General features: G+C 43.1%; 1 protein-coding gene and 1 pseudogene across 1 annotated transcript; both read right to left on the bottom strand.

Moving 5' to 3' along the window:
- Positions 1 to 11,986: 11,986 nt before the first annotated feature.
- Chmp4c (charged multivesicular body protein 4C) lies at positions 11,987 to 49,835 on the bottom strand. Its single transcript, XM_087897265.1, has 5 exons — positions 49,545 to 49,835; positions 19,641 to 19,818; positions 17,584 to 17,698; positions 14,401 to 14,554; positions 11,987 to 14,159 (listed from the first exon to the last, which is right to left on the bottom strand). The coding sequence occupies exons 1-5, from the start codon at positions 49,732 to 49,734 to the stop codon at positions 14,101 to 14,103; spliced, it is 696 nt and encodes a 231-aa protein (XP_087753391.1). The 5' UTR covers positions 49,735 to 49,835; the 3' UTR covers positions 11,987 to 14,100.
- Positions 19,840 to 25,615, bottom strand: LOC146891507 (uncharacterized; annotated as a pseudogene).
- Positions 49,836 to 60,928: the final 11,093 nt, after the last annotated feature.

Genomic DNA, 60,928 nt, shown 5'->3' with positions numbered 1-60,928 from the left:
TGCGTGGCAGGATGTGTCTTTGACATGTGCTCCAATGAGGAAAGACCTTCATGACACTAGTATTTCTCCTGTCTCCTCTGCATGTCAGTGACCACCAGCAGTCCTCGCGCTAATCCTTCTTTGTTCCATCTGTTATGTGCCGTTCCTCCCAGGGTTCCCAGGAAGTTAACACTATCATATAATGTTCCTCTTGCAGCCTACTTGCCACACTGAGTTGCCTTCCTTCTTCTATGTCTATCTATGAGAGTGGACTCTAAGGACCCTCGCTACCTGTTCTAGTAATAGGTCGGGACACACTCTGCAGGGACTCAATACATACTTCTTGTATTTGAACAATCCTGAAAAGAGCACTTAGAAATGGACTATTTGAGGGCTGAGAGATGGCTCAGTGGTTAAGGGCACTGGCTGCTCTTCCAAAGGTCTTGGGTTCAATTCCCAGCAACCACATCATACCTCATAACTGTCTGCAACTCCAGGTCCAGTGAGATCTGCCACCCTCACACAGACATATACATACAAGCAAAACACCAATGCACATAAAATAAAAACAGAAATAGACTATTTGGAGCCAAATGTAAGGTGCGTGCCTGTAAACTAGATTCAGGAGTCTGGAGGAGAAGGGTCACAAGTTCACAGCCAGTCTAGATTATGTTTTATACTTAGTGCCTGACTCAATAATAAATAAATAGTATTCACAACTCTTAGGCCCCAGCCAATCAATATTTTATAATCTACACACAAGTAATAGAGCCTAGAAACTTAATAACCAAAAGTACTTTAGAAAGCAGTTGGACCAACTTACCGCAGCACATAGATCCTTTCCGGAAGCTGCCATATTCGTGGATGCCAGGAATTCAGGAAGCTCTCCCACGTTCCCAGCAGGGTAGCAGTTTTCAGACCAGCTTCCCCTGGCTGACTAGCCCGGAATCTTTACCCCACGAGAACCTTCCAGACCTTCATCCCAGCTGCTCATTTCACAATGAAGCCTGAGGGGGCGCTGCAACCTTGTGGAAAGAAAGCTGCCTGACTGCCTGCCCAGAGATTCCTTCTCTGTCCATCTCTCCCGCAGAGAAACTATGTCTGTGCCGCTTGTGTGGAAGCCAGACCAGCGCACCACACAGTGCTCCTCTCTGGACCCCAGGTTAGGCACACCCAAACCCAAACACAAATTTCCAAGCACAAACCAAACGCAAAGAAATCCTTTTTTGTTGTTGTTTTAACTTAATGTTTTTATTGATTATTTGGAAATTTCACATAAAGCGCCCTGATCCCATTCACTTTCCAGGCCACCCAGGTCCACCTTCCACCATTATGGCCTCTCTCAAATAAAAAGAAGAAAAAAGATACCAAGTCCAGTTAATGTTGCCCACATCCTCACTGGAGCATGGTCAAACTCCCAGTGGCCAGTCCCTTAAAGAAAACTGAGTCCTCCTCCCCACCCCTCCCTTTTTTGAGTGAAGCAAAGAGACAAGGTGGCTGAATCTGAATAGGGCAGAAACAGCAACAAACAGCTTTGCAAGTGTTAGTTTATGAAGTAAAAGGGGGGAGCTGTGTTAGAAGGAGCTAGGATGGGATGGTGAGTTCTGACTGCGTATTTTAATTAGTCTAGTCAAAATAATAAATTTTGATTGCTTGACCTCGGTGTTTTGATAGTTGCACCTTGGTGATCAGTCTCAGGATGAGTCATTGACCAATTAAGGGAATAGGCCTTGGGGGCTGGCTTTAGAAATATGATCTAATGGGTAAAAGGAAAACATTGGTGCCATGTTTGGCACGCTTGGGCCCTCGTTTGCTATGCTTGGGCCTGTGTTTGCCTGCTAGAGTCCTTCAGCTGTGATCTGGGAAACACACATTCATCAGAGCCAGGAATAGAGTTCTCCATCTCATTCCTGATCCCTGCATTATGTCTATGTCATAGACTAAATTTTAATGCCACCAACCAAGACAACAACCTCCACCTGAGGTGGCTACAGACTACCCCCTGGCCCCACAGACCTGGAGCGAGTGCTGACTCCTCATGCTAGCCCACAGTTGCTGGGCTCAGCTAGAGAAGGACTGGGAACCCAAGGATCTGGAAGCAAAGCAGGACATCTGTCCTGACAGGAGCTCAAGCAAGACAGGTTTATGTTGTCCCTTGAAAAATACTGTTAAGTTTTCTCAGTCCAACAAGCCTCTCTGCCAACGCAATAATCCAAATCAGACCAAATCAAACCAAATTAGAAGAAGCCCAGGTTTAATGGATGCCAGAGCTCCCAGGTGGCCCTCTGGGAAAACACGGAGAGGGGGAAGGAAAACCAGGAAGACCACGTGTTTGTTCTCTGGGGAGCAGTTTAAACAGCCTGTGGGAGTGGTCTTGATCCTTCCTGTGGAGGGGTCACCATCTGGTGGGCTTTCTCAGAGGTGGGGTTTGGACTGAGGCAACATCCAGGGAGGAAACTTTGAAATAGAACTTTCCACCCAACATTCCAAAATGGATGCCAAGAGCTGAGGTGAAGCCCCCAACCAAACAAGAGGTGCCAGGGAGCTGAGGTGGCGCTGGCGCTTCCAACCAAACAGAAATCATAGCCCCTTAGTAAGCTTCTCTCCTCCAGTGGCTAGTTTAAGTTAGCTTCAGGCCAGAGTCATGGGAGAGGTCTACAGTCAATTGAGAAACGGCCTCCATAACGCCTGTAAGGCATTTTCCTAATAACTGATGGCGGTGGGTCCAGCCCATTGTGGGTGGGGACATTTCTGGGACGGCAGTCCTGGGTTCTTCAAGAAGCAGACTGAGCAAGCCAGCAAGCAGCACTCCTGCATGGCTTCCGCATCAGCTCCTGCCTCCAGGTTCCCCATAACTGTCTTCTGTGATGAACAGTGATGCAGAAGCGTAAGCAACATAATCCCTTTCCTCCCCACGCTGCTTTTGGCCATGGTGTCCCATTCCATCAGTAGTAACTGTAACGAAGACATCTCCCCCAATCTGTACTTTCTTCTTCAGAATCCCTTCCGTTCCTTTGCAGGTTCCAGGAAGGAGGCTGGCTCTTGCCTTCTTAGCTTCAGCAGCTGAGAGTGAGGCGGACGCTCACCTTCATTCTCTGCGTTCTAGAGGAGGAGTGGAAAGCCCCTGCAGACAGGAGGGAACTCACCAGGTGCAGCTTCAGGGAGCCAGAGCCTCGTGAACCCTGACACATGGAGACAACCAAGATGAACTTTTATACCTGTCAAGTTCAGAGTTATTTCAGGGCCACCCAGGCCCCTTGTATGCAGAATAGAAGCATAGCAGCCTACAGTCATGGTAACTTAGTGCAATGCTCTTCGCTCTGGACAGGGTTTACTGTTCCTGGCCACAGAATCCACAGTGAGAAGGGGAAAAGGCACTCAGAGTGCATGGCTGCTTTAGAAATCACAGAACACCGAGTTTAAACTCTCGCCCCTGTCCCTTCCCTGATGCGGTTTCTCCCACACGGCCTGCCTCTGCAGCGTCCTCGCCCCACTGCCTGGAGTGAAGAGAGCTCAGCCTTTTAGCACGGCATGGCTACTACCTAATAAGATGCCTGGCACACACTAGTTCATTAGTAATCCGAGCTTAGAGACGCTCCGAGATATTTCAATATAGATTGTTGCATGCTTTAATTAATGACAAGGAGCCCCCCACACTCATGCCAATTCAAAATACTGAACAGGATTATACATGAACCGACTCCCAAAGCGAGAGTTGTGTCAACTTAACTCCCAAATGGCCCCATCCTTTCTGAGGGGCTTTGTAGATGGGTTGAGGGGAAAGGCCTTGAAATGACGAGACTACCCTAGATTGTCTGGGTATCCCTGTGAAGCAGAGCGCCATCTCCTGGCTGTGATCATAAGTGCAACGAGGTGGCTTTGAAGATTGTAGGAACACCAGTTAATATTGTCTCAGAAGATGACAACCCTACTCCGCACCTTCTCTGTAGCCTTCTGAGACCCTTGAGTGTTTGACTTCTGGCCTGTAAGATTTAAGATGACTCATTGCAAGCCCCTGTATCCTGTGACGATCTGTTAGATTTATTAGCAACAGGAAACACAGAGTACCAATCCCCGGCCCTTCACAAATGGATCATTCTGAACCTCTGCTTCCTCGTTAACAGGAATAGACAAAGGACGCTCGCCTAGGCGGATTCCCATGAGGATGAGAAGCGAGACTGCGGGACACATTGCCTGGACCCTGCCTGTAAGGAAGGCAGTGGCTCCCCCAGCTGAGGGTCACGGCGAAGAGGAGCCCGTGCCCAGGTATCTGAGACTGCTGGCTAGACTAACACCTATTCTGATCAAGGTTACCGAGCCTTCCATAAATTCCTTCCCTAAGTATAGGTATCATATCCTAGTTACTACAATTGCGGTGTCTGTACTGAAAGGTGGGCACGCACTCCCAAGTGTCATTGCCTCCCGTAGCCTGGCCCCAGCTGTCCTGATGAGAAAAGAAAGAACACAAACAAACGCCTTCTCAAACACCGTATGCGCTCAGAGATTTCGTTAAACCATATGGTCTGGTCTATTACCTCGTTTTGAAGCAATTATTTTCATTTACAAAGCCCAATTAATAGAATACAAACTGCTGTCAATTTTCTACAACTGGAGTTAGTCGGCCTTTCCTCTCATTTAGGACGGGATCAGAGCGCCGCCTCGTGGCTACTATGAGTAACAGCACAAGATGACATTCTGCAAAGAAAACAACTCCCAAGGGAGAATCAGGCTGGCTGAGCATTGAAAATCCCAAGGTCTCAGATGACTGGCCAGCTCATATTTCATGGACTTGCCTGACCTAAGGGAAAGACATCCCAAGATTTATCTGAGATGACTGAACGACTGCCCCAGTTAAGATGGAAACAGCCAAATCAGTGTGTTCATTCACTTCATTTACCTCTCAGTCTCAACACTGGATTCCATTTACTGAGACTTCTTTGGCAAATTCTTCTCCTTACCATCAGAAGAGAACACAAATAGATCCTGTGACCAAAATACCTGAGGGGAAAATTTAAAGGACAAAAATTTGTTTTCTGGTCTTGGAGCTTTGAGATGAAGTCCTTGGTTCTGCTGACTCCGAGCTAGCAATGAATCAGAAGAGCAAGAAAGCAGGAGCCTGTACCAAAGGAGGCAGTAGTTCACCTTGTGATGAACCTTCAAAGGGCTAACCTCCGCCATCTGATTCCTACAAGCATTTCCTACCTAATGTTTCCAGAACCTTCCTGGGAATCAAGAGTACACCATATGAACACATGGGAGATGTATCAAATCTAAATCATATCTTTGTATTGCCCTGGATGTTTTTATAGATAATATTTAATATACACAATACTGAGTTGTTATCTCTGTCTTTAATAAATTTTCAATTTACTCATTTCTATTAACTGTTGTATTAGATGCTTTCCTTGTTGAAGTGTCAAGTGCCTGACAAAAGAGACTTAGGAAAGGAAGTCTTGATTGTGGTTCAGCTTTAGGGTGCAGTCCACCACGCGTTGTACCTGCAGGCACGATGTAAGGGATGGATGCTGCGGTCCACCATGGAAAGAAGTCTGCAGTCAGGATGCAGGAGGGACGGCTGCTGTGGTCCACCAGGGATGGATGCTGCGGTCCACCAGGGATGGATGCTGTGGTCCACCACGGAGAGAAGTCACGGTAGTGGGGTTTGATTTGCTCTTCACAGTCTCCCAGCAGTCACGATGCAGGAAGGGATGGATGCTGGTGCTCTGTTTGCTTCCTGCTCGTATGTAGCCCACAATCCCACTCCATGGAGTGGTATGTCCACATTCAGGGGTATGCCGTCCTACCTCCGTTAACCCAGTCTAGAAACTCCCTCACAGACATGCCCACTCTGTCAAAGTGACAATCTCACGCCTAGTTTTCATGGACCACCAGCCAAGGGATATTGATGTATCTGTTTCTAACAAGGTTCTTCTGTCTCAGAATTACTCCCATATTATCTATTTTCTGACATTCTCTTTGCTCCTTGGCAAAACTTAACTCACTTTTTAACATCTTTAAACTTCACCTAGTGTTTTAAGAACGTCATATATAATGACCACTTGCCACCTTATTCTGAGAAAGTGCGGTTGCTCTGACTTACCCTTTAGCTTCTTTTGGGAGTTGAGGGAGGTGCTGCTGTATTCCAATGATCTTAAATTCAGAGAGCTGCTATTTGAAAGAGATGGACATTTTGTCCGATATTGTCAAAAGCATGATAGCAACTGGAAGCGAAGTCGATTTTCTTTTCTCCCAGTCTTCAGTGGTCATTCATACAAACGAGGTGCTGAGCGGTCCTCCTTCCCTTGCTCTTCCTCTCTGCAGCCATCGGTTGCTGTCTCTAAACTGGATCCTCCCGGGAGCACTGCTGCACCCTCATCCTACAGCTGGCTTGGAGATGCTCATCTTCCACCCTCAAAACCAAACTTCTCCCATCATGCACCATCTCCTCCCCCTCCCAAAAAATGTCTCTCATCATAATGGTACCACCTTCTGAGCCATCCAGACTAGAAATCCCTCCTCCTCCGACCTGCTTCAAACCTCACTAACTCTCTCTGTTCCCATTTGTACCCCTTTGTCATAATAATCCTACATAAAGTTTACTTTTCTCACATCTATTCGCTATCTATTCAATGCTTTTAATGTTATAAAATGAAAATTCATCATTTAGTAATACTTCATTGGTTAGGGAAATATATACCATACAAATGGAAATCAAAACTTTAATCTTAGCAGCTATAATTATATCAGGTAGAGTAGACTTTAAGTCAGAAGCTGTTAAGAAAATCAAAGAACACTACTGCATTGATGAAAAGAATAATTCAGCAAGAAACAACAATCAGAAGCAAGTGTGGCCCAACCAGGACCTTGCAGATACATAAAGCAAACATTAAATGTGAAAGGGTGAGAAGACAGCCATGCAATAGTAAAGGAGAACACACTCCAGTTTCCTCAGTGAACAGATCACCAGGCAAGATCACCGAATGAAGAAACCCGAGTTTAGAACACAGGGACTTAAGAGACATTTACAGGACATTCTATGCATTGGTGACAGCATAAGCTTTCTCCCGCTAGCCCACAGGAGACGTCCTATGTTAGATCTCACTATCCAAAATAGAACCAAAATTAGTTAGAGCACAGGGGGCTGAGTCTGTACCTGTCCTCGGGCCTTCTCCTGAGCTCTTTTCCTGTTTGTTTCGTCCTATTCTGATTTGTTTATTCTGTTCTTTCTTATTGTATTATGTTTTAGTTTATTTTGTCATTATCCCTTAGAAGTCTGTTTGTTTTCTAATGGAAGACAGAAATAGGGTGGATCCAGTTGAAAGGGGAGGTGGGAGGAACTGAGGAGTAGAGGGAAACAGCAATAGGAATACACTGTATGAAAAAAAATCTATTTTCCATAAAGGAAAGAAAAAGCAGACTTGAAAAGGAAACATTACAACCAACACTACAGAAATAGTAAAGAAGATCAAAGGGACCTACTATAAATTAAAAAACTACAGTCTTTTTAAAGAAAATTGGAAAATCTAGAACAAATGGAGAAATTCTTGAATGGTTACAACCTACGAATATTAACTAAAATAAATAGAAAATTTATGTTGATCAATTATGTGTAATGGAATTGAAGTAATTAAAAATCTCTCATCTGGCACACGCCTTTAAGCCCAGCACTCAAGAGGCAGAGGCAAGTGGATCACTGTGAGTTCGAGGCCAGCCTGGTCTACAGAGTGAGTTCCAGGAGAGCCAGAGCTACCAAAGAAATCTTGTCTGAAAACACCAAAAACAAATAAAGAAAGAAAGAGGCAGGGGCAGACTCTTTGTAGAGAAGTAAGGGAGATGGCAGCACTGGGCAGGAGGGACACAGCATCCCCCAGCACAGGGTCGGTGGGACACAGCATCCCAGCATCCGCTACAGTTACTTGTCACTGCCAAAAAGTCTGACAAAAACAGTTAAGGAAGAATTGCTTCTGGCTCATAGTCTGATGGTCCTGGCCGTCTTGGTGGGGAAGTTCTTGTGGCAGGAGCCTGAGACAGTTGGATGCTGCCTCTCTGGAGACAGGAAGACTACACTGCCCAGGTGGCATCCTTAGTCCCAGCCTCCACAAAACAGCACTGCCCACAATGACAGTGGGTTTCCCACCGCAGGTTACCTAACCTAGAAACTCCCACACAGACTCAGCCTAAAGGTTTGTTTCACTGCAGCTCCTGAGTCCAGGAATCCAGAGAAAACACCGCTGCCCAGGAAGGAGGGTGTGAGTCTGGGAAAGCACTGGAGTGCCTTCATAAAGAGCACTGTGAAGGAGACAACACGCAGAATTAGATAGGAACGCTACAAACTAACCCACAGCCCTGAACACGGCGACGGGGAAGGGAAGAATTGTCCCTCCCAGGGCTGGATGTGAACACCAGCTGGGAAAGGGAAGGCTCCGGAAGTGAATACAGCAGAAACACAAGTTTGAAAGCAGAGCCACGTTTCATGAAGCAGATGCTGGGAAGCACCAGGCGCCTGCCCGTCTACATCGCTTGTTTTAAGAGTTATGTTTGGGAGCAAAGAGGGAACAGACCCTGCAACTCTGATTAAAGCGGTTCTGCAGGAGGCAACTGCCAAGAGCTCTGGAAACCCACAGAACCACGTGAACACCCCACAGGAGTCTGCAGACAGCTCAGGCTCTGGAAACAGCAGCGCACCCTGCCACAAAGGTAAATACGAGGATGGAGTTGGCCACACAGAGAACCTAGACATTGACACTCACGTAGGGGAAGCTGGTGATCCGGCGTAGAAAGTGGATGGAAATTACCCTGAGCTGCGCTCCAGTTGAGGACTAGACAATTGCTAAGGGAGGGCTGACCTACCCACAATGACTTCTGGGTAGAAACTCAGTCCAACAGGACCAGGGTTACTTGTTTGAACCCCTCTGAGACACTGCCCACAGAAGGAATGAGATCTAACAGGTTTGGACTGGAGACATCAACAACAGCTCTTCCATTAGCGTTGACTCTGGAACCCCTCTCAAGAGAGCGCCCACCCAGCGCCCGCCCGACCCGGAAAGAGTCCTTTGTTTTTACTTTTCATTCCTTGCCCTTGCATAACCACATTTTTTTAAGCTTTGATTGTTCTGCTTCTGTGCCTATGCTGTAGTATCTGCTCCACTATTTCTTACCTAAAACCCAGAGAGTTTCCCTCTCATATCCACGTGGTCCTTCCTCCTACATTAATCCCACAAATTCGAGGAACAAGACCACCAACCCAAATCATGGCCATATTAACTAAAGCAAGCTTTATTCATGTGAACAGACTATCTCCCCGTAAGGTGGGATTCATGAAATCAGAATTGTTGTAGTGAAGTTAAGGTTTTTATGGCTCAGGAGAAGGGGCTTTCCAAATGGGGGTTTGGCAGGAAATAATCGGGGTTCGCAGAAGCAGAACAGAAGCATAGCAACTTGGTCGTAACAACCTTCTGAAACAAAGGCATGGCTGCAAGGTGAGCCAGGAAAAGGGAAGGCAAGAATTAGGACTAAAGAAACCCAGACAGTAAATCTTAAGAACAAGGAGGAGGTTTTCAAACACATGTATGTCATCTGTGCTTAGCACATACACATTACATGTACACACATCTGCAGGGAATATGGACCAAGACCTTACCTGAAAATCATGGGCAGACCAAACCCTGTACATACATGTATACATGTGCTTAAATACACACACACACACACACACACACACACACACACACACACAGCTTATATTAGACACAGTAAGGACTAAATTGAATCATTCCAACATATAACAGTAAAATTACATGTTCCACTATTCTTACCCTTTGAGTACATTATTAAGTAAAATAAGGACTACTTGATCACAATCACTGTAATATTGTGGCAGTCTGATAACCAAGGCCACTAATTAGCTTTAGTGAGGTAGCATATACTGTGTGGATACGCAGTACAATACCCAAGTCACATCCGAGGCCAGATGCACAGGGAGCGTAGGATTTCATCAGCACACAGAGAATTGCACACACTTACAATGCCACTTTCTGATTTTTTTTTCCTTTAACATGTTCAAGTTGTAGCTATCCAAGGGTAACAGAAATCAAGAAAACCAAAACTCAGAGGGTGAGGTGGTGAGGTGGTATTTCTATAGTCACACGTCAGCATCCCACGGGACGCCCAAATGAAGGGACCGCTTACTCTCGAGCGCCATAGCTGTGTCCCCAGTCCTCCACGGCGTGTCGAGCGCCATAGCTGTGTCCCCAGCCCTCCACGGCGTGTCGAGCGCCATAGCTGTGTCCCCAGTCCTCCACGGCGTGTCGAGCGCCATAGCTGTGTCTCCAGCCCTCCACAGCTTGTCGAGCGCCATAGCTGTGTCTCCAGCCCTCCACAGCTTGTCGAGCGCCATAGCTGTGTCTCCAGTCCTCCACGGCGTGTTGGCACAGAAGCAGCAGCCTTCAGCACAGGATACCCGTGTGGGTGGAGGTGACCATGTGCTTTCTGAGTAACACAGCTTTGTCCCGGCTTCCCGCTCTCCGTGTTTCCTAGCTCGAGTGTTCTATGTTAGTGTGACAGAGCCAAGAAACAAACGATAGAAAGTGAGTCTGAAGTTGGGGAAGGATTGCAGCTGCTTTAAGAAGCATTTTCTCCAACAGAATCATTAATGTCTGCCTTAAATTAAGGAGATGGGAGGAAGGCAGAGGCGAGGAGATGAGCATTGACTCGCACGTGATCACTTTATTTCCCGGGGCTGGAATGCAATGGCTCCTTATTAGTCTTAGCATCTTTGTTTGCTTTACTCTTGCTAGGCTCGCTGGCTCTAATTTGTTTACTAAGACAGACGCCGCTGTGAAGTCTGAGCTCTCCACTACTTCAGTTCCACTAAAGATGCCGGTTCTCTGACTCCGTTTTCCCCTGGAGACATATTAGTTAGGACCAAACTGTAGACTTGACAACCACGCATCAGGGGGCGTGTTGAAGTTTAGGTGGGCAGCGGCAGGTAAAGTCACCTTGATTCCAGAACTTTGTCGCCCCCAACTTGCTTTCTCATTTGGGAGTCCAGATGGCTGACCAAGGAGTACTTAAAGGAGCCAAGTTTGAGTAGCTGACGTCCTGACCCTGGACCATGACTCCTGAGGAGAACACCTGCCTGAATGACGGCAGTGTGCCGTTCCCTTCGGTTGGCCATGAGAAGTCTGTCAGCTATGGCTGCCCTGTTTCCGGGCACTCCTCCCATCTGCATTTTAAGAATCTCCTTTGATTCTCATCACGAGCTGGGGCTTCTTTTTTAAATTATCTTGAGTGTGTTTCTTACACAACAAAAACCTGAGGTCTTCTACTGCGATCCCTGATAAAGGGGGTGGCATATTTTTTTTTTTTAAGCAAACATCCCAGAATGTGTAAATACAGAGTTTTGTTATGCTAAGAATGCTTTATTGTGTGGGACCAGGATTCATCCCTAGGGCCTGAGCAGGCTTTTAGAGCCCATTCCTTATGGATGGATTTCTTGCTCAGCCCAGATATATATAGTAGGGAAGACCTTGGTCCTGCCTCAAAGCCAGTGCTAGACTTTGTTGACTCATGGGAACCACGTCCTCTCCGAGGAGTGGATGGGGCGCGGGGGGGGGGGGGGGGGGGGGGGAGTGGTGAGGGAATGGGAACTGGGATTGGTATGTAAAATGAGAAAAGATTGCCACAGAAGCCCAACAGATCTTTGAATGAGGGCAGCCTGCCTTTACAGCTCACTTGTTCCACTTCACTGTTTCCTCCATGTTGTCAACATGGGTGGCATCAAGATTCACTTCAAAGTATTCTTGTGTTTTTACAGTGTAATATCACCTCTTTTTTTGTGTGTGTTTCAGCGTTTTAGTGCCTCAACTCACACATTACCTGTATACTCAGTGACAGAATGGAGCTGGTGTTGCCCAGAACTAAACAATGGAAATGTAATGAGACCATAGTTACAGTTTTAAGTTTCTCAGGAACTACATGTTTAAAAAAATAAAAGACATAGGAAAGCTAAATTTCCAATACTGTATTTTATTCAATGCAAAGCATTTAAAATAACATTTCTACATATAATCAATATGCGATTATTAATGAGATATTTTACAGTTTTGTTCACCAAGTCTTTGTATTTTACACTGAGAGTGCCTCTCAGAATGGCTGTAAATATCTGCCATTAGTGTTTTGCCCAGTGCTGGTCACAGCGATGGGAGCCTGTAATTCCAGGGCTTTGGAGGCTAAAGCCAGAGGAGTGAAGTTCAATGTCAGCCTGAGGTATAAAGTGAACTTGTGTGCTACATGGTGAGGCTGTCTCTCAGAATCTCAGAGAGATGGAAAGAAGCAAGGGAGGCAGAAAAACAGGACAGACACCCATACTGGCCTATAGACAGACTTTACAGATTTAACTGCTGAAAAGGCAGAACTAAGGTGCTGAAATACTTCAATGTTTCTAATAAATGCATTGAGAAATGTTTTTTAATTAAATTAACTAAAGTTAAGCATAACTAAAATTCACTCGCTTTACAAGTTTCCCAAGTGTGGTGGGGGCTTTGTGCCTTCCCTTCCCTGCAGCTAGCTGCGCTCAGCAGCCATGTGGGTGGTATGCGAGCCAGGACACGGGATGAGCACACTGCATCAGCCTCCCTTGTCTTGGGCATCGCTGTCCAGAGCTGGCTCTCCAGAGCCGGCTCTCCAGAGCTGGCTCTCCTTCGGTGTCTAACACTGTTGCTGCTCCACAGGCGTGGCCCGATTTCAGGACTGCTTAGGGACAGAAGGCAAATCCGTCCTCTGTCAGTTGCTGAGCATTGAGTGAATGCTGAAAGACTTGCCTAGGGTACATGAGAGATTTTGAAGAGTCCTGAGAACACACTATTTAAAGCAGTCTCGTTCCGCACCCTACCACAGGCCAACAGGGGAATGCACTCAGGTTAAATGTTGAGAGAGAACATGTAAAACGCTATAACAGAAAGCCGAGTGCTATAAAAGCATATAGTCTGGAAAAAAAATTTTTTTAAAGTTTCCCAAGATGGAATATTTTAGCCAGAATTTAAAGAATGAGGAGGATTTGGTGTGTGTGTTGTGCAGGGCAGGAAAAATGCCAAGAGAAAGAACAAGTGCCAAACACCTGCGGCAGAATGGGAGCACTGAGCCGGGACGAGGGCTCAGAGATGCCGTGGTGTTCCTCCTCCAGGCCCCAGCGTTGCTCAAAGGAGTGCAGAGGGCATCAGAAAACCTCGCATTGTGTTGCTTGTCATTTTTACCGTCTGATATGGCACGCGAGATACCTAAGTTTATAATTTATCCGTAATTTAACCGTAATTAGGCACAAAATTTTACTCCGGATATATTTTTAATTGCCAGTATTTTAGTATTTTTACGAGGCGCATGCTGTGAAGCATTGTTTCCGCTTTGTTAGTGCACAGGAGAGCACACAACAGGAAGCAATGGGCGTGCCTGTGGAGCCTAAGCAGCAGCAGCACGAGGCCTGTGCTCACTTGGCTACCTAAGTGTCTGACTCACACCCCGGAGAGCCCTGCTGAGCAGGCTAAACTGCTTGTGTGGTCAGACATTTGGGGCGATGCATGCACTTCCCCCTCTCAAGGCTCAACCAGCATAATAAATGTCAATTAAAGCTCCGTGAAGATTTTCAACCCTGAAACTCAATTGAAACTGTATATCTAGACTCACTAAGGACTTGTCTTCAAGTCTGTTCTAGAAGCGTATTTACATTTACTGTGGGCGACCTGGATGCACACAGCCTTGTATTTGCACAGACATCACCCCCAGTTACCTTAGGTATTGCTTCAGGAGGGCTTATAAGCTGGAATATGTATTAAATGTCAGTAGAATCAGTTTTCTTTCAATACATACACACAAAGAATCAACTTGTACCAGAACTAAAGTACAGTAGAGAATAAAGCAGACAGTCCCCCACTCCATCCGCCTGGAAGGGTCTTCTATGATGCTACCAGCCCCTTTCCATGCCCGGTCGTGTCTTCACATGACTTAACTGCTTTGTAAAAGACAGCAATTCATAAAACAGGTCACTGCTATCTTCTAGGCTTTGCAAAAGCATTTACGTCTTATGTGTAGTTCAATAATTTAGGCGTCAGAGGTTCCCATTTTAGCTTAAGTAGCCCAAGCTGCCAGCTGCTGAAAGTCATCGTCCTCGGTCCTCCTGGATGGCGCTGGAACACAAAAGTGAGGAGATCAGTCGTCAGCGTGCTTACGTATACAAATCTGTCGTCAGCGTGCTTACATATACAAATCTGTCGTCGTCGGCGTGCTTACGTACACAAATCTGTCGTCGGCGTGCTTACGTATACAAATCAGTCGTCGGCGTGCTTACGTAAACAAATCACTGACCGCAGCAGCCTGCCTACTGCTCTGAGAACCTATGTGGGCGCGGGTTGTGGGGTGTGCACACACCTGCTCGAGATCGGTGTGCACTGGAGGGCATGCTGGGCTTCCTGCTGGGCTGTGAGGGGAGGGAAGAGGCCGGCACATTCGGAAGCTGCATCTTTGTCATCTTCTTATTTAATTCTTCCTGCTCCAGTTCCTCAAGTTCCGCCAGCAGCTCATCCTGAACACAGAAGGGAGAATTACGGAGTTAGTGTTACAGGAGGTGGCTTCCCTAAACAGAGTGAAGAGAACATCTGCCACCCAAATGATATGTGTGAACCCAGTGGAACGGAATATTTATTATTCTAAAATTAAGCAACACTGAGCAATGATTAGAAATGAATACTTCGGGTTGTACAAATTTGTTGTAGTTAATCTTATAATACTTCAGCAAACAGCCAGCCATTCCGGTAATTTGGGCTGAATATATAATCTCCTCAGGTTCTGGAAATTTACACCTTGACTGTCATTTTTTCAGTATGTTCTTTTTCTTTCTCTCCTGTTGAGAATCTCTACAATTTTAATTAGAGGAAATAAATATTTTCAGTTGAGTAAATACTATTGAAAATAAAACAAGCATAGAAAATATATTGCACAGAAAGTAAAAAAAATACCACAGATCCTCTATCAGATCATTAAAGTCAATATAAATTGTGTGTTTAGGTGATTTTGTTCACGGTGCTGGGGATGGTACAGCAGTGTCTGCTCGTGCTAGGCAAGTGCCGTGCCACTGAATTACGTCCCCAGCCCATGAGTTCATGTGAGGAAAACTCAAAATTAGTATAATGTATTTTCCTTTATAGTGGACTCAGAAAGCCTGGCTTAATCAAACTATTCTCCACCCAACACCTGTAAAAAAAAAAAAAAAAAAAAGAACAAAAACAAAAAAAACAAAAAAAACTCCCATCAGCTTGAGGTCTTAAGGACATTGGTCACCTCCTGCATAATCTGAGATAGCTCACACCTGCCTAATCTGAGATAGCTCACACCTGCTAATCTGAGATAGCTCACAGCTGCCTAATCTGAGATAGCTCACACCTACCTAATCTGAGATAGCGCACACCTGCCTAACCTGAGATAGCTCACACCTACCTAATCTGAGATAGCTCACACCTGCTAATCTGAGATAGCTCACACCTGCTAATCTGAGATAGTTCACACCTGCTAATCTGAGATAGCTCACACCTGCTAATCTGAGATAGCTCACACCTGCTAATCTGAGATAGCTCACACCTGCTAATCTGAGATAGCTCACACCTGCTAATCTGAGATAGTTCACACCTGCCTAATCTGAGATAGCTCACACCTGCCTAATCTGAGATAGCTCACACCTACTTAATCTGAGATAGCTCACACCTGCCTAATCTGAGATAGCGCACACCTCCCTAACCTGCGATAGCTCACACCTGCTAATCTGAGATAGCTCACACCTGCTAATCTGAGATAGCTCACACCTGCTAATCTGAGATAGCTCACACCTGCCTAATCTGAGATAGCTCATACCTACTTAATCTGAGATAGCTCACACCTGCCTAATCTGAGATAGTTCACACCTGCCTAATCTGAGTTAGCTCACACCTACTTAATCTGAGCAAGCTCACACCTGCCTAATTTGGGAATTCACTCCAGCTCCCGCAGAAGTGACTGGCAGTCTAAACAGAACATCTCACTATACCTCAGAGGCTGTCATATGAGAAATGATGAGAAGACAGAAGGGGGAGAGCTTGGTCTGACCTTAGGCGGGACCATGCTTATTCACAGCAAAGGGGCATCTTGTCACCCACGTGTGTCACAGGAGCAGGAAGGACTACTACCATACATAGCATTCCCTCCCAGCATCCACTAGGGAACCTGGAAGGTGCAGTCATTCAGCAGGGAGCTATCAGAGAAGGTCTAGCCTACCCGTGTACTCATCCAATTAGATTCTTTATTCACCCATCATTCAACAAATTTATTGAGGGCTCATTACTGGCAGTGCCAGGGTAAATCAGCATGCCCTACATCCAAGGGGCCCATGCTTGAATTTGTGCACATGTACATGGATCCATATTTGGTTCTTTTGTTGCTGTTGTTTTAAGACAAGGCCTCTCTATGTATCTCAGGTTGGCTTTGAATTCACCATGTGACCCAAGGTTAACCTTGAACTCACAATCCTCCTGTTCTTCTACATAGGGCCAGATAGTATTTTGGGCTTTGCAGGCCAGATACCTTCCTGGTTCAGGCTCTTCTTTCTTATTTTCTACAGCTTAAGAGAGTTGAAACCATTCTTTCCTTGAGAGCTACATAAAAATAGTCCATGACTGATCTGACCTACAGGTCAACACCTTATGTGTACGAGTGTATTGCCTGCATGTCCATAAGCGTATCACATGCGTGTCTGGTGCCCACAGAGATCAGAAGAGGACGTCATCCATACTGGCAGAGTGGATGATTTTGATCCCTGCTGGGAATGCTGGGAGCAGAGCCCAAGTCTTCTGCAAAGGCAACAAGTGCTCTTAACCTCTGAGCCATCCCTCCAGCCCCACTCCCATAGCAGTTCAGAGCATTGCTAGCAGCAAACTGTCACTTCCTAAAACTCTGTGGGCCACTCGCTACTCATCATAGAAACAGAAAGCTGTGCTATTCTGTCCCTTGGGACTGTGCCTAGGAATGTCTTCATCCTGGACATGTGCAACTTGAATGGAACCATTAAAATTTCCATCGTGAGCACCACGAATGTAGCTACAGCCTTCCCGGGCTGCGGGACTGATTGATATGAACGGAACGGGAGTGTAAACAATGCCACTCCACAATTACTTGTTTCATAGACTGAGGGATGAGCGGAGCAGCCGAACTCCTAACTTAGCAGCCAGGAGCACAGTCATCTGCTGCTACTGAGCGACACCGTCTGCTCTATGGGCAGATGCGAGAGCACGTGATCCTTCAGAATGAGACTATTTATACTCCAACCATTAAACATCACTAACTTCATATAACCGCACAATGTTTTCTTTTTCCTTAATATCTAAAAACCTAATTAAGAAGCTGTTTGCCAAACCATAGTCATCTTTCCTTGAAATCAGCTGCTAACACCTCATTTCCCGCCTGGAAAATGATACTTCCCATAAATATCATTTATTTGTTAAGCAATAAACAAATTGTCTGCTATATGTGATAGGAAGCTGCCCCTGAGAGCAGCCACAATGGCACATTCTCTAGGATTGCACCTACCTCATCAAAGCCATCGGCAAACTGAACCCTCTGAGAAAAGGCTTCTGAGATTTCTTGGGCGATGTCCTGCTGCTCTGTGATGTCCTGCATCAGGTCATCAATTTTGTTCAGATCCCTGGGGAACATTTTGTTAGAACTTTAGAGTTTCATCTTACAATTATGAATTTAGACTTAATTCCATATGAAAATAAGTTTATTTCAGATATACTCTTTAGTTACCTCAGCACCATAACAAAAATTCCTGGTTCAACATTCATCAGTTAAGAAAAAAAAATAATTAGAGTGTCAAAAAGTTAGTAACCCTGGACAATCACATGTATTTTCGATATTACCTTCTACCTTCAAGAATCACTTGAAATAGAAGAGTTTGGGAGGTGCATGGTAGAGTGTGTGCACTGCCCCTATGTGGATGTCCCTTAAATCGCTGAGAACCACCATGACTGAGATAGCACAGTAGTTCTCAGCAGCCAATCCTGAAGCAACTCTGTAGAGAAAGAGAGTCACACAGTAGCTCTGAAATGCTGACTTGAGAGTTTGTTTCCCTTGCAGAGAATGTGGGGGGGGGGGGCGCTGAAACAGTAGGATTTGGCCCAGCACACCCTCAGGGAAGCTACAACCTCAGCCAATGGCGCAGGAGCAAGCAGGTCCAAGCTCAGGACAGCTGCTTCACGGTTAGTCTCTGAGGCCTCCAGGCCAGGCTCCAGCTTGCTTTTGTAACCCTGTTTCTGAATCTTTCCTCCAGCTCAGAAAGCAGGCCAAAGCAAGGAAGTGAATGTCCTTCAATATGAAGTACCCTCACCATTGAAAGGCTGAGCCCAGAGGACCTCCCCCCCCTCCCGCGCCGTCTTTTCAGTTCCTCAGACTCTACTACTACAGAACTGAGAACTTCGGCATGTTTTCACAGGTAATGGAAGGGAATTCTGTTATCATTTCCCTACCACCCGTTATGCGCAATCCTTATTAGAGCTGCAGCAAATGTGTTTATTAAAGGGGGGTACCGAACATGTGTAACCACAGGCTGGGACTGAGACTAAACTTCTCTCCAAAGAGCACATTGTCTCATGCTACTAAGGGACTTGAAGGTAAAGCTCAGCTTTGCAATCCACTTCAGCACTCAGTTTACCACCGTGGGCTACTGGGGTCCAATCGTACACATTGGATCTCTGAAGTGTCAAAATGGCAGCTGGCTGATGAGTTACTAAGGCAAGAAGATGGCCTCAAAGAGGTCTTCATAACCCCAACCGCTACCTTTGCCTCTTCTCGCCCTCTGGAACCGAGTCTGTATCTCAGCACTTACTACTCCTTGTCCAGGAGTCTACAGACACTTGTCACTGTCCCTAATCAGCAGAGGACCAAGTCCCAGGTCTTCATTGCCCACAGTGAACATAGACCATGGTGTCTTACCACATCTCAGAGACTGACTGCTCAGTGCTTGCTTGCAGCAGGAACTGTGCTATATCTAGCATCTCACTGAATTTCTCAACAACCAGAAGTAAGTAAGAAATGACAGGCAAGGAAATTGAGTCAGGGGAACATAGAAAGTCATTTTCCAGGGTATAGTCAACTTTGGGAATGGGATTACAGCCAGAAAACTATAAACCCTGGTCCCAGAAACTAATACTTTATGTCAGGGGCTTTCAAATAGTAGGTGATGTCCGTCATGGCCTGGGGATCTCAGTTAAAACAGAAGTTCTGTTCTCCGGTTAAATTCAAGGAGGCTGGGTGTCTGCAAGCTTTTGAGCAGCTTATATCTAGATGATTCTCATAGACACCAAAGTTTGGCAACCACTATTCTACAGTTCTAACACCTTCACTGACCTTAGAATCCTAAAATTACGGTTTTTATAGATAGGATTTCATAAAGGAACTGAGAAACAGTAAAAACAATATTCTATACATTTTTTTCTTTTTTTTTTATTTTGTCACTGGAAATTCAAAACTACTTCTGAGAGAGCATCCCACTCAATATGCTGAACAGTGATCTCGTCCTACCAGAACCGTCATACAGTTTCACAGGCTCTCCCCAACATTAAGGACAAGGAGTCCGGGTCACTCACATGTTTTCATGAACGGCTTTCATTGCCTTGGCTGCAAAGCCCATGTTCCGTAAGACCTCAGTGTTGGTGTGCGAGTTCTCTAGCGCTTCCCGCTGGAACTCAATGGTGGACAGGGTGCCATCAACCTGCGAGAGCTGCTTCTCAAACCTCTTCTTCCTTTTCAACGCCTGCAAGGCAGCTAAACAAGGAAGAAACCGGTGTTTGTATCAGAAGAAACAGCTACACTCGCTTAAGAGGCTCAGACCATGCATGGACTCAGAACTGCTGAGTCCATTAAACAGCCCTGAGACAAGGGGAACATCTGTGTCTTCATCTCCACACCAGCTATTCTCTCGAAACACTCTGTTATTCTTTCTTACAAAGATCTGGCGAGGGTAAGAGGACGGAAAGTCAACTTGCATAGTCACAAAATATGCCACAGAAATACATATGTTCATGTCGTATAGGGGGTAAAGGTTAAGTATATTAGGAAAAGCCATACCAAAAAAAAAAATCTTTACAAGAGGCAAAGACTTTAATGGCTGTCAAATCTAGCCTCCTTTCTTGAAGACAAATTTACTAAAACTCAAAGAAACACAATGACTTGCTAAAGGCAGCCAGTTTAAGGCAGCCAGAACGTAAGGTCCTGAGCATCTTGATTTAAAGGGAGAAGGCCCTTAGGTTGATGTCCCAAAATCAGTGCAGCTGGAGTCCTGCTCCAGGGCCAGATGGCGCCCTGCTGAGAGGGTAGAGCACTGTTTCTGAGATACAAGATCTGAATAATCCTCCCCCTGGCCAGTTACTTGCTCCACTTGGAAACCACAAAACCAAGAGTCCTTTGGACTGTGTCACCCTGTGAGATAGCCTCCAAAAGGGCTCAAAACATCCAGGTTGTCAAGACATTTGGGGAAAATCCAAGAAGAGAACAGTAGAAGTGTGTTATAATATGTACAATGTGTAATATACAGAGAAAAGACAACTAAACAGATTTGGCAATGGAAGTCAAGTAGTTTGTGGATTCAGAAGGAAGCAGGCAAATTATCACAACAAATCTCTGGGGAAACCTCCCAGTCTATGCTGGTCAAGGGCTTCTCTGTAGATTCAATGGATTTCACTATTTATTCCATTGTGCCCAGAGTCTCACACAGCCATGGCCTCTTGGAAGTTCTTACTAGTGATCGATGTAGCTCTATTCTTCCCAAGGCTGCCTGTTGGGCAGCCACCACCATAAATGACACAGTAACTGCCTGAAGTGGGGACTCGACAGAAAACAAATGTTTATTTAATGAAATCCTCCATTCTGGGAAGACAACAGAATCCAAGGCAGAAATCCAAGAAAATGATAAAGGATCATGCACACTCCACCCCATGCCACCTTGGTGTCTGAATTCAGAATCCACCTTGGTAACACTAAGGTGACTGTGGTATGGTTTGTGATTCCCCAGATGGTATAAAGAAATATTAACCCAAATGCTATGGCAAGCTGCGATGTATTAGGAGAAGGAAGAGTCAAGCGAACCATGGGTAAAAAATCTAAGAAACAAATGAGGAGACTCAGGCCGCAGAAGCCAGCACCCGTGTAGGCAGAATACAGAAGAGATTTGCAGTGACTTTATTTGTGGAGATAGGCAGTATTTTGTGAAAGATCCATGGACAGCAAAAAATTTTGAAAACCCATATAAAAAATACCCTATCACATTTTTATTCCTTTTCCTTGAAATCCCATTTTACTTTATTTAAAATTAGTATTTGAAATTCTCTTTATTATAATCTGTCTGCAATAATTTTATGTAAATCTCTATTTCAAACATGGTTTGTTAGCTTACTTGTTTGTCTTTGAGACAGGATTTCATTATGTAGTTCAGGCTGGATTCAAACTCATAAATGCCTTGTCTCAACTTCCAGAGTCCTAGAATTTCAGGCATGCACCACCATGCCTAACTCAAAACTAGGATACTTGTTTTGTTTTTTTTTTGAATGCTAAAAGATTTTCCACGTGGTTATACATGTAAAGTCTATCTACAAAGTGAATTCTTTAGAACATCATGGCAACAGGAACTGCTGAAGACTTTGAACAATACTTGAACGGATATATGCATTAGAATTCTTTCCAGTATAAATCTGTGTGTGAGGGTTACAAAAACTGGATGTGCTGAAGACTTTCCCACATTACAGATACTGTGTAAGATCTTTATGTTTGTTAAAATGACAAGAACAAAGAAATAGTCTATATACCATGTGTACATACAAAAGGTTTCTAACCAGTGTGAATGTTTTTACTCTTCCACCAAGTGAATCTAGTAAAGACTTTCTGACAATGGTTACACACATTAGGCTAATGACTAGTGTGGAAAGTTTCATGTTTGTTATGATCACAAGAGCAGCTGAAGGCCTTTTCACAATTCTTATGTGCATAAGGCTTTACTTTCAAGTGTACTATTTTATGCCTGTCTACAGAATGAACAGTTTCCACATCTTTTACACACGAAGAGTTCCTCTCCAGTGTGATTGTTTTTCATGTAAATAAGGACAAATTGAAGTGCTGAAAGGTTTCCTGTAATGTTTACATGCAAAAACCTTCTCTCCAATTTGAACCCTTTCATGGATGTTCAGCTGACTGGAGTGGGTAAATGATTTCCCACAACGCACACATGCATAACACTTCTCTTCAGTATGATCTCTTTCATGAACTTTCATGAATAGAAATTGATGAAGGGTTTTACACAATACTTACATGAACAAAGCTTCTCTAAAGTATGACTTCATTCATGTATGTTATGACTACTGAGGTCACTGAAGGCTTTTCCAAGATGTTTACATGCTCAAGACTTTTTTTCCGTGTGAATCTTTTTATGAATGTTCAGGTGATTGGAGCAGGTAAACATTTTTTCACACTGCTTAAATGTGTAAGAATTCTCTCTAATGTGAACTCTTTTCATGAGTCTTACAAGAACTGAAACTGGTATAGGCTTTTTCACAATGCCTACATGAAAAAGGTTTCTCTGTGGTGTGACTCCTTCCATGTCTGTTACAACTACTGGGGTTGTTGAGTGATTTTCCACCATGCTTAGACACATAAGGCTTTTGTCAGTGTGAATTATTTCATGGATGTTCAGATGCCCACATCAGAAACAGTTTTTCCACAATGCTTGCATGTATAAGTCTTCTGCTTCTCTGCAGTGTGGCTCCTTTCATGTCTGTTACAATTACTGGGGTGCTTGAAGGCTTTTCCACAATGCTTATATGCATAAGGTTTTTTCCAATATGAATTATTTCATGCATATTCAGAATCCTAGGACAGAAAAGGGCTTTTCTACAATGCTTGCATGTATAATTCCTCTCTGCCGTGTGCATTCTTTCATGAATGCTACAAGCACTGGAACTGGTGTATGATTTTCCACAATGCTTACATGCATAAGTTTTCTCTGCAGTGTGAATTCTTTCATGAATGTTTCAATAAGAAGAACTGGTGATGTTTTTCCCACAATGCTTACATGCATAAGCTTTCTTTGCAGTGTGCTTCCTTTCATGTCTGTTACGACTACTGCGATTGTTGAAGGCTTTTCCACAATGCTTACATGTATAAGGCTTCTTTCCAGTGTGAATTACTTCATGGATATTCAGATTACTGGAACAATAAAAGCCTTTTCCACAATGCTTACATGCATAAAGTTTCTCTGCAGTGTGGTTTCTTGCATGTCTGTAACGACTACAGGGCTGGCTGAAGGTTTTTCCACAATGCTTACATGTATAAGGTTTCTCTACTGTGTGCCTTCTTTCATGTATGTTATGACTACTGTGATTGTTAAAAGCTTTTCCACAGTGCTTACATGCATAAGGCTACTCTCCAGTGTGGCTCTTTATGAATGTTTCGATAAGAAGAACGGGTGAAATTTTCTCCACAATGCTTACAAGCATAGGACTTTTGTCCAATGTAACTGCTTTGATGACTGTTACGATGATTGAATTGGGTGAAGGCTTTTCCAAATGTATAGAAGCATATGGCTTCTCTCCTTTGTGAGTTACTTTCTGTTTCTCAAAACATGTTGCATATTTAAATGTTTTGCCACATTGCCTACAAATGTACCTTTTCTCTTCAATGTGACTTTTTTCATGGTTGGTAAGCTCACTGGAATCAATGAGGAATCCTTCTGAGAGACTACAAACAGATTGTTTCGCTTCTTTATGGTTTTCTTCATCATTCTGGCCATGTGTGCATCTCATGAAGACATCCTCAGTGAGTTTATCTCCAGTGTGAGTTCTCTCCTGAGGCTGATCGAAACAGACTCCTACAGGCTTCATTTCATTATTATTTTTTTCCCTGGGTTTCTCTTCAGGAGAAGTTTCAAATACCTGAAGTGATTCAGAATAACTGATATCTTTCCAATGTTTCTGATGTTTAAAATCTTTTGCCACAGCTCACTTATACAGTGGTGGTTTCCCTCTACCTTTTTCTCTGAGATACCCATGTAAGGATAAATGACCAAAATGTTTGTTGCAAGCAATGGAGTCTCATGAGCTCTTACTCTGGAAGGCATGTCTTTATTGATCATACTCTCTGGAATAGGTTGCTGGTTTTTATCACACTCATTATGACATTCATTTACATGGTCTTTCTCAGTCCTCTGGATCTCCATATTCCTGCTGAGGTCTTTATAGTCCTCTTCAATATTTTCTTCTAGTGTTTTTTTCTATGGAGATCAGGTTAGAAAATGTTTCCTTCATCACATCTCTGTAGAGATTCTTTTGACTAGAATCCAACACAGCCCACTCTTCTGAGGCGGAGTTCACTGCCACATCCTCAATATTTACTGGCTCCATTTTGTACTGCTGATGTGTCTCAGTTTCCTCCCAAGAGGTCTGGGATACTTGTTTTCAATAGCATATAATTGACAGCTTATTCAATAGTCACTATTTTAATACATTATTTTGTCTCATTTATTGTAATAACTTTTTGGTTTATGGATATGATATTTTATGCATTTTCTGATTACTATACTCTTTATCCTCTTTTTCCCTTTATGTGAGATGATAAATACCTTTGTTCATTTTTTACTTTGATTACTTGTATATACTACATTTTTTTCCTCAGATGCATATATTTGTATTTACATATAATGTATTTGTGGAGTTTTATAACTCTTTTAAAAATTAATTAATATCACCAACAACAAAAACTAAAAGAAAAAGGAACTAACAGTCACTGATCATTAATATCCCTTAATACAAATGAATTCGACTTACCTAAAAAAAAAGACACAGGCTAAAGCCGGGTGGTGGTAGCATATTCCTTTAATCCCAGCACTCAGGAGGCAGAGACAGGCAAATCTCTGTGAGTTTGAGGCCAGCCTGGTCTATAAGAGCTAGTTCCAAGACAGGCTCCAAAGCTACAGAAAAACCTTGTGTCAGAAAAAAAAAAAAAAGGACCCAGGCTAACAGATTGGATACAGAAACAGAATCCATCCTTCTGCTGCATACAAGAAACTCCTCAACCTCAAAGACAGACATCACTGCAAAGGAAAGGGCTGGGAAAAGATTTTCCAATCAAAGGGACCCAAGAAACAAGCTGGTGTAGCTATCCTAACATCTAACAAAATAGACTTCAAACTAAAATCAATCAAGAGACAAAGAAGGACATCTCATATTAGTCACAGGAAAAATCCATCAAGAGAAAATCTCAATACTGAACATCTATGCCCCAAATACGAGGGCAACCTCATATGTAAACGGAAGTATTACAAAAGCTTAAATCACACTACACACTAAGAGTGGAAGACTTCAATACCTCATTCTCACCACTGGACAGGTCTGCCAGACAGAAAATTAACAGAGAAATAAGGGAAATAACAGATGTTATGACTCAAGTGAACATAACAGACATCTATATAACATTCCATCCAGACATAAACAAATATATTTTCTTCTCATCACCTCATGGAAACTTCTCAAAAATTGAACGCATGCTCGGTATCAAAGTAAACCTCAACAGATACAATAAAAAAAAAAAAAAACTGGAATAACCCCATGTATCGTATCGCATCACCATGGCTTAAAATTAGAATTTAACAGCAAAACTAAGTTCAGAAAGTCCACGAACACGTGGAAATTTAACAATGCTTACCTGAATCACCATTGGGTCAAGGAAAAAAATAAAGGAAAAAATTAAAGACTAGCTAATATTCAACAAAAATGATCACACAGCATACCTAAATTTATGGGACACAATGAAAGTGGTGTTAAAAGGAAAGTTCATAGCACTAAATACCTGCATAAAGAAACTGGAAAAGTTCCACACCAGTGAGCCAACAGCACACCTGAAAGCTCTAGAACAAAAAGAAGCAAACGCATTCAGGAGGACTAGAGGCCAGAAAATAATCAAATTGATAGCTGAAATTAACAAAATAAAAACAAAAGAATCAATGAGACAAAAGAGGTGATTTGTCAAGAAAATCAACAAAATAGACAAACCTTTATCTATCCAAACTAGCCAAAGACACAGAAAGAATATCCAAATTAACAAAATCAGAAATGAAAAGGGGGACATAAAAACAGACACAGAGGAAATCCAGAGAATCATCATGACACACTTCAAAAACTTGTACTCCACAAAACTGGAAAACTTTAAGGAAATGAACAGTTTTCTAGATAATTATCACTTACCACAATTAAATCAAGACCAGATAAACAAATTAAATAGACCTATAACCACTAAGGAAATAGAAACAGTCATCAAAAAGTCTCCCAACCAAAAGAAGCCCACATCAGATGGTTTCAGTGCAGAATTCTACGAGATTTTTAAAGAAGAACGAATACCAATACTCCTCAAATTATTCCACACAAAAGAAACAGAAGGAGCATTGCAAAACTCCGTTTACTAGGCTACAGTTACCCTGATACCCAAACCACACAGAGACACTACTTAGAAAGAGAATTACAGACCAATCTCACTCATGAACGTTGATGCAAAAATACTCAATAAAATACTGACAAACTGAATCCAAGAACACATCAGTAAAATCCTCCACCATGATCAAGCAGGTTTCATCCAGAGATGCAGGAATAGTTCAACATACGAAAATCTGTCAGTAAACCACCATATAAGCAAACTAAAGAAAAAAAAAAAAACACCTGATCATCTCATTAGATGCTGAAAAAGTCTTCGACAAAATTCAAATGGATTAGAGATCTCAACATAAAATTCATCACACTAAACCTCATAAAAGAGAAAGTGGAAAGTACACCTGAATGCATTGGCACTTCCTAACTACAACCCCAATAGCACAGACACTGAGAACAACAATTACTAAATGAAACCTCCTTAAACTGAGAAGCTTCTGTAAAGCAAAGAACATGGACAACAAGACAAAATGGCAGCCTACAGAATGGGAAAAGATCTTCACCAACCCCATATCAGACAGGGGTCTGATCTCCAAAATATATAAAGAACTCAAGAAATTTGACATCAAAAGAACAAGTAATCCAATAAAAAAAAAATTGAAGTACAGACCTAAACTCTCAATGCACAGATCTCAAAAGGCTGAAAACTACTTAAAGAAATGCTCAACATCCTTAGCCATCAGAGAAATGCAAATCAAAACAACTCTGATATTCCATCTGTAAGGATGGCCAAGGTCAAAAACACTGATGATAGAGAGAATGTGGGGATGTGGGGTAAGGGGAACATTCCTCCATTGCTGGTGGGAAGGAAAACTTATACAGCCACTTTGGAAATCAGTATGGCAATTTCTCAGAAAATTAGAAACAACCTACCTCAAGACCCAGCAATACCACTTTTGGGCATATACCCAAAGTAGGCACACTCACACTACAAGGACATATGCTCAACTATGTTCAGAGCAGCGTTATTCACAATAGCCAGAACCTGGAAATGACCTAGATGCCCCTCAACTGAAGAATGGCTAAAGAAAATGTGGTACATTTACATGATGGAGTACTACTCAGTGGGGGGGGGAAAAGGCATCTCAAAATCTACAGGCAAATGGATGGAACTAGAAAAAGTCATACTGAGTGAAGTAACCCAGACCCAGGAAGACAAATATATTATGTACTCACTCATAAGTGACTTTTAGACATAAAGCAAAGAAAAACTATCCACAACCCTAGAGAACCTAGACAACAAAGAGGACCCTAAAAGAAACAGAGAGATATACATGGATCTAAATAGGAAGGAAAGACAAGCTCTCCTGAGTAAAGGGTAGAAGGGGGAAAGGGGAGGGAAGGAAGGGAATGTAGAAAAACGTATAGCACACTAAAAACAATAAAAAAAGAAAGAAAAAAGAAAATTTATATCTATATGTTGTTTGGAAATTAGATTATCTTATCATCACAGTCTACAATATCTAAATAAAATAATCAAAAATTTTACTTCTATAATCCCATCATTTCAGAGGCTGAGGGTCACAAATTTGAAGGAAGCCTAGGACATGATAGCCAGTTTCAAAACAGCCTGGTCTATACAATGAGATCCTTTCGTTCATCAAAATACATTACTATTAATAACAGCAGTATTGCTAGTTGATTATTGCTAATCTTTCTGTCCTTTTAATTTTAAAAGACTCTTGTTAATACTTGTATTAAACTTCACAATTTCAGTTATTTACATTAAATTATAGTGTTTATTCTTTCTTATTTTCTTATCATTGCTCCCTGTATCCCACGTTGTTCTCATTCTTAGATTTAAAACATTTTTCTGGAGTGAGTCTTCTTTTGTTCTGGAAAGTGTTTTCATCCTCACATACAAACACTAGCATATAAAGGTGGACACATATAAATTCTCTGAATACCTACAAGTCTAAAATGTCTTCAGATTACTGGGGACAGTGCTGTGTCGTCTGCTCCTTCCTCTTGGTCAGGAAGTTCCACACCATCCATTCCAGTCGTGAAGACATGGCTGCAGCTCCTCTAGCAATAGTGCCTGGATACTCACGCACCGTAGAACCAGGTCTTCCCTCTAGCAATAGTGCCTGGATACTCACACACTGTAGAACCAGGTCTTCCCTCTAGCAATAGTGCCTGGATACTCACACACTGTAGAACCAGGTCTTCCCTCTAGCAATAGTGCCTGGATACTCACGCACCGTAGAACCAGGTCTTCCTTCAGTTTCAGAAAATGGTTTTCTATTGCTTCCTTTGTTACTTCTTCTCTGTTATTTCTATGTACTCTCTTCTGAAATCCTTATTTTTTTAGCCATATCTTTTTAAAATTTTATTAGCTGTATTTTTATATAGTTAACATTCTCTTTTTTGTCTCTGTGTTTCAAAATCCCTATAAGTCTAAAACTATCTTAATTAACATCTCTGCATTTTTGTTGGAAGTTCTAGGACTTCTTGACTTTGATTTCTAGATCTCTAATTTATCTTCAGTTACATTCTTTTCTGCTGGGTTTTCTTTTTAAGTATTTTGCTTGTTGTAGGATTAGTTTGTGTTTCAGTTTGGTAACTGTAACACTCAGTTCTAATCCACAATGAATGTCTATAGATGTTTGAAAATGGTAACAGTAACATAGTTTATCAAAGTCTACAGCTTGCTTGATGAACTCATCCTTATGAAATTTCCTGGACAAACACAGACAGATACAACCCTGAACATTCCTTATTCCTCTAGTCTCGGACAGCTGTGCTGAGGTTGGTATCAATGTGCACTTCTGAAGTCCCTATCGCCTTTATGGAAAAGCTGCAGATTTTTCTGAGTGCCTGAAAGGCACATATCCTGAGGGCCATTCATAGATGTGCTTATGAATATTCATGGTGCACTCTGGTATCACTACCTCCTTGATAGCAGAACATCCCTTCTTTTCCTCAACATGTTTCCTAGCAGGAGACTTTCTGGTGCACCCAACATGTTTCCCAGCAGGAGACTTTCTGGTGCACCCAACATGTTTCCCAGCAGGAGACTTTCTGCTGCACCCAACATGTTTCCCAGCAGGAGACTTTCTGCTGCACCCAACATGTTTCCCAGCAGGAGACTTTCTGCTGCACCCAACATGTTTCCCAGCAGGAGACTTTCTGCTGCACCCAACATGTTTCCCAGCAGGAGACTTTTTCTGGTGCACCCAAGTTGGAAAGAAAGTGTTTGAGCTTTTTGAGATATTTTGATGTAGAATTTCCCTCTGTATGCTGTAATTACCATTGATTAATAAAGAATCTGCTTTAGGCCTACAGCAGGGCAGAACAAAGCTAAGCGGGGGAGGTGGGCAGGGACGAGACAACACAAAGATGGCGACACACGACTAAACTGAATGCTGGGAGAAAGAAGGTGGAGTCAGGAGACGCCATGTAGCCACCAGAGGGGAAAGATGCAAGTTGCTAGCTGGAACCTTGCCCATAGGCCACAAACCTCATGGTAAAATAAAACCTACTAAAATAGGTTAACCAAAGATTTAAGAGTTAGCTAACAATTACTCTTAAGTGATTGGCCAAGCAGTGATTTAAATAATAAAGTTTCTGTGTGATTATTTCGGGAGTCTGGGCAGCTGAGAAAAACCCCCAGTAGGGTTTTGTGGAGCCCAAAATGACCGTGAAATCCTGATCCTCCTGATTCTGCCTCCCAAGTCGTGATATTAATATATATTCTTTTAACACCTTTTATTACCAACATTTCTTCTCTCTTGGGCCTGTTGCTTGCTTTACTTATGATACTTTTCATTCATACAGCTGCCTTCTCTCGAAATTCTTATCTTCTATATTTTCACATCTGTAAACTAAATACTAGCGAATAGCACACTTTGTGTGTTGTTATAGCTCCTAGAGAAGGCCATGGCCCTGTGGAGGAAGGGTCATGCTCTCCTTCCATGGCAGCACATAAAACACAGCTGGTGGCTCCTGCACTTGCTACTAAAGGCTTGCCTGTGGGTTTGAGATGTTTTCACTTCCTTTGCAAACACTGACATGCCACCCTGTCCTCCCTTCTCCCATCCCCACCTGCCCAGCTGGAGGTCGAGGTATACTTGGGATCTGCTCTCTCTCTTCCTCTCCAGGTGCAACACCCACAGTTGGCACCTGGATAAAGAGCATCTACAATTTAATTACAGACTAGGTTTTATGTGTGGAACCTGCCCTTTAGGGAATACCTAAAATTATTTTTTTAAGTTAACTGATCTAAAGTCCTTAGTGTAACATCATCAAGGATGAGCACATTAATGACCAGGTGGGAGAGGGGCTCTTGGTGCACAAGGAGAATGGCCCGATGACGCCCTTTTTTGTCACTCTGCCCATGGATTCAGAACTACTGCTGGTCTACAACACTGGTCTGTGGTCATGTACAAAGTCTGCTCCACCCCACCAACCCTGTGCCTGATTATAAACCCTTTGAAAAAAGACCAAGCCCCTTATGACCTATTGCCTTAGCACCTGCTCCAATTGTTGGTACATAATCAACCAAAAACACAACAAAAACTAATGATTTTCTATATATTTCAGTGCGGTGGTTTGAAGAGAATGACCCCTTGGGTTCACATATTTGGTTATTAGTCACCACAGAGTAGAACTGTTTGAAAGGATTAGAAAGATTAAAAGGTGTGGGCTTGTTGGAGGAAGTGTATCACTGAGGGTTGACTTTGAGGTTTCAAAGGCCCACAACAGGCCCAACTTCTCTCTCTTGGCCCGAGGATTGGAACATAAAACTCTCAGCTATTTCTCCAGCACCATGTGTGCTGCCATGTTCCCCATCAGGACAACAATGAACTAAGCCTCTGAAGTTGTAAGAAAGCCCCCAATTAAATGCTTTATTTTATTTAAAAATTGCCTTAGTCGTGGTGTCTCTTCATAGCAAGAGAGTAGTAATTACAATAGCCAGACTGGGGTTAAGAAATGTATGAAATTTGTGTCATTAATCCTCAAGTACCAAGAGAAGGCAATATTACTAGCAATTTTACAGGAGGTACAAAGAATGAAGGTGGTGATACTGTGCTTGTGCTAACAAATAAAGCTTGCCTGAAGATCAGAGGGTAGAGGTAGACACTAGTAAATCATAGCAGCCAGGCAGTGGCGGCACACACCTTTGATTCCAGCACTTGGGATCTCAGGCCTGTGATTTCAGTACTTAGGAGGTGCGTGCCTTTAATCCCATCACTAGGAAGATGAAGACAGAAAGTGAAATGACTGGGTGGAGAGAGGAATATAAGGCGGGAGGTGCTGTGGGATAATGTTCTTGTACACTGTAAAAAATACTACTCATAATGGTTCGATAAAATGCTGATTGGCCAGTAACCAGGCAGGAAGTATAGGCAGGGTAACCAGAGTAGGAGAATTCTGGGAAAAGGAAAGGCAGAGAGGCAATCACAAGTCAGATGCAAAAGAAGCAAGATGAGAAGGCCTTACTGAAAGAAGGTGCCAAACCACGTTACTAAACATAAATAAGAATTATGGAGTAATTTTAAGTTGTTAGAGCTAGTCAAAATAAGTCTGAGCAATTTGTCAAACAGTATGTAACTAATATTAAGCCTCTGAGTGGTTATTTTAAAAGCAGTTATGGGATCAGGTGGGACAAGAAACCTCCACTTACAAATGGCACCCAACATTCAGCAACTACATCCACATAAAACCTGAGAGACCTTGGGAAGGAATTCTAGACACAGAAGAATAGAGTCAAGCACAGCTTCTCAGTAACAGCAATTTCTCATGTGGGCTCTGTTTGCTAGAGACAAGCAGAGGCACGGCTCCTTTAAGAGAGGCTGCCTGACTCAATGTTAGCAGCAAAAACCTCTGGCTGTCCTGGAACTTGCTTCATAGATGAGGTTGGCCTCGTACTCACAGAGATCCTTCTGCCTCTGCCTCTGCCTCTCAAGTGCTTGGATTAAAGACATGCACCACCGCCGCCATGCAACTCTTTTAAGAGGCCCTGTTATCAAACACTTAAATGGTGTTTGTGAGCAGCTTGCTTCTTGTGGTGGCAGGGACCTAGAAACTCCACATGGCTTCCGCCAATACCTCCACCATAAAGCTAGACTCTAGGAAGCCAAGAAATGGGGCAGAGCCAGCCTCCAATGCCACTGCTTTAATTTTAGCCATGCTGCTGAGCAGATTAAAGATTCGTGTGGTCAGAAAAAGAAAGAAATATACAGTAAAGACAAATTTGAATAAAAAAGAACCTCTAAACAGTTTGACAGTGTGTTTAAAAATATATGTAGGCTTGGGAAAGAAAAGAAAAAAGGATAATGAAAGTTATTAAAAAAGAAATATAATAATAAAAGCCACATAAAGATGTAAAATATACTTTGGATACTGTATGTTATTGTGTTGTCTTTGAATTGTTTGACTGCTGAGGAAGGAGCAACAGCTGCTAAAAGACATTTGATTATAAATGCTGCTGGGTTAATCCAACATATATATTTTAAAAATATCTTGACTTCAAAATTCAAATCTAAACATATCCTCTTTGGAAAAGAGGTTCTGATTTTATTTCCACAGGAAATAAGAATCCGTGGATTCATTATGGGTTAAGAAAAATGGGGTTTGACTAAGGAAGATCCCCTGAAAAATCTCTGTAGGAGGGGGTGGCCCAGATGATCCAATCTCAGAGCACCTCTGATGCAGTTTCCTCTGATTTCTACATCCAGAAAGTCTCAAGGGGGCTGGTTGAGGTGGACCAGCCTCACATAATTCTCCAGTCAGCATTTGATCATAATCCTAAATTTTCTCAGGGTCCCTCAAAGATTACCAGTACCCCCAATCAACAGAAAGTAGCTTAGAAAACCATGCCCACATTCCCCAAAAATGGATTATGGATGTTTGGCTTTCTTTGGAGTGTTGGTTACAAGTTGTTATGAATAAAGATCAGGAACAAAAGCTAAGCAAAGGAGATTAGATTCAAAGTTCTTGTTTTGAAAAGGAAAATGCTGTGGGATAAGGCTCTTGTACACTGTAAAGATTTGTCACTCATATTGGCTTAATAAAATGTTAAGTGGCCAGTACTCAAGCAGGAAGAATAGGTGAGGCAATAGCACTAGCAGAACTCTGCGAAGAGAAAAAGCAGAGATGCAGTCACCAGCCAGACGCAGAGGAAGCAAGATGAGAATGCCTTACTGAGAGGAGGTACTTAGCCACATAGTTAATTATAGTTAAAAAATTATAGGTTAATATAAGTTGTAAGAGATAGTTAGTAATAAACCCGAGCAATTTGTCAAACAGTATGTAACTAATATTAGGAGCAACTGTGGGACCAGGCAAAACGAGAAGCCTTCAGTTATAGGAAGAGACAGGAGTTCAGCCTCTGAGAATCGTAAAGCAAGAACTCTACTGGCTGGCTGCTCTGCTTCTCTGATCATTAGGCAAACTGCACAAACAAAATATCACCACAAATGAGTATTAACTGGAAAATGCCATGATTTTCTGAACATATATAATAGCACAGTGCCGCAGAAAACATATGGCCCTCAAGCCTGGGGAGTAGGTTTTCTATGACTTTTACAAATACCTGCTCTTGGCGAAAGTCACTCCCTCATTTCAAAGTCCAGTTGGCTCGTCTAGAAATTTATATTAAATGAGACCAGGGGATTCCGAGAATCGTTGCTAAATTACGAGACCATCTTATATACTCCTTGTGTTTTATTTAGTAACTAAATAACTAGCTATCTATATAACATTCTCAATTAATGAGTTTGTACATCTTATTTGTAATTACCATTGACAAAGTACCCATTGTTTTCAGGATAACTTTCAACATGAGCACAATATAATAAAACATCTCCATATGTCCATTGGCACAACAAACAATGCTATTCAGCAGAGCAGCCTGAGAAGTTAAATTTCAATCGTACATCTCTACCCAACATCCTGGAAGTAGAAGGCCAGTATATCATCTCTATCTTATCAGGCTGGTTCAGGGTCTGTGCTTATTGAAAACTCACCAGCATATTTTGTCCCAAAAGTGTTCTTCCTATTTTAAAGATATTTTTAAGTTCTCCATTAAAAAATATGACATGTTTACTCTTTAAAAAATATGTATAGATTACTCTTGAAAATCAAGAAACACAATTTGGTACAAGAGAAACTTTATGGTCTGTGCCTACGATTTAATACTACCTCAAGCACTTAATAACCTGGGTGTATATTGACCTCCCTAGTCCTGGTAATATTCCTCTCCCAGACAGTAAGAGTCACACCCAGAGGACAGCAGAACACTGTGTCCTGGAGTTTGAGCTCTCTTGTCTCTGACTTGATATAAATTATGTAGTTGAATGGATAAAAAGCCATCCATTTTTTTAGGGATTAGGCTAAATAAACATGGAAAATGTCCATTGAGGTCTAGAACATCATGCTAATTTCCTTCACAGGTGGTGAGAATCCCACAGACAGAGCTACAAAACACAACACTAAACCTTACACAGGTTATTTATCAGAAACTATTTTATTTCCATGTGTGTCCATGTGCACATGTTGAGGGGAGTACACACTTGCCAATTGCACGCATGTGGAGGTCAGGACAACTTTCAAGAGTCGGTTCTAATTTTCCATGTTGAGATAAGGTCTCTCTTTTTATTGCTGCCAGTGAGCAGCAGACTATGCCGGCTGCTGGCTTGCATGACTTTCCAGTGTAGAAGCAGCCACGACTGTAAATGCCGAAGCCAACACATTGCTTCTTACATCCAAAACACTAGGGAGAAATGGGAGAAATTAATGTAGATTTGGCATCTCAAGTCTACATTATAATTCCTGATTCTGCAAACTCCAGATATGCCAGAGCCCCAAACTCAGAAGTCACCAGGAAAGAACAATGGTTGAAGCAGAGAGAGTCCCTGAAAGAGCCAGCATTGCTTTCTCTCCTGTGAGAGAGAAAAAGGATTCCGTACGATGGTAACAATAGCGACAATAAGGATGATGATAGTGCCGCGATGGTAAGACACGGAACTGGACACGGGCCTTCATCTCAGAACACTGAGACAGGGCCCTGTGATGTGGGTGTGTAGCCTTGTCTAAGCAGATGTGCCACAGCTGGCTCCATCCACTGAAGCCACTCAACCACGTGTAAAGGGCAAGGCATCTAGATGTGCGTTCAGAACTGAAATTTGAATTGCTTGTCTTAATCCTGTGTCAATAGAACCAGCAGCTTCTGTGTTGTTGAATCTGATCCCAAGACTCTTGAAAACCACAGTGGCTTTTTCCTGGCACATTAAAGCTTCTCCCTCAATTGTTGTGACAAGCTTGTTGTAGCTGTCGGTTGCTAAAAGCCAAGAAGTACAGGTTGGTCTCTCCACGAGCTGCTGCTACGTGGCGTCATGACGCCACTGACACAGCTAGACTGGCCTTGACTTTGGTTCCCAATTGTCCACAATTGGAGAGAGAAACAGCTGTCTTTTTTTTTTTTCCAGAGGCAAACAAGAGTGACAAAGCAAGCATTGCTCTGATTTGGCAAAGGACACTTTTGGAACCATGTAATTTAACTCACTTTGAAGGTATAATTCAATCTTTCAACCTCCTGTGTGTGCCCCTGAGCAGCTGGTGAGACCTGGGCAACAATGGCACCTATTGTTTTCTCTTCTGGCTGAGGGACAGCCAGGGCTTTGTCCCCTCCCACAACAGTAACGTGCTGTCAGCCCAAGAGCTGCAGAACCTGCATCACTAGCACCTGCCGGAACATTTCACTCACTGGGGACTAAGGCCGATGTAAGAACCGTCCATGCAATCCAAAATTAAACCAGACCTATATAATCCCAGTCTACCATGTCACCAAGGGAGGAAGGATTTCAGAAGTCAGTGTCACGTAATTCAAGACAGCAGGAAGAGTCACCACTTCATTGATTATATTATAAGTAAGACAATCTTTCTGGGCCCAGGCAGCTGCGGTTTCTGGTGATGTCTGCGGCTCCTAAGGTTGAGCAGATAGGGCTGTACAGAGTTGGCCCCGCTACTCACTGGCTGCAACACTAAGGAGAACTGGTCCTGCCCCTCACTGGCTGAAGCACTCAGGAGAGAGGGCCCTCCACTCACCTGGGCAGCACAGCAGAACTGACCCTGTTCACAGGGGCATGGGTGAGCCGGCCCTGAGGGCATGAGAACGGGAGAGCAGGTTGCACCCCTCTCGTATGCCATGTGGTAGCATGGACAAGGGAAAACGACCCCTTCCCTCAGCCTCACACCACCTCTTGACCCAACCCTCACCAGCTGTGCCTTGCCTGGACAGCACAGCAAAGGTGACCCTGGAGACAGGGGTGTGGGTGATCCTGACCTGAGGGCATGAGAAGGGCATAGCTGATACCACCTCCCTCGTCATGGTGGTGGGAGTGAGGGAAAGATGCCCTCCCCGTCACCAGCTGCAGCACTCGGGAGAGAGGGCCCTGCACCACCCATGGGCAGCACAACAGAGCTGACCCTATTGATGAGGGTGTGGGTGAATGGCCCTGCGCCTCATCTGCCCCCCACCCCTCACCACCTGTGGTGGGTGGAAGAGCTGTCCCTGCCCCTCACCTGCTGCAGCACTGGGGTGAGAGGGCCCTGCACCTCCCCTGGGCAGCACAGAGGTGGCCCTGATGGTCCAGGTGTGGGAGGCCAACCCTGAGGGTGTGAAAGCAGCAGAACTGGTCCCACCCCTTGGACATCGCTGAAAAGAGCGAACTAGCTGGGGCAATTCGGGAGAGCTCACCCTGGTGGTGAGGATGGGGAAAGCTGGTGGGCTGACCAACCCTGCAACTACCCACAGCCAGAACCCCAGCATCCACCGGGGTCTATGATCTGTGAGAGCACACGAAGGGACCAGTCCTGCAGACCCAAAGCTGCAGGATCTCCATGACACAGGGCAACAGCAGGATACCCAGTGAGGGCCCAGCATCTACCGGCGTAGAAACCGGAGGCCTCTAACTAGACGGATGGCTCTGCCATGAACACTTGCAAGTAAAGATATATGGATAAGAGGGTTACTGTGTGACTCACTGTTCACACTACAGCTTCCATGATGAGATTTTTCTTTCTTTTCTTTTTTTTTTCATTTTTTCTCTTAAATTTTATTTTATTTTCGTTAGGGTGGGTGGGGTGATTTCAAGAGCAGAGGATACATACGAAGGGATGGGGAAAGAAATGAGATCGAGATGCATGATGTTAAAGACACGAGGAATAAATAAAAAGAAAGTTAAAAATAAAAATAAATCTTAAAAAAAGAAGACATCTTGACTTTAAAGTCTATTCTCCTTCATCCAGGGTGTGTAAATGGGGTCACTGTTAAGCCGTAAGAACCTTTGAGGAGTCAAGCAATGCAGTGAGCAGAGATAATGCTGTCTGTGAACTAGACACCTGGGTACGATTGCCCCTCTCTTGCCCAGGAGTGGAGGATGAGCTCTAGGGAAGAAGTAAATAACGAGGCTCCAGAAACTCAGCCGAGCCATGAGAGTGCTTGGGAGACAGATGTCATCTTCTGTTTTTTACTGGAAAGTCTCATGATCATGTTTTATTGGAGAATATGTGTTCTTACATGTACACATTTTACCCATTAGGAAATGCCTCCATTCGTGGCACATGGCTTTAGTTCCCACAATATCAATTTAAACAGTACTGTTCAAAGTCATGGATTAAATTCAAAACAGCCGAGGAAACAACATAAAATTTAAGACTTTTGCCCAAGACCATCTCATTATGAATTTTCCTGCACTTTTATACTTATAATAAATGTTCTTGATTTATTCATTTCAATCTCTTAAGTATGTACTGAGTATCTGCCATACGCCCGGCACTGTTATGACAAAGAAATAAGGTGAAAATTTCAGTAAGGCAAGACATGAAACGGGCACTTCACCACCTATTCCTCATTCCATAAGCCATACACACCTATTGTGGATGGGGTGGGGCTCAGTGAGAGAGGATTTGTGAAGTGCTTTGGAAGTTCTATGGAAAATCAGGAGAGGTGGTGTTTATTGCCACATACATAAATTACACTTGATCTCTAGTGAAAGAGAAAATGTAGAGGAAAACAGGAGAGATCTGCAAGGTACAAAGGGCACACAGATATTTCAAAGCTCTCTATACATGTATTCAACATGCTGATCAATAAAACGCATGACTTCTACCCAACTGCAAATCTCAGACCAATATGAACTTCCTGACTTGAATAAATGAGAAACCAGGAACTTATACCTTGAAAATAACAGCAAATCACACCAGCTGGTTCCTACGTATAACCTAAATATTTTCAGAGGTCTCCCCAGTAGTGAATTTCATAAAGACGGTAAATGGCAAGCTTGGGGGTGGGGGGAGCTAGACCACAACAGTGATGTAACGGGAAGGTAGATGCAGGATGGCAAGAGAATGAAACTGGAAAAACAAGTGAGCATATTCTGAGGCAGGAGTACTTGGCAGTGGTGTATTCCGTAAGGAAACCACTAATTCTGAACCAATTATTGCATTTTAAAATATGTGATAACTAATATCACACAGTACAAACAATGAGAAAGCCAGGCTGATCAGGGCACTCTTCCTTCTTCAGAGAGAGAAAAGGAGAGAGAGCGTGCAAATGGACCAAGAAAATTGAAATTATTTTCTGAGAAAGATGAAGCTTCTGTCCTCATTCTAGAGGTGACACCAGAATACCAGGGAGAGACTATTAGAGGAGGTAAATCTAAGAGAAAAAACTCGTGATTCAAAAACTGTTACTGTCCTTGGGTTGTCGATAGTGTAGACATGAAGACGGATGTCAGATGCCCGGTACAGCTCTCATTCCTATCTTCTTCTCAGAGACCAGTTGCCAAGCAGGTGAAGTCCTCGGTTATTGCAGCAGCATACAAATTAATTCATTACAATCTACTTGATATTCTTTGTATAAAAGCCAATTGAATTGTTTGATTCCAGGCAGAATACGTAACTAGCTGGGAGGGTTTGTTTTTATTTGCTGCTCGTGTAATTCATAACCTCACAAATTAGTAAACTGTATGGAACATGTTTGGTTTAAAATGTAGGGAAATGTGTAGGTATGAAACTAGTGAATATTAACAGAAAATATCAGGAATAGCAACTGTGCTTAACTTCACAGGGGACATGTGTTTAGGGATGTATGTGCCATATATAACATGCTTATATAATGACTTTATACATATTTATCATGGTTCTATATTGTAATTATAAAAAGTATCACAAGAAATTAGAGTTTTAAAGTTTAAATATTTAAAAAGTAACTGATTAATTTTATCAGTAGGGGCTGGAGAGATGGCTCAGTGGTTAAGAGCACAGGCTGCTCTTCCAGAGGACCGAGTTCAATTCCCAGCACCCACATGCCTTGCAACTGTCTGGAAGTTCAGATCCAGAGGCTCCAACGCCATCTTCTGGCTTCTGTGGACACAGAGCATGTGCCACCCATACGGGTAAAACAGAAATGTTATAATAATCCTAATAATTTTATTATTTTAAATTTCTATTCTAGCCTAGCGTAAATATTTAAACTCTATTTCGTTTAAGGTAGATAACAAATTTTAATTTTTTAGACAGGAATTTAATTTCTAATGTAAAATTTCCATCTTTAACAGAGAATGATTCCTTTTTCTTGCCGGTAACTAAAAAACCACTGCTGATGTTTGCTTGAGTGTTTTCTTTCCTGGATAGTGATCAACTATGTTGATATTGTGAGTCAATAGCAGGCTATGTTGAGGAAGTGACAAGGGAGGCTCCACAGAGGTGTGGGAATAAGGGCTTCTCCCATCCTGAAGCACGCCCAGCTGCTCACTGGAAATGCCTACAGGTCAGAAAAGCCCGAAGAAGTGCTTCGCAGTGACAGGCAGAGTCAGAGATGCACGTGTCCAAGCTCCTATCACATTAAATAATGACCTCATAGCTTTAGAATGGGTCCTGAATATTTCCTTTCATGCAATTAAATTCCCTGTGCACACCAGCCATCTAAGAAAAACAGCCAAAGTCTGCAGTGCAAGAGAACCAATCAGAAAATGGCTTATTATGTATTATGCTTGCTTCCCCCCTTTCATCTCCTTTTTCAAACTTTGAAACCAACTGTGTGATTATTAGAACTTCTACCAAATAAGAATCAGAAAAGAGAAACTAAAATAACCAGCTTCTACTAAATGTGAAGGACCAGGTAACTTTATCAAGGCAAAGATCTAAGGAACATGATTTTTTTTAAATCCTCCATATTGTCTGTTATTTCAAGTATCTGTGCAATTTTATCCCTTATAGGTATATCCACATATACTTAGGACTACAAAAAGAGAAAGGAAGGAAGGAAGGAAGGAAGGAAGGAAGGAAGGAAGGAAAGAGGAAAGAAAAAGGAAGAACACTGTGGTGATTTGGATAAGAATGGCCCTCACAGGCTCATATATTTAGATGTTTGCTTTCCCAATGGTGGAACATTTTAGGAAGGATTCGAGGGTTAGGAAGTGTGGCCTTGTTAAAGGAGGTGTCTTACTTGTAGTTGCTTTGAGGTTTCAAATGCCCACACCAGACTCAGTCTGGCCCTCTGAGTCCTGCCTGTAGACCAGTGCTGTGCTTGCTTGCCTGCTACCATGCTTCTCACCATGACACCTCTGAAACTGTAAGCAAGCCCGCAATTAAACTGTTTCTTCTCTAAGTTGCCTTGGCCATGGTGTCACCTCACAGCGATGGAACAGTAACTAAGACAAACACCAAAATAGATCACTCATACCCACTTCAAAACTGACCTAAAAAGCAAGAACCATAAACTCAAAAAACCCGAGTACTAGGTATTATCCTTAAAGGTCATTGCCTAGAACATACTTACCTTTTCTATTATGAAACTATGTGAAATACGTAGTTCTGAGTACCAGCAAACATAATAGTAACGCTCAGAACACCCATGAGAAGCTCACATCCTCTGCCACAGCTTCTCAGAAATGTTTAAGGCTTATCATTATGGTACAACCACAATCAGTAAAATGCAAAATAATATAAATCAAAGAAAACTAGAAAAATTCAGCCACACATATTTGAAGAAAGATTCATAAGTCTACTCTCCGAGATGTTGGAAAAGATCACAGCAATTGCTAGAATCCAGTAGGACTTCCCAAAGATGTACTAATCCAACCTCATGGCTTCTTTTCTCATCGGTGTACTGGTGCAAGAGAAAGCCACAGGCTACCCATGGGCACAACAGAATCATCCAGAAACAACTGAGCGCCTCAATCCCGCCACTCATTCTCAGTCTCCTGGAAGAACCTTCTGGCACGTCACTGCAAAAAGCTCTCCAGTGCATCTGATGACAGTAACACGTTATCAGTCCATTAAACAACATCTGGGACCCACAATGTGTGCTGAGACAAGGTAGATAGGGTGCAACTAGAGAAAGAAAAATACTAGAAATAAGATGACAAGGACTGGAAATGTGGGTCTGTTGGTTCATATCTCGATGAATAAATTTTCTCGCCAAGTGTGGATCTGTCATAATCCATCACAGGCTTGGCTGGTCCTTCAGTGAAAGACACTGCTATTCTACAGTGGCAACCTTGGAATGAGGTCTCCGGCAGCAGTCACAGGGCCTTGTTTTTGCATCTGTCTTACCAGATACTTTAATAAATATTCATGCAGCAACAAAAAAGTCTGATAGTAACTGGTTCAACCAAATGAAATAGTACACATAAATTGAAATTAATTTTTTTAAATTCTAAGACAATTGGAGATGTTGTTTATAAATATAAAATACTAGACATAAGCTTAATATACTTATTTGAACAAGGAAAGAGGATGTTTGTAAGCTTGAGAACTGTGGTAATTTGAATGCAAACAGCACATAGGATGTGGCTTTGTTGGAGGAAGTACGTCACTGAAGGGTGGGCTTTAGAGCTTTAGATACTCCAGTCAGGCCTAGTGTCGCTCTCTTCCGACTGCTTGCCAATCCATGGTTACTCTCCAGCACCATGTCTGCCTGTGTGGGCAAGCATCCTGCCATAATGAAAATGGACTAAACTTCTGAACTGTAAGCCAGCTCCAATTAAAGGCTTTCCTTTAAGAGCAGCCATGGTCATAGTGTATCTTCACAGTCATAGAAACCCTAACTAAGACAAGAATTTTACATTTTTATTTATTATTTTCTCCCTCTCTGCACATATGGGTGTGATACATGAGTGTGGACACACATGCATGTGTGGAGGTCAGACAACAACTTTTGCAAGTCGTTTCTCTCCCTCTATTTAATCCAGAAAAACAAACAAACAACAAAAAAATTAAGAAACAGCAAGAAAGCAAAAAAAACCTGTGTCACTCCATGCTGTACAGTCCCCAAGCATGTAGCTGAGAGCATAAGCTTTATAGAGTCCTTTTCGGGGGCCATAGGGACACGGAAAGAGGGAAAAGTTAGAGATTTCTAAATAACAGCGTATGTGGATGGGGTTCAAGTAACATTTTGCATGAATACTGATGAGTATTCTAATCATACAACTCAGTTTTCTTCAAGAGCTAGCACACTGAGAGTAGCACAAACCAATCAGATAACAAAAAGTCAAGAAAGCAACATGTGGTAGTGGCTGCTTGTAACGAGTCTGAGAAAACAGGAGAACTTCCATAATCTGAAGGAGTTCTGGAACCATGAGAACCAGACAGTACTCACACAAGCCAAGCCCGGAGACAACCTAGATGCCCAACAGCAGATGAACAGATAGTGAAACTGTGGCGTGCCTGCTGTGCCAGTCGGCACTCCATCACCGTGATGAGACTACCCGAGAAAACCAACCTAAAGGAGGAAAGAATTCCTCAGCTCAGTTTCAGACTATGGTCCACAGTCCCCTTTACTTAGGACCGATGGCTAGGCTGGACGTTATGGCAGAGGGGCGGGTGACATAGAGTCTGATCACTTCATGACAACCCAAGACAGAGCTCCCGAGTGTGCACCCCAAAGATCCGTACTCTTCAACGATGACCCACCTACTGAGTTCTTATCCTCTTCCAACAGCCAATGAAATGAGCTCCATCAGTGGATAAATCCACAAAGAAGTTCAGAGAGCTAGTGATAAACAAATGCCAAAGCCCACCTTGCACATTGCTAAACTGGGCACCAAACCTTTATTTACCATGTTGCGTTTGGACAGTATTCTAAATATAAACAACACATACACCAGAAAGTGTTGCCGTGCAGAAGGAAAGTCTCTCGAATGCAAGCATATGGGTTGAAGTGAAAGATTTCATATTAAGCAAAATAAGCTACGCAGAGAAAATTACTATCTCATGTTTTTGTTTTGATATGTTTTTGTTTTGATATGGAAACAAAACAAATGGATTGAAAGTAGTGATGGAGCTATTGGGGTAGGGAGAGAAACTGGGAAGAGGATATGGAAAACTGATTATTGTATATAAATGTATATATGTATATTGAAATAAGACAGTATAACATAATAATGTACATAATTAATATGTATCATTTTTATCAATAATAAAGATCATAAGACTAGTATGAACTTCCTTTAGAAGCTAACTCAGGGTGCTAATGAAGGCCCATGAGGAGCTCCTCAAACGTTTCTTCTGGAGTAAACAGAGGGCATAAAAGAAGAGATTTCTCATCCATGTTTCTGAATGACAGCAGAAGGAGAAACGATGGGAAGAAAACAATAGCAGTTAGTCCCTCCAGTTTAGCGGCTCCAGGAATAACAAGGCGCAGCTTCTTAAGCGTAGTAGCTATCAGAATTGTTGAGTGTGCTCCAAGTTCAGAGTGTGGAACCTAACAAGGGGCTCCTAAATTAGAATCCCCAGGGGGCAGCTGGGAGTGAGCATTTTAATAATCCAGAAAGAATACCAACGCCATGGTCCAAGAGCCGCATCCTTTCTCTTCAGAAAGGAGGTCATGAGCTAAGCTACCTCTCCTGGGAGACTTTCTCCACTGTCCTGCAGTCTGTGGCCGACTCGCCTTACCGTCCTTCAGGCAGCTGACTCCTCCGTAGCTCTCGTCACACCAAAGTCCCCAGGGTCTTTGGTGGGAGAATTTAGTAAAGACAACTACGTAAGAAGTTAAATCAACAGCACAAAGGGCTCCTCGCATGAGATTAGAGTGGCCTGTGTCCACAGCCCCACTCCAGAAAGACACAAGCCCAGTGCACTAGTCTGCATCCGGATTCCAAAAGGAAACTCAGCCTTGTCCATTCACAGCCCAAGTCCCGAAGTGAAATGGCTTGTTTCCACAGAGGACTCTGCTTGCAGGTTCACTTCCTCAAACAGACCCTGGAGGAGGCCAGTCAATGGTCCCAGCGCCGTGTGCGCTGGACACATGTAAAATGCCACCGAAGGGGGTTTTTGCCCAAATCTGCTCACCCTATCTCGCCCATTTCTATCAACACGCTCAATGCCTACGACCTCCAGATAACCCGCAACTGGATCCACACCTTCTCATATAATTACATATTAGGAGTTCATGCTCCAAATGTGTGATTTGGGGCCCCGGGCTAGATAAGCAGCAGGGCCAGGTCCAAACAGGAGCTGCAAGTCAGTAAGCCAGGACAACACTCCCTCCAAGGGCTTCCGTACCCGTCCCGGGCATTTCACCAGCCTCTTTCTAGGCCCAGCATAGCAAGCCAGTCTTAGCACAAGAAAGGTCTTCAAGGGAAGAGGACGGGAAAGCCAGTCTTAGCACAAGAAAGGTCTTCAAGGGAAGAGGACGGGAAAGCCAGTCTTAGCACAAGAAAGGTCTTCAAGGGAAGAGGACGGGAAAGCCAGTCTTAGCACAAGAAAGGTCTTCAAGGGAAGAGGACGGGAAAGTTGAGGAAAGGGGGACGTGAAGAAGTGACTACTGTACTCGAATATATGAAATGAAATGGAGATTTACTCAGCGCTGTGACAAAATTTAAGCCAATTTCAACTTCAAAACATTGTTAAGGACTAGGGCCTGATGTTTACTAAGCACTGAATGCTTTCTAGAGTGATGTCGCTCATCCACACAGCTCTGAGTGTCTGTGCTGGCACTGCCATATGAGAAGTAACTAGACAGGCCCGCTGGCTGGCGTGAGGACTGCTGTGGGTTAGATAAAACAGGACCTGAGGGGCAACTGGGGCCCAGCACCTGAAGCCTCTGTGGCTCCCAGGCAGGTGAGAGACAGAGTCGGACAGGCATGCCATGCAGAGTAGGTTTGGAGAGAGAGAGAGAGAGAGAGAGAGAGAGAGAGAGAGAGAGAGAGAGAGAGAGAGAGAGAAAGAGAGAGAAAGAGAGAGAGAGAGAGAGAGAGAGAGAGAGAGAGAGAGAGAATAAAGGGAAGGAGGGAAGGGGAGAGGGGAGAGGGGAGGGGAGAGAGGGGAGGGGAGAGGAGGGGAGGGGAAAGGAGAGGATAGGAGGAAACATGGCAGCAGCCACCTCTCACAGAGAGACAGGGCAGAGAGCAGGGCTGGAAGCTGAAGGAAAATCCCCTTGCCTGGGGTTGGGGGAGTGGGCAGGGCTTGACTCTTAAAGGGACAGGCCAGACCATTACAAGGACGTTAACAAAGCAGGGCTGACAGCTCTAAAGCCCAAGCTTTGAGCTCCAACAGCAAATACCCTGTGTGACATTATAACAGTTACATTGGAATATTATATTTCAGCACAATCCCCAGCCATCTATCTGGGATGTTATAAAAGACACCTTAAGAAGAAATAAGAACAGCCACCTCCAAAGGTTCTTGCCAAGTCAACGTGTCAGTAGGGGTTTGAAGTATGCTAAGATACCACCAGCCTGGGACACCAAGAGTTAAATGCTTCCTTATCTCAAGGAAGTAAACAAATACTCATTGTCTTGGGGCCTGTGATGGGGAAAGTCAGAAACCTGTGGAGAGGAGGAGAGCTGGTTCTTCCATCTCATTAACTTTAGAAAATTCCACCCAGAACTGGGCAACAGGGCAGAATCATCTGGAAACCCTTTTTTAAAAAACCTGATACCTGACTCTCATTCCAATCAGTTAGCTCTGAACCCCTGGAGGCATGACTTCAAAGACAGGCAAGACGAAACATTGCTCTGGGGGATGTGGTAAAGAAGTAAGGAAAGAATTAAATGATGTTTTAATCCTAGCACTCGGGAGGCAGAGGCAGGTGGATCTCCATGAGTTCGAGACCAGCCTAGAACTACACTGATGTCCACTAAACTCAAGAAGTTAATGATTTGATATTTAAAGAGCTGGTAAATTAGAAAAACTGTTTTCTTCCTATTTTCTTTCTGTTGTTATCCATAAACTTGAATGAGGAATCTCTACTTCCCACGTCCTCTATTTTACTCTACAAGAAACATTTGAGGAGCTTCGCATTAAGGAAGTTCATACAGTTCTTATTATACAGATTATTTGGTATGTAGTTCAGAGCTTGGGCTTCAGAGAAGTCCACCCTTGTTTGACTTATTGTCTTCACTGTTATGTTGAGAATTCCAAGTCTCAAAAAAAAAGAAAAGAAAAATATTAAAAAAAAAAGAAAGAAAGAAAAGCTACTCATTTTTCCCAGTAACGCCAAGCTATCTTTGGGTATTAAAAAATGCTGCCAAAGCTTCTGATGTTGTAGAGACATTCCTCATTGAAGAACTTGTAGTTTCTGATGTATGCTACCTGGCCATTCAGCTAGGATGCTAACACATTTGGTAGCTAGCTATAGAAGTAAAGCTTCCACTGAGAATGACAGCTACTGTGTAGCCCAGGGACCTTGAGTGCTCAGTATTGTGGGGTCTTCTTTTCCTATCTTTCTGAAAGTATTCTTAGTGGCTAAAGGAAGGGAATGACCATGTATCTAAGGAGTTATCTGGTTTATTTGGGAGGCACAATACTTTGGATGGTGCTCCTAATGCATAGGCCTGTGACTGAATTCATTCCATAGCTTAGATTGAAGATGGTCTCATGGAAGCCAGTCCCTGCTTATTCCCAGGGCCACTGGAGCCCAAGCCTGGGCTAACATCAGTGAATTCCCAAATCTAAATGATGATGAATCAATATTTACTCCAATTAATTACTTGCTCACAAGTGCATCTGTAACTTCCTCAGTTTAAGGAAGCTGGATTGGCACTTGGCATTCCCTTCAGATGTTCTGTCCTTGTTCATAAACTTGTTATACACTTGAGTGCGCTGTCACCTAGAGAGCACTTCTGGAAACCAACATAATCCATTTTATGTTACCCTTCGTTCTCTGAAAGCCAATTCACATTTTTATAAATTCCTAGAAGTAGATGTCCAATTTCTCATATTATTAAACAAATATTCATTGGGTTACCACTGGAAACAAAGGTACTCACAGTTCCAAAGAAACAACAGGTGTCTGTGCTTTGAGGGACAGTAAGCAAGTCCTAAGAGGGCAGAACCAACTGATGAGGAAGGGTGTTGTCACAGCGTGAATACTGACTCTAGCCAACCATAATGGCGTGGTTTCTGTTTAGAAAATGCTGCCGAATAAGTTCCCAAAATACTTTTCAACATGGAACAAAAATAGAAACCAGTCCTTAGCTCTAAGCAGCACTGTATTGTGGCAAAAGTTAGAGACAATAACAGGGAAGAATGAAACTTGGTCTCTTCAGTGGGAGTAACAAGTGTCTGGCCCACTCCAGAGCTGGAGCTCTCAATGTCAGCTCCAGAGGCATCCTGCTTCCCCTGCACTGAACAAAAGAGGCTTCACAAGGATGAGCTAATTCTTCCCAAGGCTTCCCTGTAACTAACCTGGACTGAGGGTGTGGCCCAAGGGTAGAGCACTTGCCTGGTATGCATGAGGTACTGGGTTCTGTCCTCAGTATCCCCAAGACCATAGAAGATGAAAAACAAAACTGGAGAGACGAGGATGGGCATGAGGAGGAGGAGGAGCAGGAAGAAGCCTCTTTCCTTCCCCAAATCACTGACATGGTAAATGTAAGTCCCGGTCTCTGACCTCCATCTTTGGAGGCCCCATCCCTGTGCCCGCCAAAATCTTGACCACTCCCCCAGTCTTAAACGGCTTCCCTGGAAAGTTTTCTCGTGGTCTCTTTTCCTTCCCCCTGGTGGTCGCATTAGTGGCCTCCGGTTACCCCTCTGGGCCACCCGAGAGTGGAGGAATCCCATTAAACCTGGGTATTTTTTAATTTGTCTTGTTGTGATTCGACTTGATTGGTATTTTTGCGTCGGCAGAGAGCGCGTTAGGAAAACTTCCTAACAGTAAAGAAGCCAGACACAGGGTCACAAGTGTTCAGTTTGTCGATAAGCAGCATTACCACTTCTAGTGCAGGGTCCTCCACTGACCTGGGATTAAGAGCTAACCACGTCGTTTCCTCCCTGGGTTTTTGTGCACACCGCACGTGCTCTTGAGCCCTACTCCTGTACAGAGAGGACGATGCCGAACGAACCAATGGACTCTGACATGGAGCAAAAGGTTCAAGGTGTGACAGGCTCTCCAAGGGTCATTACTGACTCAAAGTCCTTTGTGCGTACTAAAAGCCAGTTGAGGAAACTTAATATTTAATTCTTTGATTCTTCTTTAAGACTGCAACTGTACAACAGGCAACTAAAGTTTTCAATAGCAGAGGAACAAAATAAACCATGTGTGACTAAAATACAAACAATACAGGAGAAAACTGGTATGTCCAGCAATAGAGTCAACAGACCTGGGCTAGGAAGTGGTGAGCAAGGGGTAAAACCCAAGGGGGATCCAGAAAATGCAGTCACAAGCTAAACGTCCTTTGAATGCAATATTCTTAAAACTCAAAAATAATATACAAAATAACAATGAGTAAAATATCACATGAAAATAATTTTAATAAAGAAATATCATTAAAACCCAAGACAAGAGATAATGATTAGTGATATCCTAACTTTTAAAGTTTTGATCGATTTGAGTCATTTAAATATTACATACAAACGTTGTTCACGGCGATTACTGGAATTTTTGGTGCTGAACATACTGCTTGCCTGGCAGGTGCCTGGCTCAGCTCGCCTCAATCACCAGTCCTGGGGGTCAGGTAAGTTCCTAGAAAGGCAAACTAGATGGCTGGGGGGGCTCACACACCTAGCTGGAGATTGTCCCCAGGGAAGGGCTGGGAGTGGGTGAGCGCGGCCTGGCCTGGGGCGGGTGCAGCCTACCTCGTTTGTTCTGGGAGCCGTGCTTCTTGGCTAGGGCGAGCTCCCTCTGGATTCGGCTCTCCAGGTACTCCTGCTTCTTGGCCAGCATCTCCTCGGTCTCCCTGAGGCGGGCCAGAGCCTCCTGGGGGCTGGGAGCCGCACGGGCCCGAGAGGAGCGGGTCCCTCGAAATAACTTGCCCAACTTGCTCATGGCTGGGCAGTGGGGGGCGAGCGGCCCTGCGCGCTGGGAACAGGTGAGTCGCACACCCAGCCGGCCGCGCTCCCAGGAGTCAACAAGTTGTTTAGGCAGGTGACACCCACTCCGGGCATTTCCTGGCCCGGCTCGGCCCCGCCCTCGGATGGCCACCCCGGAGGAGGCAGGGCGGCCGGCGCCACAGCCCTCTGGGAGTCAGGGAGCCGAGAAAAGTTGGCCAGAAGTGAGGGACTTTTTTTTATCCACAGTAGGGACACATCCAGGAGCGACTGCTGAGAAAAATGACCCGAGAAAAGCAAACCACGTTGTAAGGGCCTCTGACTGGCTCTGAAAGACTGTGGGCGTGAGTGCAGGTGGCCCACCTAGATATACAAAGTGCTTTTTTCAGCGTATGAGAGCGCTCACAATATTTCTGACTCCAGTCTCTGTCTAAGAAGAACGTTCCGTCATGTTCCTCTATGTCATGTCATGTTCCTCTATGTCATGACATGTTCATGTCATGCCCATGACACTGACTTGTCCTGTCATGAAGGTGTGGGCGTAGAAGAGGCTTCTTGAATGGCCTCTGCATTTCTGTGATCCTGCAGGTTGATGTGCACTTGATTACCCTTTGGAATTAGATGATCTCCATGGGGGGCCGAAGATGGCAGTCACCACTTTTCTTAACTGCAAGACTTTTGCATGTGCTTGGTGGTCACATCACTTCTGTAATTAGGAATACCAAGCTTACAGTGTGATTGTTGTGTATCTGAATCTTAAATGGGACTACTCTTGTGTTTGGATCTTTGTCTACCACTTTTCCATCAATATCCTAGTAATAGGAGGTAGAAGATACCCTGAAAACAATAAATCATCTTAACTCCATGGTCGTTTGGTCAGCCCCACCTCTTGGAGGGGCAGGGGTCAGCTGCTAGAATACAACTGAAAACCTGTTTGAAGTAAGCTGCCAAGAAAAGGTCCGCAGCATTTAGACTAAGCTCTGGGTTCTGTATTTGAGCAGCTTCATCAGAATCTGTAAGTGATCGTAAACAGACTACTCGAAAGACAGCATCCGTGGGTGACGGATTCATCTTGGTACCTGAGAACAGTAGCCGATGCTGCATGCCATTGTGGCAAATTAATCCATTTTTATCCAATATTGGTGTATCTAGCAGAAATTTTGTGAAAAATGGAACATTGAGATGTACTAGTATCACACACACACACACACACACACACACACACACGCATACACACACAGGAACTCACTCTAACACCCACAAGTTCCTATCATTTCCTACTGTCCATCTAAAGCACTATGGTCAGTAGCTTGCGTTTTGCTCTAATTTGGTATTATCCAAATGTAAGCAGTTTCTTTGATAATTATCTAAAAGCCCCTAGAACATGTTTTCATACTGTGTCCTTGATCACACTCTATCTTGCGTGTCTTCTATGGCTAAGATGCTGGGAAGTCAAGCTGGTTAGGGACCTCCCTTTTAAGGTTAGTAGTAGCAGCTGCAAATCTCTCAAGCACCCACCGTGTGTTCACACACACCATACACATATCAGTCCTTTGTAGACAACTTGACAAAATAGTTATTTCCACACATTTATTGTAAACAACTTTTAAAAACTGCTAACTCATTTGTAATTACACAAAAGTACCTTTGTGAAGCTGCCGCAAGACCACACACTTAAGGATGAAAATAGTTAATTTTTCTCCAGCAGATGAAGAGCTTTAGATTTAATTCGTAACTAGGACAGATTCACACAGGCAATCAAAATGCAAGAGATGGTTCAGGCTTAAATCTTCAGTCTTTGCTATTCCCAGTGAAGTCCAGTGGTGTGCTCCTGACGTCCAAGTAGGCCAGCCTAGGCTACATAGTAAAAGTGTATTCTTCTCATTGATTATACAGCCCCTCAGTTGGTACAGAAGAGAAACTCACTAAATGTTTGTTTAATTATAATGTGAAATGAAGGGAGCAGGTTGTTATGAGGCCTTGAAAGTCATAGATCCTATTGGGAGTTTACCAAGGGAAAGGCTAATCCTTCTCTCAGCAGCTATTGTTAGCCTGTAGCGCTTCATCTGGGCATAAGGATTATCCAGTCCCAATCGGCCATCTCTAAAAACACATGCATACAAACAACACTAAAAGCTATGCATATGTACACATACATACTCACACATATATGCATATATACATATATACACATATATATATGATCATGAACTTGAGAGGGAGTTGGGATAAGGGAGAAGTTGGGGCTACAAATGATGAAAATACAGTGCTCATATATGAAAGTCTCAAAAATTTTTAATTAAAAAGGTAATGGATACTGTAAACATTATTGCATTCATGTATGCTTATATAGAAATATATCCGGTGTATTAAAACATTTTCTGGTGGTTTACAAATTACACTTTTTTTTTTTGTTGGTAGTAGTGCTGAGAGAACACTGAACAGTCAGAACATGGGAACCAAAGGGTAATGAGCTATGTAGCTAGCTCCCACCCACACTTCATCTGCACACACACCATCTCTATATTCCTCTACTGTGGGAGAGATATTAGGGAATATAGTTAAGAACAAATAGAAATGTTTTCTGCTTTCACAGAGCTTACATCCTGGGGGAGAACCCAGAAGCTAAACAAATTATCTCACAAATGATAGACTTGGTGAAGGAAAGTTCTAACAATTTCTGAGGAGAAAACTGGGGCTTATAATAACAAATAATAAAGAAAACAGATCTTGTCATGAAATCAAAGAAAAAGAGGTTGGGAGAAAAAAGTGAAAATTAAGCTGTAATTTGAAAAATGAATAGAAACTGGGGAGATGGCTCAGAGGTTAAGAACACTGGCTGCTCTTCCGGAGTCCTGAATTCTGTTCCCAGAAACCACAAGTTTGCTCACAACTATCTGTACTGTGTGCCCCTTTCATTCAATGTAGGAATGCATGCAGGCAGAATGCTGCATACATAATAAATAAATAAATCTTAAAAAGAGAAAAATGACTAGAAGTCCACAAAACTTGCACAAGGAAATTATTGCCCCAATTAAAAAAAAAAAAAAACTCCTTTGTCCATTTAGCCATCATTTTTCTTGAGGGAATTTTTTAGTGGTTTATTTGTATTGTTATTATCTCTGAGCGTGTATACAGGTATGCATGTTGAGAGTATCCTCAGAGGCCAGAAGACAGTCAGAGCCTGTGGAGCTGGAGTGGAGCTGGAGCTACACGTGTTTGAAACCACCCAGTATGGATGCCGGGATCCTAACTCTGATCTTCAAGATAGAACTGTGTGCTGCCTAGTTCCATGTTAACCTGACACAAGCTAGAGTCATCCGAGAGAAAGAAACCTCAGTTAAGGAAATGCCTCCATAGGACTGGGCTGGAGCTGGGCCTGTAGGGTGTTTTTCTCATTATATGATTGATGGAAGACAGCTCAGCCAATTGTGGGTGGTGCCGTCCCTGGGCTGTGGATCTGGGTTCACTAAGAAAGTAGGCTGAGCAAGCCATGATGAACAAGTCACTAAGCTGCACTACCTTATTTGAGTTCCTGCCCTGACTTCCCTCAATTAGTTGTGACTCAAGGGCTGTAAGCCAAATCTTTTCCTTCCAAAATTGTGTTTGGTCATTGTGGTGGTTTGAATAAGATTGGCTCTCATAGGCTCATAGATGTGAATGCTTGGTCACTAGGGTGCAGTGCTGTTTGGCAGGGCATAGGAGATGTGGCCTTGGAGTGGGTGAGCCCTTGCTGGAGATGTGTCACTGAGGACGGATCTGATGTTTTAAATGTTCAGCCAGGTCCAGTGTCTCCCTCTCTCTTCCTGCTGCCTGCAGATCCTGATATAGAACCCTCAGTTACCTCTCATTACCACGTCTGCCTGTGTTTCCCATGCTTCCTGCCATGTTAATAGTAAAACAAACCTCTGAACGGTAAGACAGCCCCAACTAGATGCTTTCTTCATAAGGGTCATGGTGCTTACACAGCGATAGTAAACCTAACAAGATAACCATGTTCTTTCATCACACACCAGGAACCCTAACTTAGGCAAGCAATAAGTATTCTTAACCATTAAACAAGCCCTTGAGTGTGACTTTGCAGCCTACAATCTTGTTAAGGTAAGACAGACAATTAATAAAGTAGTATATTGTATTAAAATAGGGAAGACTGTTAGCAAAAATTATAATAGAATATACATTATACACAATATGTGTAACTATTTCCAGTCCATATATGAGAGTTTGGAAGAAGTCTATAGTAAAGGATTGGTGAGATTTCTTTCAAAGGCACATAGAGTTCAGATAACACAGGGTCTATACATACACTAAGGGTCCTGCATTTTATCCAAATAGATAAAATCAATCAATAGTTAAAATGAAGAATCTAGTCAATGATTTGTAATTCAACAGAAAACTGTTTTATCCAGCATAATATGAGACACTTTTAGAATCGCATGTAGTATGCAAAGCAAAGCACATTTGAAATTAAAAATCATTCCCTTCCATTACTATATAAGTTTAGCGGGAGAAATATAATGCTTGCCAGCAAGTAAACCATCCACACATACATTAGTGTTTAATCCAGCAGTGAAATGTAGAAAAGAAATTTGTAAATCAATGATTTAGAAGCTGAAAATAACACATTAATCTTCATTCAATATTCATCCTACAAATGTGGTTTCATACAGAGTTCTCGGAGTCTGGAGTATTTTTCATTTTCTAATCTCAATTGATCTCAGCTAATAAGAAGGCTGTTGTTGAAAAGAATGATCTTGTTCAAGATGATTTACCATGGTTAAGATGGCAAAGGAAACTGGAAATTTATAGATCTGTTAAAGAGACCTAGATGCCAGGATAATTGATACATTTTCGCTACCCGTTGAAGCTGCATCAGTTTTTAGAATGCCAGATGAGCTCTCGGAGCAGCAGAGCAGAACCAGCCTGGAACCACGGGGCAGAGCGGCCGCGCATCGCTGCCCATGAAGCAGCTCAGCAAGCGTGCACACGTTCTTTCCGTCAGAGGCTCCTGTTTCTCAGAGCCAGACACACACGCTGTGGAGCACGCACGCACAGTAATGAGCACAAAGATAATGATAATGAAAAGTAGCAATTTTGTAAAACTAAACGTTTGGGTGCCCTAATTCAAAAGGAAAGCACATAGTGCCTGTTGCTAGTTTGGACCAACAGCTCTTTATCGCTCCCTGTTTAGAAAGATGTTAAGGAACCCAAAGGTTCTTAGATTTGACTGTAAACCTACTTGTCTTGACTGAAATACTGTGCCTGGAGCTATAGTCCCCTCTTATCGAGAGTGTACCAGTAGACTTACAACAGAACACCCTCTGAACGCTTGATCTTGCCATAATCCTCCTATACAGAGCCAGAGAAAACCTGAGTCAGAACCTACAGTGATTTTCTACCTTACTATAATGCCAAGGTCCTCAACAAATACCTTTAATCCAGACAGACAGTGATACCAAGCCCTGTTACTCACAGAAATCTCCGTACAACTGCACGTCAGTTCTTAGAGTCAATGCCTGGTGTAATCAATGATCTGCTCTGTCCCTTTAAGAGACAAGCCATGCCCACTCCCTCACCTGTCCACCGAGGCAACCTGATCTTCAGCTTTCAGCCTGAGACCCTTCTCTCTTCAGTTTCTCCCTCGAAGAGACAGCTTCTTCCTCGCTCCATTCTCCCCACTCCTCCCCTTTCCCCCTTTTCTCTGTGTCTCTCTGTTCTTCCCCCTTCTTCTCTTACCCCCTCTCCCCTTCCCTTCCATAACGCACTAAATAAATATCTAACCTCTTGCCTGTCCATGTGTCTGTCTCTTGCCTGCTGCTGAGTGGCTCCCCACCCGGGACCAGCCACCTTTGGAGGCCTGCGGCATAGTTTTATGGCATGCCCATCTGTTGATCTCTCCTTGTGGGACTCGCTGCCCCTCGTGGCCCACTACAGCCACTTGGGGGAACTATGGCGCCCCTGCCTGGGACTGGCTGCTCTCAGGACCGCTGCCCATTGCCGCCATTTGGGGGATCCACAGCATTTTTACGTAATCCATTACACCTGGGTCCTGGTCTTACCCACCAATCCCCAATAAGATGGTTATGCATACAGTAATAGAAAGAGTTCAAAAAGAGAGAGTTGTACGCAATGTGCTCATACTCCCAAATTCGTCTTGGGTTGTGATGATAAGTAGAAATCAAAAAATGTGTACAGCAGAACAGTCATGGTCAAAGTGTGGTCTTGTCTCCCCTGAAAGGCGATCTGACAACTTGACAGAACTGTACGAAATTTCTTTCTGGAAGACAAGTTTCTCCTCTGGTTGGCATCAGCCTTTGACCTTTTTCTTCTCCCAGCATGGAATTCTTGGCAAAATTCCAATTTTCCAAGGACAATTGTTTCAATAGTCTGATGAGACACAGAGAAGAGCACAAACATCTCACTAGAAAATCTTCGTTCCTATCAGAATAACTACACCTGTCCATGCACTCCACCACACCCTGGCTGGTCCACTCAACCCATGGCCTCCTGACTATGACTGAATTACAGAGTACACTCTTGCCACTCCTCCGAAGAGGTCTGCCACTGGAAGTTCCCCACATGTTATTCATTCTGTCCTTACCACCCCCTCGTGTTTAAGATAGTGACCCTGTCTTCTCAAAGTCTAACACCACAGTCTCCCATCCCTCCTTAGCACTGTTTTTCCACACTATTTGACACCACCTACTGTGTGCTAGTTTGGTTTGTAGCCTATTTCTTTTCCACTCCTCTGCCTCTAGAAAGCTTCCCCTGACAACAGAGGTTATTATTTATTTTGTTCACCAGTGTCTTCAAAGTTTGGGAAGCAGAGCCTAGTACACTGTGGACATCCTATCAATATTTGTTGAAGAAATGAATGCATAAAGAGAGCATAGCTGATAAGAAATTTAAATCATTTACTAGATCCAATAGTCTGAATCATAATTCTTACGAAGTAGGAGAAATACTCTTATCATGCGCAGAAGGTCTGACAAAATGCCGGCCTGTTTTCCTTAGAGAAGGGAAACCTTGGGATGCATAACTGCACATAGCACTAGCGAAGCAGAAACACTTGACCTCGTTCAAAATATTCCTGCTAGAAAATAAATTACAGTTTCAAAGATCTCGTTCCTTTTTGGTTGGTAGGAATTTCAAGGAGTGAGGTTAATAGCAGCTGTTATTGCATCATCAAAAATCTCCATAGTTAATTAGGCAAATTATACTTGAAGATTCAACCCATGCCAAAATGTAATTTAAGGTGTCATTTCAAAATGATTTTATGTATGCCTGTCAGAACTACTAAAATTATCTCTCTTAAGAGTAATTACTTAAGAAAATGTTACAAACCTACTGGCTGGTGAGGAACTCTTGATTAAAAGATGCTTTTCGAAACATAAACACACACATGCTCACACACGTGTACACACAAACATGGTCATGATATTGAGGGGGACAGACCTTCCTCTGTAGTAGACCCATCTTCATCACTCATAGCTCAAACTCTAAACGTTATCAACACCCTGAATTTATACACCTTCCTTATTATGCCCCAGTTTTTCTCTTTCACTTAAAATGAGAGCCAAATGAAATGTTGTGGTTATTTTTGGCCAGGCAAGCAGAGTGAAACAAATAATTTTGTTTGTGCTCCCTATTCTGGAATTAACGTTTGCTACTATTCTTCATTAATATTACAACAGAATACCAGGCATCTATGTGCTATGCCGATGCCGACTTGTTTGTTCACTAAACAACAAACTGGTTTTTTTCTCTTTTTGAGCACAGGGCCTCTTGCTCAGGGTGGTCCTCCTGCCTCAGTTTCCTAGGTGGTGCAATTACAGTTATAAGCTACTTGGCACTGACAGATTTTTTTTTTTGATGCTTCACTCCAACCATTCTAGCAAAAGCAAATACATTCCGAAGAGAGATGCTTGTACCCCTGTCTTGGCTATCATACTATTAAATTAATGACTCCAAAGAACTGAAGTTTCTGTAGAATTTTATGCTGGGACAAGTAAAAGGCTAAACCCTTTGTTCTAGCCAGAGGAGGAATGTGCTTCCCATGAAGAAATGTCACAGAGTTCTGACATTGCAGGACAGACCAGAAACCAGGACAATGTGGGTCAGTTATGGCTGAGAGGACACCTGAGCTGGACAGTTTGCATGTGTGTAAATAATTCTTGCCCTCTTTTTAACCCCCCCCCCCACCAATGAACTTGTCAGACACAGGATTTTTTCACTGTTCCTCTTTCCAGTGTGGCCAGGTTGAATAAATCTCATTTCTCTGCTCCTCGTTATTACTTGTCTCCTTAAATGGTGAATCGAGATTGGTGATCTGAGCATAGACGGCTGCCAGAGCCGCCTTTAATAACTCTTGTCACATTAGCTACTTGTCATATAACTGCAATTCAAATTCTGTGCCACAACACCTGGCTTTTACAATTTGGAATTAAAAAATAAAACACTATTAATTTTTAATGTGTATGCTAATAGTGTAGGCATCTTCACAGAACTTAATATTTACTTGGCATCGAGCTATGATCAGTTTTGGTACTAAGTTTACATTCTTTAGTAAAAATTTAACTATGTGTATGTGTTCATATGTGGGTTCTGTGCACATGTTTAGGGGGCCTGAGGAGGCCAGAAGGGGGCATCAGATGCCCTGGAGCTGGAGTTCCAGGCACTGGGTCCTGAACTGGGGTCCTCTGGAAGAGCAGCAAGTGTGCTTCATGCCTGCGCCATCACCTCTTTCCCACGCTCCTCTAGCTTTGTTAGAAAGTTCAAGCCAGAGTTCATTCTTATTTCAACCACTAAATCCTAAAACAGGATATCAATAATTAATACTCAAAACATGCTACAAATGAGTTTTTAAAACTTTGCAGCATTAAGGGAAGCCGTATGTAATGTCCTGTCCAAATGTGTCAAGCATTCAATTAGAACATAATTCTCTGTTCTCTAGCATACAATCTTTATATTTTTAATTCTTCTCTCATATCTGGACGAAAGTTCTTCCTTCCTCCACACCTCCTAGTCTCCCCCCCACACACACTTTCTCTCTTTCTCAAATCCAACCCAGAAGGAGAAAAAGAGTACCAAAGGCAACCAAAAGGAGTTAGCATCCCCTACTGCCATTGTCAGGGTTCCCACAAAAACATTAAGCTAACAACCATAACATATCTGCAAAGTGCTGTGGAACAATGGTCTTCTACCCTGTAAAAATATTCATCACTTGTATTGGTTTAATAAAATGCTGATTGACCAGTAGCCAGGCAGGAAGTATAGGCCAGGCGACCAGACTAGGAGAATTCTGAGAAGAGAAAAGGTTCAGTCTGCAGTCACTGCCTAGATGCAGAGGAAGCAAAATGAGAATGCCTCAGTGATAAAAGGTATCAAGCCACATGGCTAACACAGACAAAAATTATGGATTAATGTAAGTTATAAGAGTTAATAAGAAGTCTGAGCTAAAAGGCCAACCAGTTTATAATTTATGTACACCTCTGTGTGTTTCTTTAGGACTGAGCCGCTGAGGGACAAACAGCAGGAAAGCCTCAGTCAACAGCAAAGGACCTATCACAGACCCGTTTCAGTCTCTGTGAGCCCCTATGTGCCCTGCTTAGTTGATTCTGTGAGCCTGTTCTCCTGCTGTCTTCAACCCCTTTGACTCCTACAATACCTGCTCCTTCTCTTTGGAGGGTAGGGACACAATGGAGATACTCAAACAGGGCTCTCTCTCCAACTAATGCTTGGCTGCTGGTCTCAGAATCTGTTTCCATCAGCTGCTGGAGGAAGCCTTTCTGATGATGACTGGGCTAAGGACCAATCTATGAGTATAGCAGAATATCATTAGGAACCATTTTACTTTACTGATTTTTTTTTCTGGACTATCCAGTCTCCAGTTCCTGGTCATCCAGGCAGTGTTAGGCATGGGCTGCCTTTTCTGATGTGAGCCTCAAATAGACCAGTCCTTGGTTGGCCAGTCCCACATGTTCTGTCCCTCTATTGTCTTACACATCTTGCGGACTGGATAGAGTGTAGACCAAAGGTTTTGTGGCTGAGTTGGTGTTCCAATCCCACCACTGGAAGTTGCCTGGTTACAGAAGATGGGCTGTTTATGCTCCATCTCCTCCATTCCTAGGAGTCCTTGATAGGGTTACCCTCATCAAATTCTTGGAGTTTCTACTGCACTAGGTTTCCATACTGAGCCTCAAATGTCCTCCAGTTCCCGTCATCTCTCCCAGTACTCTTTTCTCCATTCTCCCCACTACCACATGATATCCTCCCGTTCCCATTCCCACCCATCTCCTTCTACCCACAAAATATATTCTATTTCCTCTTCCCCAGGAAATCCGTGCATCTCTGTTAGATCCCCCCTTGTTACATAGCCTTTCTGGGTCTGTGGATTGTAGCGTGATTATCATTTACATAACAGCTAACATCCACTTGTAAGTGAGGACATACCATGGTTGTTGTTCTGGGTGTGTGTTACCTCACTCAGGATGATGCTTTTCTATTTCCATACATTTTCTGGCAAATTTCATGATGTCATTTTTATTTTTTAAAATTGTGTAAATGCACATTTTCTTTTGTTTTTTGTTTTTTGTTTTCTTTTTGAGACAGGGTTTTTCTATGTAGCCCTGGCTGTCCTGGAACTCACTTTGTAGACCAGTGGCCTCAAAGTCACAGAGATCTTCTGGAGTTAAAGACATGTGCCACTACTGTCCAAATGTACCACATTTTCTTTATCCATTCTTCAGTTGAAGAATATCTAGGTTGTTTCCAATTTCTGGTATTATAAAGATCCTAAAAGCATAGTTGAGCAAGTGTCTTTGTTGTAGGATGGAGAGTTCTTTGAGTACATGTCTAAAAATGGTACAGCTGGATCTTGAGGTAGATTGATTCCCAGTTTTCTGCAAAGTTGCCATAATAGTTTCCGTAGTGTTTGTACAAGTTTGCAGTCTCATCAGCAAGTGTTCCTCTTGTTCCATATTCGAGCCAGCATGAGCTATCTCTTGTGTTATTGATCTTAGCCATTCTGATAGGTTCGAGATTGAATCTTAAAGTAGTTTTGATTTGCATTCTCTAATGGCTAAGGATACTGAATATTTCTTTAAGTGTTCTCAGCCATTTGAGATTCCTCTATTGAGAATTCTCTCCTTAGATCTGTACCCAATTTTTAATTGGATAATTTGATTTATTGG

The sequence above is a fragment of the Myodes glareolus genome, chromosome 16 (assembly GCF_982192425.1).
Source record: "Myodes glareolus chromosome 16, mMyoGla1.1, whole genome shotgun sequence".
In the NCBI taxonomy this organism is placed as follows: Eukaryota; Metazoa; Chordata; class Mammalia; order Rodentia; family Cricetidae; genus Myodes; species Myodes glareolus.
Note: the sequence above shows the minus strand (reverse complement) of the source record. Positions and strands in the feature narration are given on the sequence as shown.

What these genes read in the sequence shown, in the direction of transcription:
- Chmp4c (XM_087897265.1), bottom strand. Translation starts at nt 49,734, where the DNA reads ATGAGCAAGTTGGGCAAGTTATTTCGAGGGACCCGCTCCTCTCGGGCC. An exon ending in CGGCTCCCAGAACAAACGAG is followed by an intron (nt 19,819 to 49,544) that starts GTAGGCTGCACC and finishes TTCCTTGTTTAG; the next exon opens with CTGCCTTGCAGGCGTTGAAA. An exon ending in AAAGCCGTTCATGAAAACAT is followed by an intron (nt 17,699 to 19,640) that starts GTGAGTGACCCG and finishes AATGTTCCCCAG; the next exon opens with GGATCTGAACAAAATTGATG.